This window comes from Lactuca serriola, chromosome 5 (genome assembly GCF_051521515.1).
Source record: "Lactuca serriola cultivar US96UC23 chromosome 5, Lser_US96UC23_V15, whole genome shotgun sequence".
Taxonomy (NCBI): Eukaryota; Viridiplantae; Streptophyta; class Magnoliopsida; order Asterales; family Asteraceae; genus Lactuca; species Lactuca serriola.
In genome coordinates this window covers 219,907,532-219,979,620 of record NC_136412.1, presented here as the reverse complement: position 1 = coordinate 219,979,620, position 72,089 = coordinate 219,907,532, and the positions used below count along the sequence as shown (strand labels likewise).

The 72,089-nt window shown below is 36.0% G+C and overlaps 1 protein-coding gene and 2 long non-coding RNA genes across 6 annotated transcripts; 1 reads left to right on the top strand and 2 right to left on the bottom strand.

Moving 5' to 3' along the window:
- Positions 1-18,172: 18,172 nt before the first annotated feature.
- Positions 18,173-19,974, top strand: LOC145053623 (uncharacterized). Of its 2 annotated transcripts, XR_013684552.1 has the most exons (4): positions 18,173-18,426; positions 18,634-18,758; positions 19,519-19,750; positions 19,825-19,974. It is a non-coding gene; the product is annotated as an uncharacterized LOC145053623 (long non-coding RNA). The 2 variants fall into 2 exon arrangements; XR_013684551.1 differs by having other exon boundaries at positions 19,519-19,974.
- LOC145053624 (uncharacterized) lies at positions 19,256-21,303 on the bottom strand. The gene is made up of 2 exons (XR_013684553.1): positions 21,184-21,303; positions 19,256-19,455 (listed from the first exon to the last, which is right to left on the bottom strand). It is a non-coding gene; the product is annotated as an uncharacterized LOC145053624 (long non-coding RNA).
- Positions 21,304-35,740: 14,437 nt separating this feature from the next.
- On the bottom strand, positions 35,741-41,879 carry LOC145053622 (110 kDa U5 small nuclear ribonucleoprotein component CLO). 3 transcript variants are annotated; one of them, XM_079001700.1, is made up of 11 exons: positions 41,740-41,879; positions 40,488-41,235; positions 40,302-40,370; positions 38,990-40,186; positions 38,007-38,105; positions 37,753-37,911; positions 37,589-37,674; positions 37,201-37,399; positions 36,510-36,620; positions 36,214-36,420; positions 35,741-36,143 (listed from the first exon to the last, which is right to left on the bottom strand). In XM_079001700.1, the coding sequence occupies exons 2-11, from the start codon at positions 41,229-41,231 to the stop codon at positions 36,045-36,047; spliced, it is 2,970 nt and encodes a 989-aa protein (XP_078857826.1). In that variant the 5' UTR covers positions 41,232-41,235; positions 41,740-41,879; the 3' UTR covers positions 35,741-36,044. The 3 variants fall into 3 exon arrangements, with proteins under 3 accessions (XP_078857826.1, XP_078857824.1, XP_078857825.1); XM_079001698.1 differs by having other exon boundaries at positions 40,488-41,232; positions 41,740-41,872; XM_079001699.1 differs by having other exon boundaries at positions 40,488-41,249; positions 41,740-41,871.
- Positions 41,880-72,089: the final 30,210 nt, after the last annotated feature.

Below are 72,089 nucleotides of genomic sequence, written 5' to 3'. Positions count from 1 at the left end.
CATTAGATAATCACCAAATAACTTTTAAATAATCCATATTTATCACATAAATAACTAATATTTAAAAAGATTTGAAATTATCTATTCTTTTGGCAAGGATAAACACTTAATTTAGATAAAATTCGGATTTTAACTTCATAAAACAAATTAAGCATCAAGTCCAAGTCAAAACAGCAGCCAAAACCCGAAAAACCCTAATTCTGACGAACTGACTCGCCGAGTCAGACCTGGACTCGCCGAGTAGGGGCCAACTCGCCGAGTTCAGATACTGACTCGCCGAGTTGAGTCGGGTAGGGACCAAAAAAATCGATTTTCAGCAAATAAAGCAGTTAAGCATCACATACAACTGAAACCAATCACAGCTCTGATACCACTGATGGGTTTTAAGCATAAGAAACATTCCTATGTGCTCATACAAACCCTAATGCTTGGTCATCCTAAACTAATTGTAGCAGGAGGGCAAGGAGTGGAGGATTATGTCGATAGCCAAATCCTCATCAAACTTAACATTAAGTTTGAGAAGACGATCAACATACCTCTGCATTTTCTGCAAATGAGAGGTTAGGGATTCTCCACTCCCCATCTTGGCGGTGATCATGTTAGTAATGATCTCATAGCGCTCTTGCCTCGCGCTCTGGTGATACCAGTCCAGCAAATCCTGATGCATTTCATATGGATACATGTCCTCATAGGACTTTTGGAGTTCGAGGTTCATGGTGGCCAGCATGATGCAGTGAACTTTCGTGGCATCATGCTCGTGGGCCTCAAAGGCGGCCAATTCCTCAGGAGTAGCAACATCTGGGATGATCTTCTCAAGCTTTTTATCGAGGACATATTCTTTGTCCTCGTAGCGTGTGATCATTCGAATATACCTCATCCACTCGTTGAATTTTGAACCATCAAATGTCACTTTCTGACACAAGTTCATCAACGAGAATGACCCAGAAGCGTTGTTGTTGTTGTTGTTTGCAGACATCTGAAAAAGAAAGGAACAAAGTTGATTAGAAATGAATCCCTAATTAAACACCCAAATAAGAAATTAGGGCTAGGATCCAACAACATTATTTACAACTGAGAAAGGGATGTCGTACTCTAAAAGTAAATAATTTGAAGGAAAGTGAATGACGATTCACTAATTCTCACCATGAAAAACGATAAAGCAATCCAGGTTTTAAATGTATTGAAAACTCCTAGATCTTTGAGATTCATTGAACTTTTCAATGGCATGTTTAAATCTCGATATGCATTTCAAATTTGCGACTGGGATGCCGAGGATCGCAAACAAATTTGTGAATAACCATGCGAATCAACGTGGTGCACTAAATGTCTTTATCACCTAATCAATGTGCCGGTAAACCACACACGCTCCATTGATCTATGACAAACATCGAGTCACCCTTCGCTACTAATGTCATCCCCAAATTGATGTGCCGGTTAACCACACGCGCTCCATCAACGTTTGACAAGGGTACGAAGCGTAATTCCATGGATTAGCATTATTTTCACATTTTACCCTAAAGTAACTAGGAATGGGAATTTGTAAAAAAAACATGTAGTTACTTTATATTCAACATTATACTTTTAATGAGGAGAGGGTTGCCCTATCCTACCCGTTCGGCTAACGACCCTCCACCAGTCAAGCAAGCGGTAGGTGTGAGTGTACACCCATTAAGCTCCATTTTATAGGCAGCAACCTTATACCCACCTTATAGACCGGCTTCGTGAATGAGGCCTACTAACGGTAAGACTAGCATTTTAAGTTATACATATATATATTAATTAAGCTTGTAATAATATATAATAGTATAGGGTTGAATTTTAAACTTGTAAAATTCTAAGGGTTTGAAATTTAAATTATTCAAAATTAAACTTTTAATTACAAAATTCAAATTTCAAAACTTGAGGGCAAGTTTTGAACTTTTCAAAACATAAGGGATCAAATAACAAATAATTCAAATTAACCAATTAATTTCATAATTATCTATATTTGACATAATCTTAATTTTAGTCATTAGATAATCACCAAATAACTTTTAAATAATCCATATTTATCACATAAATAACTAATATTTAAAAAGATTTGAAATTATCTATTCTTTTGGCAAGGATAAACACTTAATTTAGATAAAATTCGGATTTTAACTTCATAAAACAAATTAAGCATCAAGTCCAAGTCAAAACAGCAGCCAAAACCCGAAAAACCCTAATTCTGACGAACTGACTCGCCGAGTCAGACCTGGACTCGCCGAGTAGGGGCCAACTCGCCGAGTTCAGATACTGACTCGCCGAGTTGAGTCGGGTAGGGACCAAAAAAATCGATTTTCAGCAAATAAAGCAGTTAAGCATCACATACAACTGAAACCAATCACAGCTCTGATACCACTGATGGGTTTTAAGCATAAGAAACATTCCTATGTGCTCATACAAACCCTAATGCTTGGTCATCCTAAACTAATTGTAGCAGGAGGGCAAGGAGTGGAGGATTATGTCGATAGCCAAATCCTCATCAAACTTAACATTAAGTTTGAGAAGACGATCAACATACCTCTGCATTTTCTGCAAATGAGAGGTTAGGGATTCTCCACTCCCCATCTTGGCGGTGATCATGTTAGTAATGATCTCATAGCGCTCTTGCCTCGCGCTCTGGTGATACCAGTCCAGCAAATCCTGATGCATTTCATATGGATACATGTCCTCATAGGACTTTTGGAGTTCGAGGTTCATGGTGGCCAGCATGATGCAGTGAACTTTCGTGGCATCATGCTCGTGGGCCTCAAAGGCGGCCAATTCCTCAGGAGTAGCAACATCTGGGATGATCTTCTCAAGCTTTTTATCGAGGACATATTCTTTGTCCTCGTAGCGTGTGATCATTCGAATATACCTCATCCACTCGTTGAATTTTGAACCATCAAATGTCACTTTCTGACACAAGTTCATCAACGAGAATGACCCAGAAGCGTTGTTGTTGTTGTTGTTTGCAGACATCTGAAAAAGAAAGGAACAAAGTTGATTAGAAATGAATCCCTAATTAAACACCCAAATAAGAAATTAGGGCTAGGATCCAACAACATTATTTACAACTGAGAAAGGGATGTCGTACTCTAAAAGTAAATAATTTGAAGGAAAGTGAATGACGATTCACTAATTCTCACCATGAAAAACGATAAAGCAATCCAGGTTTTAAATGTATTGAAAACTCCTAGATCTTTGAGATTCATTGAACTTTTCAATGGCATGTTTAAATCTCGATATGCATTTCAAATTTGCGACTGGGATGCCGAGGATCGCAAACAAATTTGTGAATAACCATGCGAATCAACGTGGTGCACTAAATGTCTTTATCACCTAATCAATGTGCCGGTAAACCACACACGCTCCATTGATCTATGACAAACATCGAGTCACCCTTCGCTACTAATGTCATCCCCAAATTGATGTGCCGGTTAACCACACGCGCTCCATCAACGTTTGACAAGGGTACGAAGCGTAATTCCATGGATTAGCATTATTTTCACATTTTACCCTAAAGTAACTAGGAATGGGAATTTGTAAAAAAAACATGTAGTTACTTTATATTCAACATTATACTTTTAATGAGGAGAGGGTTGCCCTATCCTACCCGTTCGGCTAACGACCCTCCACCAGTCAAGCAAGCGGTAGGTGTGAGTGTACACCCATTAAGCTCCATTTTATAGGCAGCAACCTTATACCCACCTTATAGACCGGCTTCGTGAATGAGGCCTACTAACGGTAAGACTAGCATTTTAAGTTATACATATATATATTAATTAAGCTTGTAATAATATATAATAGTATAGGGTTGAATTTTAAACTTGTAAAATTCTAAGGGTTTGAAATTTAAATTATTCAAAATTAAACTTTTAATTACAAAATTCAAATTTCAAAACTTGAGGGCAAGTTTTGAACTTTTCAAAACATAAGGGATCAAATAACAAATAATTCAAATTAACCAATTAATTTCATAATTATCTATATTTGACATAATCTTAATTTTAGTCATTAGATAATCACCAAATAACTTTTAAATAATCCATATTTATCACATAAATAACTAATATTTAAAAAGATTTGAAATTATCTATTCTTTTGGCAAGGATAAACACTTAATTTAGATAAAATTCGGATTTTAACTTCATAAAACAAATTAAGCATCAAGTCCAAGTCAAAACAGCAGCCAAAACCCGAAAAACCCTAATTCTGACGAACTGACTCGCCGAGTCAGACCTGGACTCGCCGAGTAGGGGCCAACTCGCCGAGTTCAGATACTGACTCGCCGAGTTGAGTCGGGTAGGGACCAAAAAAATCGATTTTCAGCAAATAAAGCAGTTAAGCATCACATACAACTGAAACCAATCACAGCTCTGATACCACTGATGGGTTTTAAGCATAAGAAACATTCCTATGTGCTCATACAAACCCTAATGCTTGGTCATCCTAAACTAATTGTAGCAGGAGGGCAAGGAGTGGAGGATTATGTCGATAGCCAAATCCTCATCAAACTTAACATTAAGTTTGAGAAGACGATCAACATACCTCTGCATTTTCTGCAAATGAGAGGTTAGGGATTCTCCACTCCCCATCTTGGCGGTGATCATGTTAGTAATGATCTCATAGCGCTCTTGCCTCGCGCTCTGGTGATACCAGTCCAGCAAATCCTGATGCATTTCATATGGATACATGTCCTCATAGGACTTTTGGAGTTCGAGGTTCATGGTGGCCAGCATGATGCAGTGAACTTTCGTGGCATCATGCTCGTGGGCCTCAAAGGCGGCCAATTCCTCAGGAGTAGCAACATCTGGGATGATCTTCTCAAGCTTTTTATCGAGGACATATTCTTTGTCCTCGTAGCGTGTGATCATTCGAATATACCTCATCCACTCGTTGAATTTTGAACCATCAAATGTCACTTTCTGACACAAGTTCATCAACGAGAATGACCCAGAAGCGTTGTTGTTGTTGTTGTTTGCAGACATCTGAAAAAGAAAGGAACAAAGTTGATTAGAAATGAATCCCTAATTAAACACCCAAATAAGAAATTAGGGCTAGGATCCAACAACATTATTTACAACTGAGAAAGGGATGTCGTACTCTAAAAGTAAATAATTTGAAGGAAAGTGAATGACGATTCACTAATTCTCACCATGAAAAACGATAAAGCAATCCAGGTTTTAAATGTATTGAAAACTCCTAGATCTTTGAGATTCATTGAACTTTTCAATGGCATGTTTAAATCTCGATATGCATTTCAAATTTGCGACTGGGATGCCGAGGATCGCAAACAAATTTGTGAATAACCATGCGAATCAACGTGGTGCACTAAATGTCTTTATCACCTAATCAATGTGCCGGTAAACCACACACGCTCCATTGATCTATGACAAACATCGAGTCACCCTTCGCTACTAATGTCATCCCCAAATTGATGTGCCGGTTAACCACACGCGCTCCATCAACGTTTGACAAGGGTACGAAGCGTAATTCCATGGATTAGCATTATTTTCACATTTTACCCTAAAGTAACTAGGAATGGGAATTTGTAAAAAAAACATGTAGTTACTTTATATTCAACATTATACTTTTAATGAGGAGAGGGTTGCCCTATCCTACCCGTTCGGCTAACGACCCTCCACCAGTCAAGCAAGCGGTAGGTGTGAGTGTACACCCATTAAGCTCCATTTTATAGGCAGCAACCTTATACCCACCTTATAGACCGGCTTCGTGAATGAGGCCTACTAACGGTAAGACTAGCATTTTAAGTTATACATATATATATTAATTAAGCTTGTAATAATATATAATAGTATAGGGTTGAATTTTAAACTTGTAAAATTCTAAGGGTTTGAAATTTAAATTATTCAAAATTAAACTTTTAATTACAAAATTCAAATTTCAAAACTTGAGGGCAAGTTTTGAACTTTTCAAAACATAAGGGATCAAATAACAAATAATTCAAATTAACCAATTAATTTCATAATTATCTATATTTGACATAATCTTAATTTTAGTCATTAGATAATCACCAAATAACTTTTAAATAATCCATATTTATCACATAAATAACTAATATTTAAAAAGATTTGAAATTATCTATTCTTTTGGCAAGGATAAACACTTAATTTAGATAAAATTCGGATTTTAACTTCATAAAACAAATTAAGCATCAAGTCCAAGTCAAAACAGCAGCCAAAACCCGAAAAACCCTAATTCTGACGAACTGACTCGCCGAGTCAGACCTGGACTCGCCGAGTAGGGGCCAACTCGCCGAGTTCAGATACTGACTCGCCGAGTTGAGTCGGGTAGGGACCAAAAAAATCGATTTTCAGCAAATAAAGCAGTTAAGCATCACATACAACTGAAACCAATCACAGCTCTGATACCACTGATGGGTTTTAAGCATAAGAAACATTCCTATGTGCTCATACAAACCCTAATGCTTGGTCATCCTAAACTAATTGTAGCAGGAGGGCAAGGAGTGGAGGATTATGTCGATAGCCAAATCCTCATCAAACTTAACATTAAGTTTGAGAAGACGATCAACATACCTCTGCATTTTCTGCAAATGAGAGGTTAGGGATTCTCCACTCCCCATCTTGGCGGTGATCATGTTAGTAATGATCTCATAGCGCTCTTGCCTCGCGCTCTGGTGATACCAGTCCAGCAAATCCTGATGCATTTCATATGGATACATGTCCTCATAGGACTTTTGGAGTTCGAGGTTCATGGTGGCCAGCATGATGCAGTGAACTTTCGTGGCATCATGCTCGTGGGCCTCAAAGGCGGCCAATTCCTCAGGAGTAGCAACATCTGGGATGATCTTCTCAAGCTTTTTATCGAGGACATATTCTTTGTCCTCGTAGCGTGTGATCATTCGAATATACCTCATCCACTCGTTGAATTTTGAACCATCAAATGTCACTTTCTGACACAAGTTCATCAACGAGAATGACCCAGAAGCGTTGTTGTTGTTGTTGTTTGCAGACATCTGAAAAAGAAAGGAACAAAGTTGATTAGAAATGAATCCCTAATTAAACACCCAAATAAGAAATTAGGGCTAGGATCCAACAACATTATTTACAACTGAGAAAGGGATGTCGTACTCTAAAAGTAAATAATTTGAAGGAAAGTGAATGACGATTCACTAATTCTCACCATGAAAAACGATAAAGCAATCCAGGTTTTAAATGTATTGAAAACTCCTAGATCTTTGAGATTCATTGAACTTTTCAATGGCATGTTTAAATCTCGATATGCATTTCAAATTTGCGACTGGGATGCCGAGGATCGCAAACAAATTTGTGAATAACCATGCGAATCAACGTGGTGCACTAAATGTCTTTATCACCTAATCAATGTGCCGGTAAACCACACACGCTCCATTGATCTATGACAAACATCGAGTCACCCTTCGCTACTAATGTCATCCCCAAATTGATGTGCCGGTTAACCACACGCGCTCCATCAACGTTTGACAAGGGTACGAAGCGTAATTCCATGGATTAGCATTATTTTCACATTTTACCCTAAAGTAACTAGGAATGGGAATTTGTAAAAAAAACATGTAGTTACTTTATATTCAACATTATACTTTTAATGAGGAGAGGGTTGCCCTATCCTACCCGTTCGGCTAACGACCCTCCACCAGTCAAGCAAGCGGTAGGTGTGAGTGTACACCCATTAAGCTCCATTTTATAGGCAGCAACCTTATACCCACCTTATAGACCGGCTTCGTGAATGAGGCCTACTAACGGTAAGACTAGCATTTTAAGTTATACATATATATATTAATTAAGCTTGTAATAATATATAATAGTATAGGGTTGAATTTTAAACTTGTAAAATTCTAAGGGTTTGAAATTTAAATTATTCAAAATTAAACTTTTAATTACAAAATTCAAATTTCAAAACTTGAGGGCAAGTTTTGAACTTTTCAAAACATAAGGGATCAAATAACAAATAATTCAAATTAACCAATTAATTTCATAATTATCTATATTTGACATAATCTTAATTTTAGTCATTAGATAATCACCAAATAACTTTTAAATAATCCATATTTATCACATAAATAACTAATATTTAAAAAGATTTGAAATTATCTATTCTTTTGGCAAGGATAAACACTTAATTTAGATAAAATTCGGATTTTAACTTCATAAAACAAATTAAGCATCAAGTCCAAGTCAAAACAGCAGCCAAAACCCGAAAAACCCTAATTCTGACGAACTGACTCGCCGAGTCAGACCTGGACTCGCCGAGTAGGGGCCAACTCGCCGAGTTCAGATACTGACTCGCCGAGTTGAGTCGGGTAGGGACCAAAAAAATCGATTTTCAGCAAATAAAGCAGTTAAGCATCACATACAACTGAAACCAATCACAGCTCTGATACCACTGATGGGTTTTAAGCATAAGAAACATTCCTATGTGCTCATACAAACCCTAATGCTTGGTCATCCTAAACTAATTGTAGCAGGAGGGCAAGGAGTGGAGGATTATGTCGATAGCCAAATCCTCATCAAACTTAACATTAAGTTTGAGAAGACGATCAACATACCTCTGCATTTTCTGCAAATGAGAGGTTAGGGATTCTCCACTCCCCATCTTGGCGGTGATCATGTTAGTAATGATCTCATAGCGCTCTTGCCTCGCGCTCTGGTGATACCAGTCCAGCAAATCCTGATGCATTTCATATGGATACATGTCCTCATAGGACTTTTGGAGTTCGAGGTTCATGGTGGCCAGCATGATGCAGTGAACTTTCGTGGCATCATGCTCGTGGGCCTCAAAGGCGGCCAATTCCTCAGGAGTAGCAACATCTGGGATGATCTTCTCAAGCTTTTTATCGAGGACATATTCTTTGTCCTCGTAGCGTGTGATCATTCGAATATACCTCATCCACTCGTTGAATTTTGAACCATCAAATGTCACTTTCTGACACAAGTTCATCAACGAGAATGACCCAGAAGCGTTGTTGTTGTTGTTGTTTGCAGACATCTGAAAAAGAAAGGAACAAAGTTGATTAGAAATGAATCCCTAATTAAACACCCAAATAAGAAATTAGGGCTAGGATCCAACAACATTATTTACAACTGAGAAAGGGATGTCGTACTCTAAAAGTAAATAATTTGAAGGAAAGTGAATGACGATTCACTAATTCTCACCATGAAAAACGATAAAGCAATCCAGGTTTTAAATGTATTGAAAACTCCTAGATCTTTGAGATTCATTGAACTTTTCAATGGCATGTTTAAATCTCGATATGCATTTCAAATTTGCGACTGGGATGCCGAGGATCGCAAACAAATTTGTGAATAACCATGCGAATCAACGTGGTGCACTAAATGTCTTTATCACCTAATCAATGTGCCGGTAAACCACACACGCTCCATTGATCTATGACAAACATCGAGTCACCCTTCGCTACTAATGTCATCCCCAAATTGATGTGCCGGTTAACCACACGCGCTCCATCAACGTTTGACAAGGGTACGAAGCGTAATTCCATGGATTAGCATTATTTTCACATTTTACCCTAAAGTAACTAGGAATGGGAATTTGTAAAAAAAACATGTAGTTACTTTATATTCAACATTATACTTTTAATGAGGAGAGGGTTGCCCTATCCTACCCGTTCGGCTAACGACCCTCCACCAGTCAAGCAAGCGGTAGGTGTGAGTGTACACCCATTAAGCTCCATTTTATAGGCAGCAACCTTATACCCACCTTATAGACCGGCTTCGTGAATGAGGCCTACTAACGGTAAGACTAGCATTTTAAGTTATACATATATATATTAATTAAGCTTGTAATAATATATAATAGTATAGGGTTGAATTTTAAACTTGTAAAATTCTAAGGGTTTGAAATTTAAATTATTCAAAATTAAACTTTTAATTACAAAATTCAAATTTCAAAACTTGAGGGCAAGTTTTGAACTTTTCAAAACATAAGGGATCAAATAACAAATAATTCAAATTAACCAATTAATTTCATAATTATCTATATTTGACATAATCTTAATTTTAGTCATTAGATAATCACCAAATAACTTTTAAATAATCCATATTTATCACATAAATAACTAATATTTAAAAAGATTTGAAATTATCTATTCTTTTGGCAAGGATAAACACTTAATTTAGATAAAATTCGGATTTTAACTTCATAAAACAAATTAAGCATCAAGTCCAAGTCAAAACAGCAGCCAAAACCCGAAAAACCCTAATTCTGACGAACTGACTCGCCGAGTCAGACCTGGACTCGCCGAGTAGGGGCCAACTCGCCGAGTTCAGATACTGACTCGCCGAGTTGAGTCGGGTAGGGACCAAAAAAATCGATTTTCAGCAAATAAAGCAGTTAAGCATCACATACAACTGAAACCAATCACAGCTCTGATACCACTGATGGGTTTTAAGCATAAGAAACATTCCTATGTGCTCATACAAACCCTAATGCTTGGTCATCCTAAACTAATTGTAGCAGGAGGGCAAGGAGTGGAGGATTATGTCGATAGCCAAATCCTCATCAAACTTAACATTAAGTTTGAGAAGACGATCAACATACCTCTGCATTTTCTGCAAATGAGAGGTTAGGGATTCTCCACTCCCCATCTTGGCGGTGATCATGTTAGTAATGATCTCATAGCGCTCTTGCCTCGCGCTCTGGTGATACCAGTCCAGCAAATCCTGATGCATTTCATATGGATACATGTCCTCATAGGACTTTTGGAGTTCGAGGTTCATGGTGGCCAGCATGATGCAGTGAACTTTCGTGGCATCATGCTCGTGGGCCTCAAAGGCGGCCAATTCCTCAGGAGTAGCAACATCTGGGATGATCTTCTCAAGCTTTTTATCGAGGACATATTCTTTGTCCTCGTAGCGTGTGATCATTCGAATATACCTCATCCACTCGTTGAATTTTGAACCATCAAATGTCACTTTCTGACACAAGTTCATCAACGAGAATGACCCAGAAGCGTTGTTGTTGTTGTTGTTTGCAGACATCTGAAAAAGAAAGGAACAAAGTTGATTAGAAATGAATCCCTAATTAAACACCCAAATAAGAAATTAGGGCTAGGATCCAACAACATTATTTACAACTGAGAAAGGGATGTCGTACTCTAAAAGTAAATAATTTGAAGGAAAGTGAATGACGATTCACTAATTCTCACCATGAAAAACGATAAAGCAATCCAGGTTTTAAATGTATTGAAAACTCCTAGATCTTTGAGATTCATTGAACTTTTCAATGGCATGTTTAAATCTCGATATGCATTTCAAATTTGCGACTGGGATGCCGAGGATCGCAAACAAATTTGTGAATAACCATGCGAATCAACGTGGTGCACTAAATGTCTTTATCACCTAATCAATGTGCCGGTAAACCACACACGCTCCATTGATCTATGACAAACATCGAGTCACCCTTCGCTACTAATGTCATCCCCAAATTGATGTGCCGGTTAACCACACGCGCTCCATCAACGTTTGACAAGGGTACGAAGCGTAATTCCATGGATTAGCATTATTTTCACATTTTACCCTAAAGTAACTAGGAATGGGAATTTGTAAAAAAAACATGTAGTTACTTTATATTCAACATTATACTTTTAATGAGGAGAGGGTTGCCCTATCCTACCCGTTCGGCTAACGACCCTCCACCAGTCAAGCAAGCGGTAGGTGTGAGTGTACACCCATTAAGCTCCATTTTATAGGCAGCAACCTTATACCCACCTTATAGACCGGCTTCGTGAATGAGGCCTACTAACGGTAAGACTAGCATTTTAAGTTATACATATATATATTAATTAAGCTTGTAATAATATATAATAGTATAGGGTTGAATTTTAAACTTGTAAAATTCTAAGGGTTTGAAATTTAAATTATTCAAAATTAAACTTTTAATTACAAAATTCAAATTTCAAAACTTGAGGGCAAGTTTTGAACTTTTCAAAACATAAGGGATCAAATAACAAATAATTCAAATTAACCAATTAATTTCATAATTATCTATATTTGACATAATCTTAATTTTAGTCATTAGATAATCACCAAATAACTTTTAAATAATCCATATTTATCACATAAATAACTAATATTTAAAAAGATTTGAAATTATCTATTCTTTTGGCAAGGATAAACACTTAATTTAGATAAAATTCGGATTTTAACTTCATAAAACAAATTAAGCATCAAGTCCAAGTCAAAACAGCAGCCAAAACCCGAAAAACCCTAATTCTGACGAACTGACTCGCCGAGTCAGACCTGGACTCGCCGAGTAGGGGCCAACTCGCCGAGTTCAGATACTGACTCGCCGAGTTGAGTCGGGTAGGGACCAAAAAAATCGATTTTCAGCAAATAAAGCAGTTAAGCATCACATACAACTGAAACCAATCACAGCTCTGATACCACTGATGGGTTTTAAGCATAAGAAACATTCCTATGTGCTCATACAAACCCTAATGCTTGGTCATCCTAAACTAATTGTAGCAGGAGGGCAAGGAGTGGAGGATTATGTCGATAGCCAAATCCTCATCAAACTTAACATTAAGTTTGAGAAGACGATCAACATACCTCTGCATTTTCTGCAAATGAGAGGTTAGGGATTCTCCACTCCCCATCTTGGCGGTGATCATGTTAGTAATGATCTCATAGCGCTCTTGCCTCGCGCTCTGGTGATACCAGTCCAGCAAATCCTGATGCATTTCATATGGATACATGTCCTCATAGGACTTTTGGAGTTCGAGGTTCATGGTGGCCAGCATGATGCAGTGAACTTTCGTGGCATCATGCTCGTGGGCCTCAAAGGCGGCCAATTCCTCAGGAGTAGCAACATCTGGGATGATCTTCTCAAGCTTTTTATCGAGGACATATTCTTTGTCCTCGTAGCGTGTGATCATTCGAATATACCTCATCCACTCGTTGAATTTTGAACCATCAAATGTCACTTTCTGACACAAGTTCATCAACGAGAATGACCCAGAAGCGTTGTTGTTGTTGTTGTTTGCAGACATCTGAAAAAGAAAGGAACAAAGTTGATTAGAAATGAATCCCTAATTAAACACCCAAATAAGAAATTAGGGCTAGGATCCAACAACATTATTTACAACTGAGAAAGGGATGTCGTACTCTAAAAGTAAATAATTTGAAGGAAAGTGAATGACGATTCACTAATTCTCACCATGAAAAACGATAAAGCAATCCAGGTTTTAAATGTATTGAAAACTCCTAGATCTTTGAGATTCATTGAACTTTTCAATGGCATGTTTAAATCTCGATATGCATTTCAAATTTGCGACTGGGATGCCGAGGATCGCAAACAAATTTGTGAATAACCATGCGAATCAACGTGGTGCACTCAATGTCTTTATCACCTAATCAATGTGCTGGTAAACCACACACGCTCCATTGATCTATGACAAACATCGAGTCACCCTTCGCTACTAATGTCATCCCCAAATTGATGTGCCGGTTAACCACACGCGCTCCATCAACGTTTGACAAGGGTACGAAGCGTAATTCCATGGATTAGCATTATTTTCACATTTTACCCTAAAGTAACTAGGAATGGGAATTTGTAAAAAAAACATGTAGTTACTTTATATTCAACATTATACTTTTAATGAGGAGAGGGTTGCCCTATCCTACCCGTTCGGCTAACGACCCTCCACCAGTCAAGCAAGCGGTAGGTGTGAGTGTACACCCATTAAGCTCCATTTTATAGGCAGCAACCTTATACCCACCTTATAGACCGGCTTCGTGAATGAGGCCTACTAACGGTAAGACTAGCATTTTAAGTTATACATATATATATTAATTAAGCTTGTAATAATATATAATAGTATAGGGTTGAATTTTAAACTTGTAAAATTCTAAGGGTTTGAAATTTAAATTATTCAAAATTAAACTTTTAATTACAAAATTCAAATTTCAAAACTTGAGGGCAAGTTTTGAACTTTTCAAAACATAAGGGATCAAATAACAAATAATTCAAATTAACCAATTAATTTCATAATTATCTATATTTGACATAATCTTAATTTTAGTCATTAGATAATCACCAAATAACTTTTAAATAATCCATATTTATCACATAAATAACTAATATTTAAAAAGATTTGAAATTATCTATTCTTTTGGCAAGGATAAACACTTAATTTAGATAAAATTCGGATTTTAACTTCATAAAACAAATTAAGCATCAAGTCCAAGTCAAAACAGCAGCCAAAACCCGAAAAACCCTAATTCTGACGAACTGACTCGCCGAGTCAGACCTGGACTCGCCGAGTAGGGGCCAACTCGCCGAGTTCAGATACTGACTCGCCGAGTTGAGTCGGGTAGGGACCAAAAAAATCGATTTTCAGCAAATAAAGCAGTTAAGCATCACATACAACTGAAACCAATCACAGCTCTGATACCACTGATGGGTTTTAAGCATAAGAAACATTCCTATGTGCTCATACAAACCCTAATGCTTGGTCATCCTAAACTAATTGTAGCAGGAGGGCAAGGAGTGGAGGATTATGTCGATAGCCAAATCCTCATCAAACTTAACATTAAGTTTGAGAAGACGATCAACATACCTCTGCATTTTCTGCAAATGAGAGGTTAGGGATTCTCCACTCCCCATCTTGGCGGTGATCATGTTAGTAATGATCTCATAGCGCTCTTGCCTCGCGCTCTGGTGATACCAGTCCAGCAAATCCTGATGCATTTCATATGGATACATGTCCTCATAGGACTTTTGGAGTTCGAGGTTCATGGTGGCCAGCATGATGCAGTGAACTTTCGTGGCATCATGCTCGTGGGCCTCAAAGGCGGCCAATTCCTCAGGAGTAGCAACATCTGGGATGATCTTCTCAAGCTTTTTATCGAGGACATATTCTTTGTCCTCGTAGCGTGTGATCATTCGAATATACCTCATCCACTCGTTGAATTTTGAACCATCAAATGTCACTTTCTGACACAAGTTCATCAACGAGAATGACCCAGAAGCGTTGTTGTTGTTGTTGTTTGCAGACATCTGAAAAAGAAAGGAACAAAGTTGATTAGAAATGAATCCCTAATTAAACACCCAAATAAGAAATTAGGGCTAGGATCCAACAACATTATTTACAACTGAGAAAGGGATGTCGTACTCTAAAAGTAAATAATTTGAAGGAAAGTGAATGACGATTCACTAATTCTCACCATGAAAAACGATAAAGCAATCCAGGTTTTAAATGTATTGAAAACTCCTAGATCTTTGAGATTCATTGAACTTTTCAATGGCATGTTTAAATCTCGATATGCATTTCAAATTTGCGACTGGGATGCCGAGGATCGCAAACAAATTTGTGAATAACCATGCGAATCAACGTGGTGCACTCAATGTCTTTATCACCTAATCAATGTGCTGGTAAACCACACACGCTCCATTGATCTATGACAAACATCGAGTCACCCTTCGCTACTAATGTCATCCCCAAATTGATGTGCCGGTTAACCACACGCGCTCCATCAACGTTTGACAAGGGTACGAAGCGTAATTCCATGGATTAACATTATTTTCACATTTTACCCTAAAGTAACTAGGAATGGGAATTTGTAAAAAAAAACATGTAGTTACTTTATATTCAACATTATACTTTTAATGAGGAGAGGGTTGCCCTATCCTACCCGTTCGGCTAACGACCCTCCACCAGTCAAGCAAGCGGTAGGTGTGAGTGTACACCCATTAAGCTCCATTTTATAGGCAGCAACCTTATACCCACCTTATAGACCGGCTTCGTGAATGAGGCCTACTAACGGTAAGACTAGCATTTTAAGTTATACATACATATATATATATATATATATATATATATATATATATATATATATATATTAATTAAGCTTGTAATAATATATAATAGTATAGGGTTGAATTTTAAACTTGTAAAATTCTAAGGGTTTGAAATTTAAATTATTCAAAATTAAACTTTTAATTACAAAATTCAAATTTCAAAACTTGAGGGCAAGTTTTGAACTTTTCAAAACATAAGGGATCAAATAACAAATAATTCAAATTAACCAATTAATTTCATAATTATCTATATTTGACCTAATCTTAATTTTAGTCATTAGATAATTACCAAATAACTTTTAAATAATCCATATTTATCACATAAATAACTAATATTTAAAAAGATTTGAAATTATCTATTCTTTTGGCAAGGATAAACACTTAATTTAGATAAAATTCGGATTTTAACTTCATAAAACAAATTAAGCATCAAGTCCAAGTCAAAACAGCAGCCAAAACCCGAAAAACCCTAATTCTGACGAACTGACTCGCCGAGTCAGACCTGGACTCGCCGAGTAGGGGCCAACTCGCCGAGTCCAGATACTGACTCGCCGAGTTGAGTCGGGTAGGGACCAAAAAAAATTGATTTTCAGCAAATAAAGCAGTTAAGCATCACATACAACTGAAACCAATCACAGCTCTGGTACCACTGATGGGTTTTAAGCATAAGAAACATTCCTATGTGCTCATACAAACCCTAATGCTTGGATCTAGGTTTCACTATTGAACATGCTTTGATTCCAAGACTTACAAACCCTAATCTAGCATATAAACAACAAAAATAACATATAGAATCAGATCTAGATGTTTACCTCTTCAATTGTTGGCTTAGATCTTCTCTTTCTTCTTCTTTTGAGCCTAGAGTCACAAATGCAACTCCTCTAATGGTTCACAAACCCCACAAGCAAGAAGGCAATATGAGAGAGGGAGAGAGAGGCTAGAAATCGGCCTAGGATACTCTTAGAATCAAGGTGGTAGCCGAATTCATGCCCTAGGGGTCATATTTATACTTACAGGTTACTAGGGTTTAAGTCTAAACCCTAATGGACAGCTTAGCCACCAAGCAGCCCATGGAACCTTCTGGAATAAGGCCCTTGGACGAAAATATGATGGTTACCCATCATAATTTCGTTCCCCCTTAAGCCCATTAGGTTTCCTTAACCCAAAACTCAACTATCATACATTTGACAGTTTATACCCCTTTATTCAATTAATCTGTTTTGACCACCAAATTAATTCCTAATTAATTTATGACCAATACTAATTAAATAAATATGATTTCTCCTTTAATATATTATTCTTATAATATATTAATAAATCATAATACTCTCTCTTTCTCCTTAAATTACCTTGTCAAGTTGTTTTGGAGAAGGCAACCCAAAAGGACCATGCACAACCGGATCAAGTACATACCAAATATAGTTACGGGCTTAGACACTATTCCAACAATAATATACCTGAGAATCCGGATATTACACATATTTATACAGATATACATCAATGGGCCAAGGGCCACGAATGGGCTAACTATCTAAATACAAATACAATACATAATAAATGTGTATGCTAACAGACATGGTCTAATCGCTTTGACTCAAGCTTGAAGGTTTTTTACAATGTGTAGAAAGAAATGGCTTGTGATAGTGGCTTTATGGAGTTTCCTTCGGATTGAAACCAACCGATTTTTATCTTCTTTGGCTGAAATCGGATTTTGAACAAAAAAAAAATCAAAAGAGTATGAAAAACTATGGCTGGGTTTAAATTTTCAATTTGATTATAGGGAGAATGAAAAAAATATGGTCTTAAATTTGGGGATGATTAGAATAAGAATCAACATTAACGGGAAAAGGGATTCGACAATAATACATTTGTACATGAAATAAACCTGAATCGTAATGAGGAGGGTATTTTTAAAATTTAACATTGAACCAATGAAGCTCTAAAAATGTCAGGTAGTAGAAATGAGTCTGACCAAAGAGCATTTCGATTTCTTCACAAACAACTTGTGTTGTTTTAAAGTTGAAAACACTATCCTCAAGTGTTGCAAGTGGCTATCGAGGCTGTCACTGAAAATCAAAATGTCTTCAGAAAAAAAACAGTAAAATTTCTTAATATAATCCATAAAAACCTCATTCATTAAAGCCATTTATTATAATAGAGATATTACGTTAGAATCAGGACCAAGGGTGATGATAATTAGATTCCTAGATGTCATCGTAGACCGTGTAAATTCACTTTTTTTATTGCAAGAGAATTATCCCAAAAATGACACGAGATGTAGGCACATGATAAAAATGCAAACTATTAAATTAAGGGGTAGGGAGAACAAAAAAACGTGTAACAACAACATCAATTAATTAAATTAAGAGACTCACGGTGCTTATACGAAAAAGAAGGCTGCCCCTTTCAGGCTTCCACCAGCGTGCTCCTCCAAAACTAGCGATACCCACCTCTGAGCGATACCTCTGGCCACTCCATCAGCGTGCTTTTACCCTAACGCCTCCACTCCAGCGACTTCCTCCGCCACTCCATCAGCGACTACCTCCGGCCACCAGACATAAGCGCCGCCACCCCAGCGCCTAGCCGGTAAGATTCTCTTCTCCACCTATGAACCGAGGGTTTTTTTGGGTGATTATTATCGAAATCATCAAATCATCGACTGTTTACTCTATCAATGTCAATTAGATTTGAAATTGATCAGTTTTTTTATGAATAAAGTGTAATGTAATTTTGATGTTTAAGTTAATGTTGTTATTGATTTCCATACGAATGCTGCTCTTTTGTTGTGTTTAGGGATTCAGAGTTTCAGCTATGGTTGCTGATGAAACCAACCTCCAACGCCACCTCTCAACTTTCAAACGAGCGATACCCACCTCCTCCAGCATTGCCCCTTCGCAGACGACACCAACCTCCTCTTGGTGAGTTATTATCTGAAATCGAGATAAAATCGTTTTTGTTTTCTGAGTCTTAGAAACTGTGCTATAAAATCGAATTCATATGACAGTATGAGCTTCGATGTATGTTTATAATTCCAACTGAGCTCTCAATCAAAGTACTAATAAGTCTATTTTTTTTAACACAAATGATCATGTCAAACTTCTTTCTGTTTTCTGTTTGTGTATACCATTCTCATGTCTTGGATTCATGTGTATATTAATCATGCAACTTGCAATATAGAACATGTTTTCTTTGTTTCATCATAATGAGAAAACATGTTCTATATTTACAATTTTCTAATTCATTGTGTAATAGTCAAACCACATAAGTATGTCAAAACTAAAGGACAAAATAGATGAGAAGGAAGAGTCAGTTGCCTTCTATATTTTACAAGTAGAAAAATCCACATGTCAAATTGTGTCATTGGATTTCTAGATATTTTTTATGATTATAAAAAGTCTGAAGTCCTTTCACCTCATTATCTCACCATATATAGTATTATATTAAGTCAAGCTCATATTGTAGAATGTGAAAAGGTTCTACAACAGCCATAATGTGTATAATAGCAAATACATATCTTTTGCTTATTAGATGTGACATTGATCAAATGATAAATTCTTGGGATGTATAACTCTGATCACAAGATTATTCTCTATCATTTATGAACTAGTATATGTTCTATTTTTTATTTTATTTTTATTTATTATTATTATTTTTTTTTTTTATGTCATTACATACAAGATTCTACAAGAATGGGGGGCTTTTGCTGCTCAAAAACTTTAAGAAGAAAACAGGAGGTTCTTGACTTCTTTCTCTCTTGGCATTTAATTTATATTTTTCTTGTAAATGTTAACACCATTATTTCTGATTTGAAAATTGAAAATGTGTTATTGTATGTAATGAAGACCTCATATATAAAGATTATGAGACCGAGTCCAAGCTGAAGCTATCAACCCATTCTGCCAACGGGGTGGTATAATTCTAAGATTATTCATATTTTAAGAATATATTTTTCCGACTACCGTATTAAAGTTTTATTTTTCACAGGGTCTTACAGCTTCAGCCTCAAAGCTAGGGAAGATGCATTTTGCTGATGTTAATTTGGAGATGAAGCGCCAAGCAATCACTTTCGGAATGAAAGTAAAATCTGACTCGAATGTAAGAAATTTTCCTATATGTATATGTATACGTATACGTTAACGTATACATATACATATAGGAAAATTTCTTACATTCGAGTCAGATTTTACTTTCATTCCGAAAGTGATTGCTTGGCGCTTCATCTCCAAATTAACATCAGCAAAATGCATCTTCCCTAGCTTTGAGGCTGAAGCTGTAAGACCCTGTGAAAAATAAAACTTTAATACGGTAGTCGGAAAAATATATTCTTAAAATATGAATAATCTTAGAATTATACCACCCCGTTGGCAGAATGGGTTGATAGCTTCAGCTTGGACTCGGTCTCATAATCTTTATATATGAGGTCTTCATTACATACAATAACACATTTTCAATTTTCAAATCAGAAATAATGGTGTTAACATTTAAAAGAAAAATATAAATTAAATGCCAAGAGAGAAAGAAGTCAAGAACCTCCTGTTTTCTTCTTAAAGTTTTTGAGCAGCAAAAGCCCCCCATTCTTGTAGAATCTTGTATGTAATGACATAAAAAAAAATAATAATAATAAATAAAAATAAAATAAAAAATAGAACATATACTAGTTCATAAATGATAGAGAATAATCTTGTGATCAGAGTTATACATCCCAAGAATTTATCATTTGATCAATGTCACATCTAATAAGCAAAAGATATGTATTTGCTATTATACACATTATGGCTGTTGTAGAACCTTTTCACATTCTACAATATGAGCTTGACTTAATATAATACTATATATGGTGAGATAATGAGGTGAAAGGACTTCAGACTTTTTATAATCATAAAAAATATCTAGAAATCCAATGACACAATTTGACATGTGGATTTTTCTACTTGTAAAATATAGAAGGCAACTGACTCTTCCTTCTCATCTATTTTGTCCTTTAGTTTTGACATACTTATGTGGTTTGACTATTACACAATGAATTAGAAAATTGTAAATATAGAACATGTTTTCTCATTATGATGAAACAAAGAAAACATGTTCTATATTGCAAGTTGCATGATTAATATACACATGAATCCAAGACATGAGAATGGTATACACAAACAGAAAACAGAAAGAAGTTTGACATGATCATTTGTGTTAAAAAAAATAGACTTATTAGTACTTTGATTGAGAGCTCAGTTGGAATTATAAACATACATCGAAGCTCATGCTGTCATATGAATTCGATTTTATAGCACAGTTTCTAAGACTCAGAAAACAAAAACGATTTTATCTCGATTTCAGATAATAACTCACCAAGAGGAGGTTGGTGTCGTCTGCGAAGGGGCAATGCTGGAGGAGGTGGGTATCGCTCGTTTGAAAGTTGAGAGGTGGCGTTGGAGGTTGGTTTCATCAGCAACCATAGCTGAAACTCTGAATCCCTAAACCCAGAGACGATCATTAAGGCCCGTGCAAGTAGTATGGGTAAACTAAGTGCCCTAGTTCAGCACCAGTTTTCCCGCAGGGCGCTTATCACAGCTACTTGTGAAGTCGATTGCATGGATCTAAACAAACGATCGAGGTTTGGATTAACATTGGCATTGGATCCGTGATTATTCAGAAGTGTTGGGGATGGGGGATTGTGGCGGAGTGATTGTTAACTTGTCCACATCGACACTAATTAATGGCATATTGGGAAGTTGGACTCACATTGACACTAATTAGTTTATGAGTTGATATTGGGTTATTGAAATACAATATGGTCACATGAATATGATAGTTTAAAGTAAATGCGTTTAATGATAATTTCATATGATTTTCTAACAAGTATATTTCCATAAGACTTTGCACTGACTGTATAATGCCTTTATTGTTATCGGTTTATATTATCATATCGGAAAATGATTGGCTCGACAATCTTTTACATTTAAAGTGTTAACCATGTAATATGAGTTTCGTCTAATAGGTTATAAAACTACCATAGTTATAAATTTGTTTCATTTAAAAAATTATAATCTTGATCTACGAAAAAATCATATTAGATTCATATGTCCACCTACATATCTTTCGTTCCAATTATTATGTGAATATTAGTTTTATTAGTAGGCATATATTGAAAATTATTCATACTTCTTAAATGAATATTAGTTTGATTATGTTTCTTGTCATTTTGTATTTTATCATGGAAGAAAATATATTGTTATATGCATTTTAATTTGATTATGTTTATGATAATTTTAATATTTCATCATAAATATTATTTGTGACTATTTGTTATATATTCTCAATGGAAGACGATATTATTCATATTAATATGTTCCCTTTTAAACCACCCGTCGTGTATAGTTTAGTCGTCTCTCGAGGGTTGATTCTTCGTTTTCGGATGCGGGGAAGAAGCCCTAATAATATTTGAGGCAGGAGATACCTTGAAAACAATGATTGTTAGTATATCTGAGTTCTACTTAAATAGTCTAGGTTTTTATATTATTTATCTTTAATACGTGTAGTCCTCAATCATCTCTTGGCTGGCTTCCATCCCCTTGCTATATTCATATTTGAATTTGAATAACCACCACAATAAATATTCTCTGATGAAAAATTATGTCACTGTTACTGTGATAGTACAATATATATCTGAATATATTATTTTTCATATATAGGTTCATAATTATTTCCTAACTTTATTCGTGTGTTTATCTTTATCTTTAACGTTTGATGTCAACATTTTATAGATAAAAGATTGAAAATCTTTGAAGGCGAAGACAATTACTAGATCATTGAACGAAAATGACAGTGTAAAATTATGTCAAATTTGCAACCATGTTTCAAGAAAACATATTCAATGTATTTGTTAGTTCGAATTGCATTTAACAAAATTGTCGTGTTAATGGAAATTTTAATTGTATATTCACATGGAGTTTTATAAAAACTAGAAGGGAAGCCCATGCTTTCCATGGGTTAGAAAAAGGAATCGTGATGGCATATTAATATTCTTCATCCAAATCTAAAGAATATGGTAGATAATATCTAATATGAGGGATTTTCTTTTCTTTCCATCATCAACTCATTAATGAGTAAAGAAACATTTACATATACAAATTGAAATGGCTCCTTTCGAGACAACATATGTGTGTCCTGTTAAAAATCAGAAAAAATTTACTGTTCCAATTGTAAATGTAATTACCACTTCTTGCCACTACACAAATATTGTCAATTTTTTCCAACATATCAACTTCAGGAACCGCAATTGCATGGACAAAAGCAAGGTTGACGCACTGGCCTATTACTGCTGCTCTATGGATCGGATTTACCTAAAGGAATAAGAAAATATATATATTTAAAACTAAGCAAGTCATAAACATCTTTTGGACATATAAATTTGGCATAATCATACCCAAGTTCATAACTTTCAATGGGCTTCCTTTGGAGAAGTCTCACATTATAAGCTTTGAATCAAGCCCTCCAGTGATAACTGCAAAAGAAACATACATCATCTTAATTTATTAAAGGGTAATATACATTTTTGGTCCTTGACTTTGTAAAAAATTACAGTTCTAATCCCAAATAGTTTCCTTTTGAAATTTTAGTGTCTATTTTTAATCGTGTAACAATTTTGATCGCTAAGAATGTTCAAAAACAATATTTTCAATAGTTTCCTTTTTGCAATTTTGGTGCCTATAGGGACGAAAATGGTTACAACAATTGATAATTGGTACCAAAATACAATAGGAAACTATTTGGGACCAAAACTGAAACTTTTGAACAAACTCAAGTACCAAAAAGGTAATTTACTCTTCATTAAATTATAGCATTCAATTTCTTCCTATGCAACATTCTACTTTGAAAAATCTGTACCCAATTATAGCAATGTCATCCAGAAACAAGTATCATTGATAATTTGATATGCCCTAAAATTATTCATAGATTCAAAGGCAATATAAGAAAGTACATCTTCTCAAGGTCTCCAAGGAAGAAACTACACACTGCTACATATTTGAAAACAAATTAAGATGAGAAGCAAGAAAATTGTGTGTGTGTGTGTGTTAGGTGTTCGATGATATGTTTGCTACTGTTATGTGTGTGTATGTGTGTGGGGATGGAGGATTGTAACAGTAGCAGTAATTACAACCTAACATATTACATATATATATATATATATATATATATATATATATATATATATATATATATATATATATATATATATATATACATCTTCTTTACCTTATTTTCAAAGTCATTTGCATAACCTAGTGTTCTTGTCATTGAAACCAAAAGCATGTGATATGATTAAAAAAATGTATTTGACCTGGAAAAAAAAAATAAAAGAATGTCATTTGATAATAAAATTAACACTTTATTTTTCTAAATATATTAGAGAAAGAGAGAGAGCGGGTGTGACTGAAAGCTTATGTAAAAGCTTACCTAGAGGGAAGCGGTATTGTTCATACAAAAAGATGTATATATTAATCATATGATCTTTTTGGGAGTTATATAAATCGAGTAAAATAAAAAAAATACATCTTTCTGAGTGGAATGTTAACTTGCATATTCAAAATGAAGAAAATGATCTTTTTTACATTCAAATATGCTTTGCTTTATATCAAATTTGTTTTCAAAGTAAAAGTTGATTTATAATATGCTTTGCTTTTTATAAAATTTGATTTAAAATATGGTCATTCATTCATCACACCTTAATACATGAAAATACAACAATACTATGAACTTCACCAAAATAAGGCTGTACAAATACTTTAATGTTGGTAGATGTGCAAGGTCATTAGGAGGAAATCCATAAAATGCAACACCAGCATCAACCTAAGGGACTAAAATGGAACTTGCAATAGAAAGAGAACCACGCATGAAATACCCATTGACACCAACCTATATCAAATTATCAAATAGCAACATCAACATCAACCAAACTACATTTCTATTTGCATAACATAGCAAGGTCAAAATCATCATAATTTATATTATATTAAACTAAAAGCAGATAAATACAAATGAAAATTTCAAGCGTAAAGAATTACCTAAAGCCCCATTTTTCTTTTTCCTCATATACTTTTAAAGTCATTTACTATGGCAATACTAAACTTGAAGTTGAAGAGCAAATAAAACAACAAAAATAGATAATTATGGACTATACAATAGCATGAGAACTATTATGTCAAATATAAGTGTTCTAAACAATAAAGAAAAAACAATTTAAATTTAGTACCGTTTCTTAACATTTTTGTCCCATAAGTAGGCTACGTTAAGAAACCAATTGTTATCGATTAATAAAAATTATCATCATACCCTTACATCTTTGAATATACAAGTTGGGATGACAAAATACTCCTATTTGCTAAATTGGCAGAGTCTCAAGATCAAGAAGGAGCAAAACCTAAATTTATCTTTCAAAAAGTAATGAAATTAATGCAAGAAGACAAATACTTTCTACATAATTAATAGATCAAAGGAGAAAATATGTGTACACATTAACATGACTTGCCTTGAATTGCTTCTACTTCTCCACTTTGAGTAAATATCATAACATTTTCCTACAATGATGGTTTATTGGAACTGTCGAGTACAAAGCTAAGTGTAAACAGAAGTACAGAACACTAAATTGGTTATATGCAGGAACAATGTTGGAACTTTCCATAACAAAAAATTGTAAAGATATGCTAAGCAGCTCTTTGCTCTTAATTACATCGCAAAATATTCAACATTGTTGCTATTAAAATACACCAAAAACAGGGGGAAAGAAAAGAACTGTTATTTGCTCTAACTTGATTAAGCTTTAATAGAAGGACCAAAATCACATTTGGAAAATATCTTTCAAAAACCAATTAAGCAATATTACCATTATTTTAGGTGTGAATTGTTGATTAACACTCAGTAAGTGCTAAATATTAAAAAAAAATAAATAAATAAATAAATAAATAATCAAATACCAGGTATGTAGCCGATAGATTCTCTCTTGTACAAAGTAGGAAACCAAGTAAAGAAAAGTTTCATTCAGCAACTATAAATTAGAAACTACCTTCAAGATCACAATTGAAGAAGGATTTTGTATAAATTGAATAGTAAAACATTATAATGTCCCAAACAAATTAAACTCGCAGTGGTGTTTGTATCAGGCATTTTATCGAGTACTTGATGTGCGTCTCAAAACATGAAATATTGTAACATACACGTTTTGAAATTGTGTTTTAAGTAAATAATATTATGTGAATTTGAATGTTGAGTTCTAAAAAATTGTTTTTACTAGAATTGAAGTAAAACTATGTTTAGAATCATTCAGAAAGTATTGGAAGTCTTATGAGATTCCAATCAAATGTCAAATAGTGAAATTTAATGAAAATATAAAATTTGGAATAAGTAAAATTTTATTATTGAAAGTTGTAGATAATCTTGTTAGAAACATTTAGGCGAAAACCTCATCGAAATCCGAGTTATAACGAAGAAGTTATGACCAATCGAAGATCCGCGACAAAACGGGCACGGCGCCGAATGACGTAAAAGTGATTTTTTGATAAACTACTTTTTAGCCTTAGTAATCTAAATTAAAGTCGTAGTATTCGTTAAACCGAGAATTTCGATAAAAAGAACGCCAAAATCTGACTTCGTATGAGGAAGTTATGATTTTTCAAAGTTTCAGCTTAGCAGTAGACAGCTAAAAACTCGAACTTTAGATCGAGTGATTTTTAGCCGACACAACCTAAACGAGAATTGAATTTCTCTTCATTAGTAGTACAACGGTAAAAAGTCTGACGAAAACGGATGTCAGATGAAGAAGTTATGAATTTTTAACGGATTTTCCTGTCCCGGTCTGTTAAAAATAATAATATTAAAAATAAAGTCAAAATTAGCCAAAGAAGTCTAAACGAAAGTTGTAGATCATAATTTTACCTACGCGTGCATATAAAGAACGTCAAAAACAGAGCCCGTATGAGAAAGTTATGGATTTTACAAGATTTGGCACATTTTTCAAGAAATTTCGCATGAATAATGTTACCACGTCATCCCTCGCATGCAGCCTCCACGTGTCGCCTTCTGATAGGACCGAGGTTTGCTGTGTCGCCTTCTGATTGGACCAAGTCCGCGGTCCACTAAGCTTCGGACACCTTCACATGAGACACCCCTCGAATGACCCTCGCACCTACGTGGAGCCTGCCCATTGGACCGAAGTTAGGTCCAATCCGAAGTTGCTGTCTGCGAGCCAGCTGTTCCGACCCTCGCACCCGAGCCTCGCTGAAGTAGCCAGCTGGTCCGAGCCTCGCAACCACCTGCCCTCTTCCCCTCGCTTTGGATCCGAACCTCGGCCCTATATAAGGGGTGCGAGACCTCCCGAGTAAATGTTAGAAATTTGCCACTTTTTACCCCTAAACTTATATTTCTTCTACTTCCACTCCCCCCAAAGCCCCGGTACTAATTCCAAAGCCCGAAACACGTCCCGAGACTCCCGAGAAGCCCGAAAAATTTATCTTTTCGGTTTTGAAAGTCTACCTTCACAGAGCCCGGTTTTCAATAAATCTTCCAGTTTTCAACGAATAAAGTTATATTTAGAGCCAAAGTGTTGTCTAAATTAATATTTTAGCCCCCGGTTATTTCACGGTGAGTTTAATATATAGGAACAATTGTATGCTATGTGTTATATGTGCTACGTGCTTTTCAGTGTTATTATTCCGGGTTATTTTCCCGTGTTATTTTTATTCACTATTTTTAATAGCAAAGAAATACCTTTGACCATGTGATCAGTGAAAGGACTTAGATTCACATTGGTACTAGTATGTAGCCTCTGTCCATGTAGAACATTTCTCCGTAAGAGAATGATTTCTATTCTATGGTATTGGCAGAAGGTTAGACAGGGCTATAAGCCTGAAATCTACCAAAATGTTAAATCCGAAGTTGTATGTCTTCTGTGCCATTTGGGCCAAAGCTTTATTGATGTATATCAAGTATGGAAATTGTTATATCTCATTGATTGTATATCTTTGAATCAAATCAATGATTGATATGGAAAGTTTGTCACATGATTCACATATCCCCTTGTTGTTCCTTGTTCCTCTTTGCTTCTGCCATATTGAAGTATATATATGATATAACATTATATCGTATCTATTATTAAACTCACTAAGCGTCACCGCTTACCCTCTCAACGTTTAACAAATTGCAGGAGATAAGTATCCAATATAGTTATATACTGGTAGAAGATTTTTGAATAGTTTGAAACTATTGTATCGATAGAAGCTTATGAATAGTTTGAAACTATTGTATTTTGCATTCCCATATGTATAAAACTATAGAATCATGGGAAGTAATATATAACACTTTAAAATAATCTGTTTGTATCCAGTAGTTTGTAACCTCTTTATCAATGTAAAATATTGTTTTTATGAATATGCAAGTAGCATGTTTTGGAGTAACTATATTATCAAGTATGAAAGTTTGGGTCTTTCATACATACAAAAGTTAGGGTCTTTCAAATATATTTCATTAAAAATGTAAAAAAAATTCAAAAAACTTCAAAACAACAACAAATTACAAATAGCATGTTTTAAAATCCTTCCCCTATTAAGCTTGAATAAGTAAACTTAACCCTCTCCATGGTGGAGTCGTCTTCTCCTACCACCAACTTTGGTTGCCGGAAAACTCATCACCGCCACTAAGGCTATCTCCAACCCACCCCCAAACTCTATTTTTTTTTCCCATTTCTTCCCCCATTCTCCTCCAACCTTACCTCATTTTCATCTCCATTTTTGGATATATGAATAGTATTCCCCAAATATTATTTATATCTCAGAAAATAAAATATGAGGGAATATTATTCATATCTCCAAAAATGGAGTTGAAGTTTCGGTTGCCAATTTTAGTCTCTCTCATTTTTATTTTATAAATTTTTAGTTTGTTTTTGTCTACTAATTATAATTTAAATGCAATATTTAATATTTGTAATATCATGTTATATACTAATTTATATTAATTAATCATAAATATAGAGTTTAATATTTATTTATCGAATTCATATAAAAAAATTAAATATATACTAAAGACTTGAAACATAATAACATAATTTATAAAATATAGTAATCAAATATGATCGTTATTTTGATATAATTATTATAAATATAAGATTATTTATTTAATAATTATTTATAATAAAGTATTAATTAATATGAATTTATTGTATTTAAACGTTTTATTTATAATAATATAATTTGTAATATTCTTGTAATAAAAAAATATAATATATATATTTGTTAAAATCTAATTAGTAGAGGAGTGTATTTGACAATGTATATCAGTTATAAAAATAAAATATTATAAGAATATATTTTTTGGAGTAAAAAATAGGATTAAAAATGAAATAAGATTAGAGATGAAACACTATTTACTATGTTTTTTACTTCGGGGAAAATTTGAGATGGGTCGGAGATAGTCCAAGCACACTGCTTTTGTTCTTACAACATGTAATCAATGTACAACCAGCTGAAGCATATGTACAACCACATTACTACACCACCTGATTTTCTCCATTCCCTTTTTTTCTGTGTTCTCCGACCACACACCACCATCCCTTCCCCACCTACATCGTCTTCTCCAGTGAGCTCAAAGAAATCAAACCAGAAAAAATCCAAAAACAAACCTGATGCAACCACTAAACCACTTTAGTAACCATATGAGAAATTTGATAATCTAAATCAAAATCGCCGCCGTTGATTTTTCTGATCAGAAAACCCCCACACACAAAGAAATCAATCGGAGACAATTACGTTGAAAAAAGAAGACCATTCCTCCATCTCCTTCCTCTCTTTGATGGAACCACCACCAAATACCGTCGCCGCCTCTCATCAATCTATAACCCCCACCAGTAACCCCTGTGATTACAATATGGGTTTCTTTACCCAGGCATTGGTCATATTCTTTAACAAGCACTACCACTTGTACTAGTCGTCTTCTCCGTCCAACAACACCACCACCGATGATATCAACCATTTACCAAAAACTCGAATTCATTGAATCTGATTGATCCACCATTGATTCATGACAATGGGTACGGCTCATGAACTTTGAGTCGATGATGACGAATCCCAACTCACCAACATTTAACCTTTAACCTGGCGAATACAATGGCTCGAGTCACTGTTACCATCAGAGACGGGGAGGGAGGGGATGAGGAAACATGTTCTTTAACCATACCGATCTGAGTAGGTGTTTGGTATAGTTTTGAAAATAGCTTATTAGCTTTTTTGTTTTTTAAAAATTTAATAAGCTAAAAAAGTGTTTGTGTATTTAAAAAGCGTTTTTTAAAACAGCTTTTTGGATTGAAAAAAATAAAGCTTTCAAAAAGATGGAAAATCCTAGTTTTTAGTCATTTTACTCCTAAAAAACAGTTTTTCTTATCCAAACATTTTTTAAAATCCGTTTTTTCTAAAAATCATAAGCTAATAAACATTTTTCTTAAAAATCACTTTTGCGATAAAAAAGCTAACTCAAACACACCCTGAGAGAGTTTGGAGAGATAGATAGAGATAAGAACCCGTGAGAAAAAGGAGAGAAAACCTAGACACAATTTTCTTCATCAAAACTCTTTGGTTGTTAGCTCAATTTAATCGGTTTGCTTTAATTTCATTTTCTTGGTATTACAAGGGTTTCAAAAATGGCAAACATGACACATGATAGGAGGGGAAGGGAAAGAAACCAGGGTTGGGGTTGGGTCAAGTGGGCCTATCTAGAAATACATAAATAATAGAATTAATTAAAAAAAAGATATTTATAAGGATACAATAATCTTTTTAGTTGAGACATGGACCAATCGTCCAATAAAAACAAATTATAGGGATGATCCGAGTTAAAAAAAATAAATTAAAGACTAAACACGTATATTACCTCAAACCATAGCGACCATTTGGTGTAATTTACTCAATTATTTATAGTCAATATATATACTCATCACAATTCTCAATATGTTCCATACCATTACCTTTGGTGATCAAGGTTATTTACATTTTATTTAAGGTATCTTGATCTTTTTTGGAAATAGGATTATAGTTTGCACTTTGATATTAGTGAAATAGAATATTAGTCTGATTTTGGTGAAATAGAATATTAACTATACAATGACACCAAGTTTATGAGTTGATATTTTAAAGTAGAATATTAGTCTGATTTTATGGTCACATGAATTTGATATTTTAAAGTAAATGTGTTTAATGATATTTTTATATGATTTTCTAACAAATATATTTCCACAAGACTTTGTACTGTATAATGACTTTATTGTTATCGATTTATATTATCATATCTGAAAATGATTGGCTCGACAAGCTTTTTACATTTACGTTTTTCCATGTATAATCACTCAAATATTGTGTTAGAATGTTAAATATTGCTTTTTAAAGTGTTAACCATGTAATGAGTTTCGACTAATACGTATATAATCACCATAGTTATAAATTTGTTTCATTTAAAAAATTCTAATTTTGATTTACTAAAAATTCATATTAGACACATATGTCCACCCACATACCTTTCTTTCTAATTAATATGCGAGTATTATTTTTATTAGCCGGCATATACTGAAAATTATATATAATTCTTATATGAGTATTAATTTGATTATATTTCTTGTCATTTTGTATTTTATCATGGAAGAAAATATATTACTATATGCATATTACTTTGATTATGTTTATAATAATATTAACATTTCATCATAAATATTATTTATGACTAATTTTTATATGTTCTCAATAGAAGAGAATTTATTCATATTGATATGTTTATATTCATATTTAATAACCCCCATAATAAATATTCTCTGAAGAAAATTTATGTCATTGTTATTGTGATAGCACAATTTTATTTGAATATATTATTTTTCATATAAAGGTTCATAACTATTTCCTACTTTATTCGTGTGTTTATCTTTAACGTTTGATGTCAACCTTTTGTAGATGAAAGATTGAAAAGTTTGAAGACGAAGACAATTCCTAGATCATTGAATCAAAAAGAAAGTGTTAAATTGTGTCAAATTTGTAACCATGATTCAAGTTATGTCAAATTTGCAACGATGATTCAAGAAACCATATGCAATGTATTTGTTAGTTGGAATTGTATTTAACAAAGTTGTCTTGTTAATGGAAATTTTAATTGGAATTTGTTAGTTTGTATATTCACTTCAAGTTTTATAAAATTGTTATGTTTTGGATATTCTAATATGAATATGTACTTTTCATATGTTTTTAGTATATAATATACTTTTTATAGAATAATAAGTAAAACACCAATTAAGAGTTCTAAAAAATGTTAAGCATTTGGATCGTGGTGACATGGTAAGATAAATGGAAGATATGGTGAATAACCTATTGGCTCATGTTCAAATCTTGGCACTACTCGGCCTCTGTTGCCCTGGAGGTTCGTCTGCAACAACTCCAGGTCATGAATCATAGTCTCATGTTTGCAACGGGGTTGACAGTACGAGAAAGCTAGTCTGAAACCCTTGTTAGAGAAGTTCTTTTTTCCGAAAGAAAGAATTCTAAAAAATGTTGTGAATAAATATTTATATTTTGGATATTCTAATATGTAGTTTTAATACGTTTTTTTAATATATAATAATATCTTATTTATCTCGTTATACTAATAAAAGATTATTTCTTTTGTCATATGTCATCATATTAAGTCTCCTAATTAATGTCATGTTACTTGTCGATCTATTGATTCTCTATTTTAAATTTTAAATTTCTCACTCTAATTACATTAAATTAATTTACAATAAAAAAATTAAATTAAATTAATAAAGATTATAAGATGATATAATTTTATGAATTTTTATTTTAATCAACGATTATAATTTATATAATTAAAAATATATCTCTTAATTAATAATTTATTTAAAATAATTAATTAATAGTTTTGAGTTTTTACTATGAAAGTTTAATTAATTTTATAATTGTGGTTTCACGGATTATAAACTAGTAGAATAATAAACAAAACATCAATTAAAGATCCTAATTAATCCTACAAATCTGCCATCAATGTTGATACGAATTTTAAAATTTTGAAATTCTATAATATCATGTTTAATGATTTTTAAATAAAACAATTAAATACTTAAGTTCAAATCCTGACATCATTCGGCCCCTGTGGTCATATATGTTCATCTGGTGACTGCTGACACTATTCAACCCTGTTTATATAATTATTCAGGTCTAACATTATACACTTCCATTATATACATAATGGAAGAGTGTAAAAGTGATAATTCCATTATATATCTAATAATGGAAGAGTGTAAAAGTGATTTTGGCCGAGGTTTATATCTTCTTGTATGTCTAAAGAAAATATCAAAATACACATTATGTCGATAAAAACCACAAATCATTTCTAATTTCCTGTTCATCATTAAAGATGATAAAGTTGAAATTCGTCCATAACAAAGAAAAATGGGCAATTACTAATCTAGCCAAATTAAGGAAGTGATTAACAATTTTTAACCAAAAATTTGGATTTGTCCTAAACTAGCCCACGAAACCGTAGGTGGTTAAAATGGCCTACTGTTTCGCCCATTTACCTACTGTTTTGATTTTAGTATATAAAGATTTTTTTTTTCATTTTTCACTACGAAACCGTAGACGAAAAAATGGTCTATTGTTTCCTCTGAAAAGTCTACTGTTTCCCAAAGAGTAGATTAAAAATGATCTACTGTTTCGTCTAAAAACCTACGGTTTTGGGTTTTTTTTGGGTATGTGACTACTAATTCATGTATTTTGACTATTATATCGTACCTACTATATATTAAAAGAAAAATCTCTTTTAGAGTAAAAGTGAGTGCTTTTTTTAATCTTAAAAAAAAAAAAAAAAAAAACAAACAAACAAACAAAAACAAAACAAAACCGCTTTTGGACGAAACAGTATATCATTTTTAATCTACTCTTTGGGAAACAGTAGACTTCTCAGAGAAAACAATAGACCATTTTTTCGTCGACAGTTTCGTAGTGAAAAATGAAAAAATAAAATTATATACTAAAATCAAAACAGTAGGTAAATTGACGAAACAGTAGGCCATTTTAATCACCTACGGTTTCGTAGGCTAGTTTGAAACAAATCCTAATTTTTCGCTAAAAAATGAGAAATCATTAATGAATTTGGTTAGATTAGTAATTTTCCAAAGTAAAAAACAACAAGACAAAAAGAAAAGGCGGTCACCTCAAAAGATAAACCAAACAATATTAGAAAGACAAAATTGCAAAAATGGTCCCTGTGGTATGCATTTTTTTGGGGTTTTAGTCCAAACCTCGACTTTTTTGGATTGGTGGTCCTTATAAGCTGGTTTGCTTGTAGTTTTGGTCCCTCGAAAAACTGAAAAGACTAAAATACCCTTGAAGTATTTCTTTTTCATTTTTCTTTCATTTTTTTTATCTATTTTTACAATTAAAAAAATTAAGAAAACTCTCTCTCTCTCTCTCTCTCTCTCTCTCTCTCTCTCTCTCTCTCTCTCTCTCTCTCTCTCTCTCGTTGAACCACCACCAGAGGTGGAAACCGGCCGCCGGAAAAGTGCAGCAGCCCTCCACAACCCTCATCTACCTTTTTCTCTTGTCAACTAATAACCCCAACACCATCTTCTACATGGGTACTTTCTCCGTCGCTCTGAAAGCTGCCAAAGATGAAGAACAAGCCACGAAGGGCTCGTCGGACTCCTTTGGCCGTTCCGTGAAGTTCAATTGTATCTTATGTTAGTTAGAGAGCTACTACGATCTATAGATTCCCCATCCATATCCAATCCCAACGAGAATAGAAGCGAGTAGCTTCCGGCTTGGCTTGTAGTCGTAGTCTTTTAGCTTATATAGTCGTCGACCTTCCTACACGCACGCGCCCGCCAGAATGCCTCCTTGGTTCGGTATGAAGCCAAGCCGATAACTGCCACCTCTACCCCGTCTCTTCCATTCGTCAAGTAAGCACCTCCGACACCCCACTAGAATTGTTTTCCATTACAGCCTTCACCCCCCTATTTGTTTCCGGCAACGAGAACTCGACTCCTCCTTCTTGTCGAACGGAACAACCCAAACACCACCTGAGAATTGCCACTCCTTCTGCCATTTCCGTTTGTGATTTTCGTCAGATCAGAAAAACAGCCAAGGGAAGCCGCCGCCTCTTTTCCTTCGCTAATCGTTACCGGAGGTCGATGTCCGCCCCTCCTCACGATTTCATCAGCCACTCCGATGTCAATGTTGCTGCCGATTTGTTTCCTCTTCCCCCGATCAGATGAAGACGCACTCCCTTTCGATTGTTCGTATGTGTTAAAGTGTAAATCTATAAATTGATTTCCAAATACGAAACGAGTTCCTGCCCAAAAATATAAACCCATGTGAATCATTTTCCAAATTTTATGTGTGTATGTGTTGAAGAACTTGTGTATCTTGAAGAACAAGATAAACGATTGTGTGTTCAGGAGAGAGAGAGAGAGAGAGAGAGAGAGAGAGAGAGAGAGAGAGAGAGAGAGAGAGAGAGAGAGAGAGAGAGAGAGAGAGAGAGAATGGGGTGTGGGCCCCACTTTATTATCAATAAAACATCAAATTAAATAGAAAAAAATATAAAAAATATATTAAGAGGGCAATTTAGTTATTTCAATTTTCAGAGGGACCATTTTTACATACAAACTAGTCCAAAATAACCACAAATCCAAAAAAGTCGTGGTTTGGACTAAAACCCCAAAAAAATGCATACCACAAGACCATTTTTGCAATTTTGTCTATTAGAAATTTAATTAACGTCACCAAAGAATCAAAGAAAATAAGAATTTTAATTCAAAATTCAGAAAACATGACAAACAAACAATTTAGGTATTATCAAATGTTAAGTGATGTGATTTAACCATCATCGATTTGGTAAAAAAATATAAGTGTAACTTCTTTTGATTAAAGATTAATAACTAGAACTAGTCAGTAGCCACACATCATACAAAAACTCAAATTTGCCGATAAATGAATTACAATTTACTCGGTACAAAAAATTCAATTCATCAATAACTATGACCAAAACCGCTAAAAAAATAGCATATCATACCCATAGTATCAAATCCCATCAGTCAATAATTCCATCACTACTATTGAAATGCCTCCTTTTATCACTAGGCAGATATACGCATGTTATTTCATTGATAAAAGTTCAACATCTTTCTTTTGCCACTAGATCATCTGAAGGTGCAGATCAGCCGCCTGTTGGGCAAGCTCCACCACCATAGCCTCATCAAAGAACTTATTGATGCTCACATCCTCGCTCATTCCCTATCAAAAAAAAAAAAATTATTTTAATATATATAGGGGTATTTTGGTCTTTTAAACAAAAATAAAATACCTTCCTACGCCTTGTTTTGACCATAAATTCACGTGCAAGGTACTGAATGGGTGCAGGCTCCAGTGGTCTTAACACAATGCTTTTGTCGAGTGGATCACCAGGAACAATTGCCCAGTGATCGAAAGCTGAAAGGGCAAATGCTTGACCTTGGGTATGATACCTTAAGTCTGTCTCAAAACCAAATGACTCGATTACAGGTAAAAACGCCTGAAAATTCAAAAATAATATATATTAAGTTGAAGTTAGAAGAAACAAGATAGAACCAATTGTTATCATTGTAGATTTAAAATACTGACCTTCACTATATAGGCTGGAGTTCCTGGTTGGGGTACATCAGCAGTTATATGTCCACGTCTACGAGATAACACCGTGTATATAGCAGGAACACAATCTATAGGTGTTTGAATCTGAAATTTAAATTTAAATTTAAATATATAGGGAAAAGCAAATATATCCTATGTGGGCCCATCTGTTATGTAGGAAGGACATGACAAGATAAAACAGGTTGTACTACTGCATTGGACTATGACTGATGTCAAAAGGACAAAAATTCTCAAAGGTGGGACAGAGACTCGCTCTCGATCTCTCATCTGTGCAAAAAGACGTAAATCGTCATCGTCTAAAATATCCCTAAAAAGCTCCCGTCCAGGTAAATAAAAGCAGCCTAAGGCAGGCTGCGTTTGTTACACGGGATAGGACAAGCTTTCTAGGGATATTTATTTAGACGATGATGAGGGACGAGAAGGGCATTTACGTCTTTTTGCACAGATGAGAAATCGAGAACGAGTCTCTGTCCCACCTTTGAGAATTTTTGTCCTTTTGACATCAGTCCTAGTGCAATACATGCCAAATGCAGTAGTACAACTTGTTTTGTCTTGTCATGTCATAAGTAATTAATAAAATAGGCCTAAATGCTGAAGTTTATTTAAAATTTCTAGAATATTTAGCTAGATAAAATGCAAATATAATATTTATAGGTATTATTACCTCAACATAATAGACAGGCTCCATAAGGCGTGGTGTTGCCATAAGAAAAGCTGAATAGGCGACACGTCGAGCTGTTGGAATGATTTGACCGGTTCCACGGTGTAATGGCTCTGGTGCAATTCTCGCATCTACTATTTTGAATTTAACATTACGGATTGGCTCATCACAAAGTGGGCCCTCACGTGCACCCCACTGGAACCTGTTATGTTTATATTATTATATATTAGTACTAAAGTCTCAAAACAAATTAAGGTTCAATATTCCATTCATTCCAAAAACCATATTCTCTTCTGTTACAAAATGATATTATTTCTACTTTCCTTATCAATCATTCACATTATCACAAGATTGTATTGCTAACAGATAAAAGATAAAAAGACCAACTTACCCTTGAACAATGGAATCCTTTACAGCATTCAACAAGCTTTTGTCAACTTCACTCGAGAGGGTATCGTCCAATAATATATTAGGACCCTGTAACATGATTAAAACGTAATTTAAAATAAAAAATATGAAATAATATATTTGGCTATTTGGTTTATATTTTTGTACCTGTTTATCGGGTCCAAAGGCCCATATAGATCTTGCAGCAAGAAGATCCCAATCATATTTGGTTTGAAAAAAGTCTCCTAATTTCTTTCTAGGCCAGTCCACACTTACAATACCATTCTCAATATCTTCTGCAAGTCCTCTCTCCAATGGCTCAGCAATCTAAACAATAAAAATAATATTAGATACAATTTTTTTATTAAAAAAAAGAGAGAGAAAAAAGATAATTCCAAAGAAAGGGTGTATAGCTTACGTACCATGGTAATTTTGTTTTTCTTGTTAGGAGTTTCAGCAAAGCATTTCATTGATGAAGACTCCACCACTGTCTCACAGAATGAAACAACTGGATCTGCCACCTGTTTGATACATAGAAGTAAGTAAGGATCTGTTTCGATTGGATGTAATGGAATGACAAAAGAATGGAATGGAATTAGAAAAAGGTAATGGAATGAGTCATTATATTCTGTGATCATGTTTGGTAGAGCTGTGCAAATGGAATGGATTTTCAAATGAATTTTAATGTTATATGTAAATACCATGTATATGTTTTAAAACCACATGTAAATACAATTTATAGCTTTAACTCCACTCTAAGTATTACTTAATTAATATGAATGAATTTTTTATTTACAAAAAAAAAAAAAAAAAAAAAAAGATAAATGCTCATTAGAGTGCAACTAAAATCATGATAGAAAGTATTAGAAAATAAAATAGTAATATAAGTAAAATTGTAAAAGTTTTTTCCGTAAGAGATTTGTGCCCTTAACATTAATTAAAGAAAAATGGATTATATTACATTTTTTTCATTCCATCCCACAATGGAATGAAAAAAGAAACATAATAAATGTATACTTTATTTGATTATAATTAACACATTTCTTATTTACAAAATTAAAAAAGAAACATAATAAATACTCGTTAAAACCCAAATAAAACTATAATAAAAAGTATATTCCAAGTTATTCTTAGAAAACAAAACTGTAAATTTAATCAAAATCGTAAATTATTAAAAAGGTTTTATATCATCAAAGATTACATTAACAAAAATCGATCACATTCAATTATGAAAATGGAAAGAAGCACATTCCTTCAAGAATGATCCACTTCCATTCCATTCCATAAAACAAAACAGACACTTTTTTTCATTCCAATGAAATAAACCATTCCATTCCTTTCCCAAAATATAACACTAAAAAAAAGTATAAACCAAATATTAGAAAATTAAAAATAATCAAATTACCTTAACTTCAACTTCTGAATACAATTCCCTGAGATCTTTCATAATCGAATCAAGATACAACTCTCCAGTCCCCAAAATCGTATGTTCACCAGACTCCTCAACTTTAGTAATTGCAAGTGGATAACTCTTACTAATCTTCCTCAACCCCTCCACCATTTTAGGCAACTCACTTGGATTCAAAGGCTCAGTAGCTGTTTTCACCACAGGAAGTGTATTAAACTGAAGAGCTCTAAAAATACACACATCCTCATCATATTCCACATTACAAAGTGTAGCAGTTTTCATAATCGAAGCATCAACACCTTCAATCAAAACCCACGAGCCAGGTGGCGCTTTATTAATGGGTATCCTATATCGCGCTTGATACACCCATAATTTTGTCACTTCTTTCACAGTCATATCTTCTTCATCATCTGGTGAATACCCTTCTCCAAGAACACGAACAGTTTGCCCTGTGTGAAGTTCCCCACTATAAACCCTACCAAATGCATCAAAAACACTACAATCTGATTTGGGATAGAGTTTAGTAATGTTGACCATGAGTGGACCAGATGGGTCACAACTTTCCATGGCTTTATAAATTCTTGAATCTTTGACTCCAGTGTAAATATGGTCAACCTTTCGAGGGGCAGCTTGTTTAGCAGAAGGGATGTGGTTGACCAACATGTCTGTAAATCCAGTAGCTGACCCAAAAACTGAACTACAAGCTAATCTAAGTAAGGGTCTTACATTTGATTTATATGCAGCATTGCTTAAAGTGACACCAAGTTCAGCTAACGTTGTCTCAACACTCTTTTTATGTTCACCGATTACTTGACTGTAGATCTTGTAAAGTGGTTCTAAAATGAACTGGACAAATGACCGTTCTGCCCCTGCACTTGCGGCTTGTTTCTTTTTGAAAGCCCGAGTGGCGGGGTCGTAATAGTAATCTCCCCAAAGTCTTGAGGCGAATTTGTTGGCATCGAATGGGATTCCGTGAAGTTTGACATATAATTTGGCAAATGATTGGAGAGTGAAACACCAGCCTGCACTTCCACTAGCGAAACAGAGGTTGCCAGCTGTCGGATCGATGACCTGGACGTTGCCAGCTGTCGACGAGACTGCGGTGATGTGGTTGTTGATGACTTCGATTGTGTGTCTTAGTTTATGGTAGGCATCTCTAGGTGGTAGTTTGAGCTCTGTTATTAATCTGTCGACCTATATCAAGGGGTAGAATTGGAATTTCAGAAATGTATGTTACTATTATGAGTAAATAAATGCAAGTATATTGCTATTATACGTTAAGTATAAAGTAAAAAATTAAAAAGAATACCTTGTTTATCACAACTACAATAGGTAAGCGCTCTTGAATTGCATGTCGGATTGCCCTCTCTGTATTCACCTGTTGATAATCATCAATGTTAAAGAATACCAAAAATTTCATGTTTATGAGTTTATGGATATAAAAAGTTTATATTTTTATGTAAAGATCAAAGAAATGTTGTAACAGATGACTTACCATGACGCCTTCAGCAGCATCTACAATCAAAACTGCCCCATCAGCAAGCCTAAGAGCAGCAGTCATTTCATCAGAAAAGTTAACATGTCCAGGGGTATCCATGATATTACACATGTAGGATTTTGAATTGCTGTCTTCAAGAACAAGTGACATGGGAACTGCTTTGATTGATATCCTTCTCTCTTGTTCATCTACCCTTGTATCAGTGTATCTCATGTGTTTTTCACTGTTTTGATCAAAAGTTGAAATATGGTGTGTTTGCTCAACTAACATATCCATGAAAACAGTCTTCCCATGTTGCAAGTGTCCTACCAAAGCAACATTCCTAACCAAAGTGGGATTTGATGAAAGGCCTAAGAGAAATTGGGTTGACACATAGGTGGATGAATCTTTAACACCAACTTCAAACTTAATGTCTCTTACTGGTTTGATTATAGGTAGCTCAAGGGGTTGTTCATCTTCATCCATTACTAGTGTTTCCACATCTTCACCATAGACTTCTTCTGCAGTAGGGTAATACTTTTTGTCCTCTGCAAGAACAATCTGATTCTCCATATCAACATCATCGCCAGTTGTCATCCATCCATTGGGTCCAGCAGTTCCATTCTCTTCATCAGAATCGGCCCTCTCGTCTTCAGGCTTTTCTTGGAGATCTTCATCTTCATCTTCTCTATCACTCTCTTGATCAGACTCGATTTCAGGTCCAATGTAGTTTCCAAACTCATCATACAAGCTGTCATCCATCCTGCTATCACCAAAAAACTAAACAATTTCAGGATACATCAGTACCTAGCTACTGACACATGTTATGTGCTTTTTTTTGCTAACATTGCTAACACCAAGTCGCTACAGTAAACTTTAACATGTACATTCTTTTAACCACCATTATACAGATTAACACAGTTCACAATTATTTGTCAAAATTGAAGACTCCAATCCGTTTTAAAAGTAAGGTTAACAACTAACTTGCTACACCTCCACGACCTTTCTCTTTGGGACCAAGGGATCATATATTTTCGATTATAGACATATACAAGTACTGAAAAAACCAAAATATACACCAGATTTCACAACGTAAATCGAGCAGTTGCATAAAGAATGAAAAGAAACACTACCTAACAGTAACTAAACTGTCAATTAAGTTTACCTATTTAGGTTTTGCTCGATGCATATACTTTAAGAAAACAAATACAAAACCGTAACAATGAGCAGAGAATGTATGTTTAAGCTTCAAGGAAGAAAGAAAGCTAACCTGAAGCGTTGCCGGAGAAACTGCGAGTGGAGGGCCGGAGGAAGGGTTTCAGACGTTAACGACAGAAGGGTTTAAACTCTGCGTGACAGTGTGGGAGAAGGGTTCAGATTTCGCCCTTTGCTGCGAATGCAAAAGGCGGTGTAGTATAATTTAATAGGTTTCAATTTCGCCGCCTAATCTTTCGAATAATTCCACTTTAAACCCTATACTTTATTTAAATATGTTTGGATTGGTCTAAAAGAAGACCAAAAACAAACCTGTCTAGACGAGACCAGATCAAGACCGTCTTAACTGGTCCAAAAAAAAAAAGGACCGTTCCAAGACCGGACCGACCCAAGATCGATTAAAGACTAATCTGAAACCGGTTTCAGAAAGAAATAGAACTTGTTTGTGTTAATTAGTACATGTTTTTTTACACACATTATCCAATTTTTTCCTTATTTCTTTAACTAAAATTTAATGTATCATTTTTGTGTTATTCACGTTAAAAAACTCTAAACCGAAACCCAAAAACTGAAAAACATCTAAAGCGAACCGAAAAAGACAGAGACAAAGGGGGTGTTTGGCTTAGCTTTATACAGCCCAGAAGTCCTTTTTGAAAAAAAAAATGTTTGGCAAACTAATTTTAAAAGCTATTTTTGGAGTTTTTATACAAGAAAATGAACTTTTTGGAAAAGTCAAGAAATCCTGATTTTTTGTAACTTTTCCAAAAATAATTTTTGGGTTGTGAAAAGTTAAGTCAAACACCCCCAAAAAACTGCTAGACCTAGAAAAAACAAAGAACATGCCGAAAAATACCTGGTCCAAGATCGTTTGTAACCTGTCTGAAAAAACGAAGACTTTTCCAAGTCCAATTTTATATAATCAAATTGTCACATTCCGATAGGCAATGTACATCTTTTAACTAAAATTGCATAAAGGTCCAATGGGCCTCCTTTAAACAAACATCCACGAGATTTTGAAGTGATAAAATAGGTAGGCCTGGACTCATTGAACAATCGAGGAAAGGAGGGTTGAAGATACCTTTTTTTTTCTTACTCATAGATTTTAGGATAAATGTAATTATAATAAAAATTAAGTTTTATTTAGAAATTATATTTAAAAGGTTTTCTGAATTTAAATATAGTTCGATATCGTTGAATTTATTTGACCTATTATTAGTTTAGCTAAAATAATTTACTGTTTTCTAATTGGTTGGTTATAGATAAAGTATATTTGATTATTAATTATTTTTGAAATTCAATAAAAATAAACAAAAATAATAGATTGGTCTACTTGACTCTAACTCTAACTAACCCATAATAGTAATCTACATGGATATTAACAAATAACCACTATAAATGAAAAAATTAATAAAAATATTTAGCGGATTAAGAAAGTAGTTTTTTTTTGTCTATAATCGGTAATTTCAGACTTATCAACATATATAGTGTATATTTTTGGGTTTTTGTCATAAAAGGCTCTAATTTTACACAAAAAAAAAAAAAAAAAAAAAAAAAAAAAAAAAAAAAAAACCAGTTATGTCCAAAGTCTTTTTTTTGCCACAGATGCCTGTACTACCGGAAAATTGGTTCACTTTTGCCCTTTAGCCAGATTTTACCTTCTAGGGTCAGTCACCTTTGTCATAAAAACTTTTATATTTACTTATCACCTCCACCACCGCCTTTTGCTACCAGCACCACCATCAGCCACACACAAACCACCACCACCACTACCGTCCATCATCCATCATCACCACCACTACCATCCATCATCCACCACCACCCAACGCCGCCCTTATACCTCCACCACAGAAACCCATCATCACACCACCACCATCTTCTCCACTCAAACACATATGGTTTCTTAACTGAAACACAAACATATACACACATTCAAGCAAGAATTCAGAAGTCAAAGAAGATTTTCAAAACAACTCAAAGAAGGAAATGATTTCAGATTCAGAACTTAAACAAGAAGAATTCAAACACAATTCAAAAATCAAACAAGATTTTTTTTGTTCTTGAAACGAGATTTTGGAAACAATATTTTTTTTTGTTCTTGAAACGAGATTTTGGAAACACAGAACCCAAACCTTCTTTAATTGAATTCAGAACTCAAAGAATTCAATTCCTTTTCCCAATCCATCTAAGGGGAACCAATCAGTCCCCAAGCAGGTCCAAGTATTGGTGATTAGACTTAGGTTTTGCTCCTTTCCTCTGGCCTCACCTCCCCTATCGCTTACCGTTAATTGCTACTACAGCTCCTAAAGAGATTTTCTTTCTAAAGAAAAGCTGGAAATCGCATCGAGACTGTCTTTGATTCTATCCTCTTGGGCATTCCCCTTTCTGCTCTTTATAATTGACCAACTCAAACCATGAATGTGAACTCCTGCGCTCCTAAACTCGCCCCTTCGATACCAAATTCAGAACTCAAACATACATATACATACAATCGAGAACCAAGCCCCACCTATTATTGGTGATCGAAATCAGAAGAGGAAGAAGAACCTTCAATCGATTTTGGAGAGTGAGAATTTTTTTCTTATTTCTTTGGATCCCGTCAATTGAAGAAGCAGACGGTGGTGAAGGTTAAAATCGAAGATGGTGGTGAAGGCATGGAGGGTTTGAGAAGAAAACCAGGTGGGCTACCGGTCATAGAAGGTAAAATCAGGGTAAAGGGTAAAATCGAACCAATTTTCCGATATTTGAGGCATTTGTGGCAAAAAAAACGACTATGGGCATAACTGGTTTTTTGTGTAAAATTGGGGGCTTTTATGACAAAAACCTTATATTTTTTTTTCTTTTCACCAAAATAATTTCAAAAAAAAAAATGGTTTACTTGTGTGCTTATGTCCGAAAATGGTTATTTAAAATTATATAATCTCATAGTTTTTCAATAAAACGTCAACATTCTAAGCCATTGTATTGTACCTCCTCCCATTTATTATTTCTTTAGCTTTTGTTAGATTTTAATAAAACAAACATTTCCTCGAAATTTCGAAATGCTCATTGATATTTGGAATGGTTCTTGAAATTTCAGAATAGGATTTTTTGTCCCAAATTCAAAATGATCTGAAATCCGGAATGATCCAATTGAAATAAAGACACTAGTTTCTCAAAACCAAAAAAAACAAAATCAAACAAACTTGGTAACTTTATTAAGTTATTCATCCATAATGACTAGTTTTGTTAATATCCCTAATTTATATGTTATGATTTGTTATGTAACATATCTTATTGTCTTATCTTGGCACATTTACGGTAAACCAAGCATCAACTTGAATAATGAGATGGTCGAGCTGAACAATTCCAAAGTTTAAATGTATTCCAACATTTTGTGATGGGTGATGCATAAGAGGGTTGTGACATTTATAATGATGTCATCACAAAATCAGCAAATGGATCATAGTTTGATTGTATTGTTCTTTATGTCAAAATTGAATGAAGTTCGCATGGTCGATCCAAAACAAGTCAACAAACAAAACTCATCGCTTCTCATGTCATATTGATGCTTTTCGTCCATTCAAGATCGTTAGTTAACGAAAATTGATGTTATTTATATTCTTTAGTATTATTCAATGTTGGTTTGAAATTTTTGGTTAATTGGCTATTGCTTTTGATAGGAAAATATTTTACTAAGCAAATTTAAAATCTAGGTTACGTCAATCTATTTTATAAGCTCTATGTTTATTTTTATTTTTCTCTAAGACTGATGTGGTATTTGTTTTTTCTTAAACTCTTATGTCGGTGGACGATCAAACCTTTTTTTTACTGAATATTGTTTATTTTTTGAGGGAAAAACACTATTTTTCAAAAAAAAAAACATTTGTAATACATGTCAGTTCTATTGAATTTAAGAAAATCAATGTTGATAAAAAATAAGTATAAACATATTTTCCAAACCACATAGAAGTAGAAACAAATTCTTAGAACAAAAAAAAAATCCTTGTAATAGAAGTAGAAGAAAATGCAACATCAACTCTTTTGTATGTCATATCATGCTTCTTGCTCTCTCCTTTTCTCTCTTGATCTTTCACATCTTTCTTCATACTTCACCATATCAGTCTTTCACATAACTTCGTTCAAGCTTCAGACTGCCATTTGAAAGAAAATGGAAAAAAAAAGTTATAGTAAGTAGTAGAGAAGCACATAAGATTGTTAACAGATACCATGTCACGACCAACCTTTTTGCAATAGAAAGCAATAAAGTTTGTGAATGTCCAAGAGAATCATACATGCATAAGTGTATTTCTAATTTTTAAGGACCAAATAAATAATCATCAAATACGTTTCGTTAATTTTGATAATGAGGTTCCAGTATTACTAAATTAATAATTAGGATTATATTTATCGTTTTGTTGAAATAGCCCTACATTATATTAATTTTAATGATATGTAACATCCATAAAACCACAAGAAATTTAAACTTTTAAAATCAACACAAATTCATAAACTGTTTACAAATCATAGTTTTCAAAACATTTCCAAACATCAGAGTCTTCCAAAATCATAAGTCATAAACAAGATGATGTGTATGGTCACGCTTTCGTCTTCCCACGGTCATCTGAAGTACCTGAAACATAACCCAAAATTGTAAGCCAACGCTTAGTGAGTTCCCTCAAAGTACCACACCATAAACATAATAACAAACAACATGCATACAGAGCCTTCAGCCTGACTGCAACGTCGTTCGTACCGGCCTATAGATTATCTGGAACGCTCACAGAACCTTCAGCATGACTGGAATGCCTTACCGAGCCTTCAGCTTATCTGGACCGTTCTTTGGGCCTTCGGCCTGACTAGTACGCCTCTCAGGCATGTGGTCTATCCGGGACGCCCTGGGTCTTGTGGCCTTCAGTCTACACTGGTCCGCCTCAACCCAGCCACACATACCATGTCGACATATACATAACAAATAAACATACATATAACCAGTCAACAGACAATCAGGAAGATCTTACAGATCACTAAGCATAACATCATATATATATATATATATATATATATATATATATATATATATATATATATATATATATATATATCAGGATACCAATCTAACAGATCACTACAGTACGATAACATACTATCACATAACATGATATCTAATCCAATGGGTCGGCTTTGGTGCCTTCGACCCGCAAGTACAATAAGGAAAACTCACCTCACAAATTGGACAAAAGTTGATGAGGTCTCGACTCCGAATCTCAGCTCTAACCATCACCTATCCAACCAATTGACCAATCACAATCAAAATCCCAAAATTCCCTAACGTCAAACTTGGTCAAAGTCAAAGTTAAACTGGCCAAATCAACTGAATCAACTGAGCCAACCCAGCCGAGTTACCACAGAGTGAGTACGCAGGGCGTACTCCAAATGTACCCTGGTCATACTCGCATGTTGACCACCATCAGGGTGGTTGACCTCGTATGTAGGGCGTACTCCCAGAATCCCCAAAAACTCAATAAGTGCTTAATAGCTTAAGCACTGACGTCTATTTTTCATATCCATGGCTAAAATACTCTCAAGAGTCATAAAGCTTCCAACTTTATCACTTTGCATGTCCATTAAGTGCTTAACTCAACTTCTTAATCCATTAAGACCTTCTAAATGATGCATGGAGCAAAACTAACCATTTAGAACCCATTTTTATGACTCAAGACCCTTCCAAGGGTCTGAAAGGATAGCTTAATGGGTCAAGAACATCTTATGTTCATGAATCATCATTTTGGGACCAAAAAGTGACTTAAAAGAGCAAAAACCTAGATCTACAAGATGGAGTGGTAAAGATGCAAGCTTTATACCTTCAAGATGTTGCAAACCAAGTAGAAATCCCAGATCCAAAGTGTACCCAACACCAAGATCTTCTCACCACCTTCTTCTTTCTTCAAAACCACTCCAAAACTCACTTATGGGCTCAAAATTTGCTCTCTCTTACTCTAAGGTTGTTTGAGGGTCGATATCACAGAAGGAGGCTAAATAAGAATGAAATGTGAGGTCTTAAGGATGCTTAAATATGAGCCACAACACAAAAATTCGGGTTTGCATGTTTTTCCACGTACGCCCTGCGTATGAGGTGTACACCCAATATACTCCTCAAGTTCAAATTTTACCAAAATGCTACTATGGGCCCTTTTGTACTCTTTCTTACACTCAGGGACCAAAATGAGATATATTTCAATTATAAGGTCAAATTTAGAAGTACCTCATCATCAGTATGTTACGATTCTCCCGCACTTGAACTAGACTTCTCCCTCGAATTCGGCTGCTGCAAATAAATCAGGATAATGCTCCTATATCTCAGCCTCCGGCTTCTAGGTCTACTCGAAGCCTCTCTAATGTTTCCAATGTACCTTTACCAAAGGTATCTCCTTGTTGCGCAGGACCTTCATCTTCCTTTCCAGGATAGTCACCGATCTCTCAACATAGTTCAGGCGCTCATCAAATTGAATATCATCCAACGGAAACACTACCTCATTGTCCAACACACATTTTCGCAACTGGGAGACATGGAAAGTGTTGTGGATCTGACTGAGCTCGATCGACAAATCCAACCTGTAAGCTACCTTGTCAACCCTGGAAATCACCCAAAAAAACCTAATAAACTAGGGACGCAATTTCCCCCTCTTCTTGAAGCGTATCACACCCTTCCAGGGCAAAACATTCAGGAGCACCATATCGCCGACCTGAAACTCCAACTCTGATCGGCGTCGGTCGGCATAACTCTTCTGCCAACTCTAAGCGGTCTGCAATCTCTACATGATCTACTGGATAAGTTCCATGATCTGAAGGACTACTTCAGTCCTTCGCATGACCCTATGCCCAACCTCTCCCTAACAAACCGGGGTACGACATATCTGACCGTACAAGAGCTTAAAAAGGGGAGCACCAATGTTAGAGTGATAACTATTGTTGTGGGAGAACTCTGTAAGAGGTAGGTAGGAATCCTAACTCCCACCAAAATCAATAACACAGACCCCCAACATATCCTCAAGGGTATGTATAGTCCGCTCACTCTGGCCGTCAGTTTGCGGATGATATGTAATGCTGAAATGTAACCTCATGCCCAGTTCCTCGTGGAACTTCTGCTAGAAACGAGAAGTGGACCAAACATCTCGATCGAAAACAATAAAGACTGGAAACCCATGACAAGCAACAATCTCACGGACATACACATCGGCCAACGTTTCGACCGAAGAGCTCTCCCGGATGGCCAAAATGTGGGTACTATCGGTCAATCAATCCACGATGGCCCATATAGCAGCAAAAACCTTGGCCGTCTTCGGCAACTTGGTGATAAAATCCATGGTGATCTGTTCCTACTTCCATGTGGGAACCTACAAAGGCTGCAGCTTGCCATGCGGCCTTTGATGCTCGACCGTGACCATCTTGTAGGTTAAGTACTTCTTGACATACCAGGCTATCTCCCTCTTCATACATGGCTACCAGTAACTCAATCTCAAATCCCGATACATCTTGGTGGCTCACGAGTGTATAGAAAAGTGAGACTTATGAGCCTCCTCCAACACTGTCTGCCTGATCCCACCAGAAACCGTAACCCAAACCCAACCACACCGGGTCAATAACCCTTAACTATCAACGACAAACTTGTCGATCTCACCCCTGATCCTATCATGTTTCCATTTCTCTTTCCGGATTCCCTCTGCCTGAGCCGCTCTGAATAATCCCAAAAGCATAGAATCAATGGATATCCTCATACACATCTCCCCAACCGAAGACCCATCTGATTTGCGGCTCAAAACATCCACTACCACATTTGCTTTAACCGTATGGTAAAGGATCTCGCAATCATAATCTGTGACCACGTCCAACCACCTGCTTTGTCTCATGTTCAGGTTCGGCTGATCCATAAGATATATCAAACTCTTGTGATCTGTGTAGATAGTACAACGGACCCCATAAAGATAATGTATCCAAATCTTGAGGGCAAACAATACTGCCCCCAAGTCCAGGTCATGCGTGGGATATTGCGTCTCATGCGGCTTCAGCTGTCGTGAAGCATAAGCAATCACTCGTCCTCTCTGCATAAGGATCAACCCTAAACCGGTGATGGATGCATCATAGAATACCACAAAATCCTCGACTCCCTCCGTAAGGATCAATACCGGGGCCTCACATAACCTTGCCAAAGAGTCTCAAACGCCGACTGCTACTCAGGGGCCCATCAGAAATCCACTCCCTTCCTCGTCAGACGAGTGAGGAAACTGCAATCTTCGAGAACTCCTGAATAAATCTCCAATAGTACCATGCCAAACCCAAGAAACTCCTTATCTTTGAGGGAGATTTCGGAACCTCCCACTGCATCACAACATCGATCTTGGCCGGATCTACCAAAATCTCATACTGGTTAACAAAGTGCCCAAGGAACTGGACCTATTGTAACCAAAACTCGCAGCCTTAGATCATTTAGTCACCTAAGTTTTATAATTGTGCTCATTTAGTCGCCTAACTTTTAAAATTGTTCTCATTTTTATAACTTTGTTTTAAAATTTTAGTGACTAAATGAGCACAAAACCAAAAAGTTAAATGACTAAATGAGCACAAAGCCAAAAGTTAAGTGACCAAATGAAAAGTTAGGTGACTAAATCAATACAAAGCCAAAAGTTCGATGACCTTTTAAAACTTAAAATGATTTAAGTGATCAAATGAGCACAAAGCCAAAAGTCAAATGACCAAAAATTGACCTAAACCCTTATATTAGTATTTCTAATGAAGCAATGTAAGTAAATACACTTCTTATAAACTTATAAGCTTATTCTAGTGTGAAGAAATGGTTGAAGTAAACAAGGCAAGACGATTGGATTATGAATCTCTTTTGAAGTGGTTGTTTGCTGGAGGTGAAGGCCCCAAAGAAGAAGGTGAGCAGAGGGCAAGCCAGACTTCAAGATCAATTTGAAGAATTTCAAGCTTAGTTCGTTTGTTCCTATATTCACCTGAGGATTCTTCCATACAAGAGAAGTACGTAGATAACAACAAACTGTGAGGCAGCAAACTGCAAGACCCACCATTCAATTATGAGACATGGCTATCCTAATGTGAGATCAACTACGAAGCATCAGATGTGAAACAATTATACCAAACTACGAGACCTTCAATTTAATCAAATTGTGACTTCTTAACAACAAACTGCGAAGCCATCGTTCTGTGAAGCACCTAATAACAATATAATCGATTTCAAATTCAAGACCTTCGCAAACACAAAAATGACATTCTCCCATTTATCATTGCAGTTTTAGCTTTCGTTTCAAACATTTGACATTTATTTTTGTAGTGTTTTGAATGACAACAGTGGCCATAAAACATCACTTAAACATGAACCAAAAAAAAGAAATAAGAATGAATGTTCTTTTTTTCTTGATGTTGTCGAAATCAGAGGAAGATACAAGAAGAAACTAATGAAACATCCCAAAAATACGATCCAAAAATTTCCTTTTAAAATCATTTAAGTAAACCATATTTCATCAATCATCACTATAAAAATCATAATTCGTGTATCTCAAACCATCATACTAAGGACTATAACAAAAACATATGTAAAAATATCAGAGTAAAAACATCCCAGGCTAAATCAATGGTGTGTGCACTGCAGTCATCCCGAGCTCTTCTCCTTGCTACTGGAAGTACCTGAACCTAAAACTGAAAACCATAAGCACGAAGCTTAGTGAGTATCCCCAAACTACCACATACCATACATATAATCACATAACCACATACATTGGGCCTAGCTCGCTACCTCGGGCCCCGTCCGACATCGGACAAATCGGACATCATGCCCCGCCTGGCATCCAGCCCCACTCGGTATACAGATCTGTTTCTACCAGGCCCCACCTGTCTCTGGGCCCTGCCGGCTATACACATACAAACATATAATCAATATCATGCTAGTACATAACAGACATACACAAAACTATAACTGCTAGTCTCAAGGCCCCACCCCTACTATGCTAATAATGAGATATGAAACCTCGTCCACACTCAGCTAGTGATGAGATACGGGCCCCTGCCCACACTTACCTCCCTACTAGGCACATACAAGTATCACAAAGACAACAAGTATAACTAAACATGCATTTCCTTCCTTGGGTACCACCCGACATTGAACCGTAGTTCAGAATCATACATATGAACCTTCCTCGGTCGTCGATCGGCATCGGACCGTAATCCAAAAGCATACAAACTACATCGGGCTAACCCCGACATCAAACCTAAATTCGGTATACACTAACATACATAAACAGGCCGGCATTGGTGCCTTTGACTCGTTCCTACAGGAGAAAACTCACCTCGTAAGCTGACAGCAAAATCCCGCAAATAAACCTCTCACTGCTAGCTGGCAGATCCCCAAACTGTTGAGCACTCGACCCCCTGAGCTATCATTACCAACATAATACTTAGTTAAGAACCGATAATTCTTCTTATGGTAAACTGACCATTTTACCCCTGGTCAAAGTCAAAGTCAACGCTTGGTCAAAGTCAAAGTCAACCCTCCGTGTTGACTCAACTTGCCAAGTTCAATAAATTAGAACCCTGAACTCGCGATCCGACTCGTCGAGTCACCCTCCTGACTCGCTGAGTTCCCTGGCTACTTATAGTCGCGATTTGTCGAATCAACTCGTCGAGTTCTACCCTAATTGAAATCGGGACAACACGATTCAGCTCGTCAAGTTCCTCTATGGACTCGATGATTCCTATACTCTATTTGGGCCATCTTAACAGTTTAAGCCCCTATTCTCCATACCAAGACTCCATACTTCTTCTACATACTGAAAATGCCTTCTCAAGGGTAAAATTTCCAACTTTACCCGATACCAGTCCTTCTTAATGGGTTTAGCTAAAACCTTAGTTCTTTAGGACATAAATCTTGTCCAAAAAGCCATAATACTCCGAGATAAAGCATAATAACATAGATCTAGGCCTTAAACCTCATTTGGACACTTAAAGTCTCGTCTTTCCTTCCATGCATGGTCTTTTGGGGCTAAAACGCCATAACAACACTTTAAAGCGTGCATGGGGCTTCCATGGCCATAAAGTTTGCACCTTTATGCCATGGAACCCCGTCTAGATCCCATATCTGAAATATAAGTCACTTGGGATGTCTATTCCCCAAGTACTATGCTTCTTGGACCAAAACCCTCATAAAGAGAACATAGGGAGATCTAAGAGACTACTAGGCAAGTTAGAAACTTTATTACCAGTAAAGGATGATGATAAGATGTTGCTTCTGGATCTACAATCTCCTCTTAGATTCCTCTAGCTTCTTCTTCTTCTACAAGCTTCAAATCACACAAGGTTCACTAAAAAATGGCTCACAAGCATTAAGGTTTCGAGATCTAGGGTTTGGACAATGGAGGTTAGATATGAGGCCCTGAAGTGGAGATTAAGATGCTTAAATAGGGTGCAAAACCCCGAATCTAGGGTTTCCCAAACCCAGACCAACTTGTCGAGTTGGTCCTCCCCAACTCGTCGAGTAGGTCTTTCTACTCGCGTCCAGAAACAAGTTCCTACTCATCGAGTTATTCCCTATGGACTCCATGTAGACATCCAATTTGCTTATTATCTTCCCTTAATTAACCTTCTGGTTTCCGAGTGTTATAATTCTCCCCCAATCAAACTAGACTTCGTCTCGAAGTCCGCTGCAATCACCTACCCTTCAAACATCCCACGCTCCACACCCGCAACTTTCCTCCTACCTTTCCTAGACCACTGGTGTTTCCCACCGCCACCGACACTTGCCAACCTGGAAGTACTAATATCATCATGCGCAATCAATAGCCTTCCCAAGTCAACTGAACCCAACCATCGAAACCTTCCAAACTTGATGAAAGTTCATCCTCACTGTCATACAGAAAACTACTTTTTTCTTTCCAAGATTTGAAATCTATAATGGTATGTCTCCCTGACAGACCGCCTATGCTCCAAAAACTATCATGCCAAAACCTCTTCGAATAACTGTTCAACCATAAAACTTCTCACACTGATTATCCGGTCGCTACCATCAGAAACACAATCCATGTCCATAACCAGCTATAGATTACTTATACTTGTTGGAAGTGTGTCCAAGATCATTAACTAGTTGGTGATATTTCTAATAATAGCAGGGTCCTATTGGTTTGCCCTCAAGACTCAAGATTGAGTAGAATATATATATATATATATATATATATATATATATATATATATATATATATATATATATATATAATAGGAGTAATTAGTTTATTAATTATTATGGTTTAATAATTAATTAGAAACTAATTGGAAAAAACAATTTGGGAATTAATTAACAGTTTAATTAATAGAAGGGTTGAATGTGAGTTAATCAATAGTTGATTGATTGGAGAACATTTCAGAACCCTAGAAGGAAGGGGGTTGGACGAAAATTCCCTTTGGATAAAGGGAATTTCGTTCCTAGCATATCCCATCCCACATGGGTGAAAGGATAAAACCCTAGGAGGTATCCAAGGCTATAAATAGGGCCTTAAGGATTCATTCCTCCTTGCTCATTTTTGGCTTGAGTATTCGCCACCTTCTTTCTCCCTTATTGTGGAAGAACTTTTTCGTGAGTTCATCCCTCCTAGTTTATATTTGTTTCTACTCTTTTGAGTTCATTGGGTGTGAACCAAGAGAGGGATTCTAGTTTGGATCCTCATCATCCAAACAAGGTGGCACGCACAAGGAGTCAAGCTCGAAGATCATTGAATGCTAAAGAGGTTAGTATTCTTCTTGTATTTTCGGTTTTCCTAGGGTAGAAGTAATAGCATGAAGCCATAGATCCATAGGGTGCATGTACACTTAGGTAAATTGTTTTGTTGTTTCGATTATTCTGCTACCTAGTTATAGAGTGTATTTGATGCATATGTTGCCCAACAGTGGTATCAGAGACATTGGTTCATGGTTACTATCACCCTACATCCATGTTTTCTGAAAATATTGCTTTGGAACTGAATGATGAAAGTTTAATTGAAAAATTCGTAATTTGATGAAAACCCTAAGTTCATGACGTGAAAAGAGTAGTTCACGACGTCAACATTGGCAGATCAGAACTATCGGTTTTGATCTTGCTTATCTTTCAAATTAAGACTTTATCTTGCATGGATAAGTACCTAATTGGATTAGATATGAAAAATTCAAAATGTATGAAACCCTAATCACAGCTTACGACGTGAGCTCAGCAGATTCGGGATTTTTATTTTTATTCCATTTTAAATTTGAAGTTTTGTTTAATATGGATAAATGTCAAATTTCAATTGTGTAAATCTAAAAATAGATAAATATTATTTAAATGGTGATTTTAAATATTTTAATATTGTTTATAATATATTTTTATGAATTTGAATATTAATCCCTCATGTTTTATTAATTGTTATATTGCATCCTTGTAATTATTTTGAATTAATAATAGACAACTAGATTTAAAGAGTTTTAAATTTGGCCCTTATATATGTAAGATACATATATTGTATGTATAAGAAAATTACAATATGCGTCCTCGCGTATTTTAAATATCGACATTGTCAGTCTTACCTCGACTAGGCTCACCCGTTCAAATGTAGGGGTTTAAGGAGGTCTCTATGATTCCTAATGAGGTCGTTTTTTAATATGTTTCGCGCTTACCACCCTCACCGCCTTATTGCATTTTGTGAATGGAGTTACCGAAAGGGTTTGATAGTGACAATGGTCAATCTAAAAGTATTTTAAATACAAGTATAAAACAAAATCCCTTTTTATTTAATAAAGTGAATCTTATGTTATCCATAAAAATTGCACATTCTCTTTATAACTTGTTAATGGAGCTTGTGTGGTTAACCGGCACGTCAATTTGAGAGTATAAGTAGAGAATGATGTGAGACTCGCGAATCTCAAGCGTAACTTGAGTCGGGGACCACGCAATTTTGTATGGGTGATTCGCCATCTATTCAATGATCTGCGGCATCCCCATCATTGAATTTGAGATGAACATAATCCGAGATGAACATGCCATTGACAGTCAATGAATCTCAAAGATCTAGGATTTTCATGGTGATTGAAATTTACAAAGAGCTTTGTCTACCTAAATAACTTTGTGGTGTGTTTACGGCATCCCTTTACGCATCATGAAGCCAAACGTGGATCCTAGCCTTAATCCAATAATTCATTTAGGGTAATTATTAATTAAGGATTTATATCAAACTAATTGGAGTCTTATCTTTTGTAGATGTTGAACCAAGCAAACAACAACAACAACGATTTGCCTCTTCCTCCTCCCCCTCCTCCAACTCAAAACTCAAGCTTCTCTCTCATGCCGTTTCTTAATAGGGAGAAACTCAAGGAAGATGGATCCAACTATCTTGATTGGATCAGAACCTTGAGGATCACGTTAAGATATGAGAACAAGGAGTATGTTCTCGACGAGGATGTCCCCATGCTTGGAGAAAACCCTACCCCAGAAGAAGTTATTGCCTACAACAAGCATTACGATGAATCGACCAAAGTGGCTTGCCTTATGTTAGCGACCATGGGTTCTGGTCTCCAAAAGAACTTTGAGACATGGGGTGCTTTTCACATCAACCAGCAGCTCGAGGAAATGTTTCAAGAGCAAGCAAGGCAAGAACGATTCGAGATCGTTAAATCCCTCATGGCATGTAAGCTACAAGAGGGAGCTTCTGTGTGTGCGCACATCCAAAAGATGAAGTCGTACATAGACAGACTTGGGAATCTAGGTGTCGAGCTGCCTAAGGAGTTGTCCATTGACATGGTCTTGAACTTGCTTACTAGTTCGTATTCTCAGTTCATCATGAAATTCAATATGAATGGACTCGACAAGACCTTAATGGAGTTACATGGCATGCTCAAAACTGCTGAAGCGAGCATGAAGAAGCCCAACAACTCTAACCCTACTGCTCCCGTGCTGGCTATTGACCATGGTTCTTCCAAAAGGAAAAGGGCGCCTCAACCCAAAGAAAAGGGTAAGGGTAAGGTCGGAAAGTCTGGTCCTCCTCCCAAGAAAAGGGACCAAGCTGAAATAGCTCCTTCTTCATATCCAAGTGAGGCCATTTGTTTTTACTGCCAGAAAAAGGGACACTGGAAGTGTAGTTGCCCTAAATACCTCAAGGACCTTAAGAAGGGAAAAGTCAAGGTGGCTAGCACCTCAGGGACTAAGACAAAGTAGGAAGTTGAAGCATGGTGAGATCAACCTAATCATGGGAAACATGCACAAGTCACCTGTTACAAGGATTGGGAACTATGAGCTAATGCTTAGTGGTGGTGTTTATCTTAGTTTATTAAATTGTTGCTACTCGCCTGATATAGCACGAAACATTATGTCTTTTCATGCACTTTATAAGGATGGTTGTCGATTTTCTTTTGATAATGATAATGGTGACATTTTGGTTTATAAGAATGGTTGTTTTATTTTCAAAGCTAGTCCTTGTAAAGGTGTGTATGAAAGTATTGTTTGCGATGGTGATGTTGATAAACTAATTATGAATGTTGGTTCATCTAATAGTGAATTAGATAAATCGCTCTAATCTATTGGAATCTTGGAATCATTTGACCTCAAGTCGGATGATGTATGCGATTCTTGCTTACTTGGCAAGATGACAAAGGCACCATTCACAGGCCACTGTGAAAGAGACAAGGATTTGTTAGACCTCATCCACACAGATGTTTGTGGACCCCTCAAATCTGCCACAAGACATGGAGAAAGATACTTCGTGACTTTTACCGACGATTTTAGTAGATATGGATATATCTATCTAATCAAGCATAAGTCGGAAACCTTTGAGGTGTTCAAGGAGTTTCAAAACGAAGTAGAAAACCAATTGGGCATAAACATCAAGATGCTCCGATCTGATAGGGGTGGAGAATATCTAAGTCTTGAATTCTACGATCATCTTAAGAATTGTGGTATAGTTTCACAATTGTCTCCTCATAGAGCACCACAGTTGAATGGTGTAGCTGAAATGAGAAATCAAACATTGTTAGACATGGTTCAATCTATGATGAGTCGAGCTACACTTCTGATATCTTTTTGGGGGTATGCCTTAGAGACAGCCACCCATATCCTAAACCTCGTACCTACTAAGAAGGTTGCTAAAACACCCTCTGAAATGTGGAGTAGGACACATCCTTCTCTAGCACATGTAAAGGTTTGGGGATGCGAAGCTTTTGTTCGTCGCGAGGCGAATGACAAGCTTGAACCCCGATCGGAGAAGTGTTACTTCATTGGTTATCCGCAAAAATCGTTTGGATACTTGTTCTACAAGCCTTCGGAAAACAAGGTGTTTGTTGCTCGAAGGGGATTCTTCCTTGAGAGGGATCTCATTTCCAAAGAGGATAGTGGGAGCCGCATAGATCTTGAAGAGCTTCGAGAATCAAATGAAGAAGAACCTTTAGTAGACACTAGCACTCAACTTGAGATGCAGCAGCCCGTTGAGGAAACTCAAACCGGGGCTGAGCAACCTGTTGAGCAAAATGGTATATCTCCACCTCCCTTTCGCAGATCCAATAGAGTTCGTCTTCCTCCTGAATTCTATGGTTTCCATGTGAGTACAGAAGGAGACGTATTGATCAGTGTGTTGGATTAATGTCTAAGTCCATAATTCTAATTGGTAAGACTTGACCCGACCCGGCATGGTCCATTTAGGTTGCATGGCATCATGCATTTGGATAGACTATAATGAGAGAAATAACACTTAAGGTTTGTTAATATATTATAAGTTATAATATATTAATAATATTATTTAATTAATATTAATCAAGAATTAATCTAGAATTAATTAAGTGATCAAAAGAAGACTAATTAAATATATGGGTTGATTGTGTAAATCATCCATACTTGTATAGTGGGCTAATGATCCATGGATTATCAAGTTGGGCTAAAACCCATAGGATGGTCCATGGATGCTCCATGGTGTATTTGAATCCATGGATCCAAGGAAATGGAAAGCCATGACAATTAGGGTTTACCCTAATTGTAACAACTATATAAAGATCATACTCTTGGAAAAATCGGCGACTAATAGAAGTAAGAAAGGGCTAGCCGATTTTCATGAAGTGTGGTGTTTCTCTCTAAGTCTTCCAAGTGCATATGATGTTGTGTGAACCATTTGAGGTGTCACACTTGGGGCACTAGGCACTCAAGCTTCTTGAGAACATTCTACATCAAAGAGGTATGTATTCTATCTTGTTATATTCATTGTTTTATATGCTAGATTAGGATAATACCTTGGATGTTCATATTTGCATGTATAATAGAGAAAACATAGATCCAATGTATTTACGGTTGCATGTACACTTAAGAGTGTTACAATGCTCAAAACCCAACAGTGGTATCAGAGCCTAGGGTTGTTTTCAATTATACTTGATGCAAATTGCTGAAAAAGTCGAATTTCGGGCATTCTGGGCACTGGACTCGCCGAGTCCACTGATGAACTCGCCGAGTCCATGAGTAAAATCATCCTACTCGCCGAGTAGGTTCATGCACTCGACGAGTAGGAGCCACAGACAACATATATTCGAGTTTTTTTTGGCTAGAAATGGACTAGGAACATTACCCTAAGCTGTTTTTGGACTTATAAACTTATTTTTGATGTGGTAATGTTCATACTAATCCAATTTCAAAGATAATTGTCAATAGATTAATGTTTTGTATTGGTTTAAGTGTTATGTTAATTACATGAAAAAGTTTGATTCCGATTATCATGTTCATATGAGTTGCTTAGATTAATAGAAAAGTTGTGTGATATAGTTGCTTTCAATCCATTTTAATATAAGAGTTGATTCCAAAGTGTGTTTTTGTAACTTGTCCTCAAGTTATATGAAAAGTCACATTTAAGAATCATAAAACTCATAAAAATTGGCAAAGGTTACAAAAAATGAAGAGTCTAGTTCTAATTAAATGGTTTTATGACTCCATAACTTGTCCTCAGAGGACCAAGAGTCTCTTCATTAAATAATAAATAAATAAAAAGTGTAACCTTAATTAGTTCCATAAGTTACAAAATAAAGGAAAGTTACATTCTTTAATAGTTTAAAGTCTTCCATAACTTGTCCTCAAGTTATGGAACTTGAAGAGTTTTTAATTAAAACTACTTTAAACACATAAGTTATGGAATTAATTAGTTTTGAATAGTTTCAAAACTTGCCCTCAAGTTTTGGAATTTGAAAAGTTTCACTTATGAATACTTCAATTCCAAGTTAAGCCCTTAGAATTTTTAAAGAGTAAAAATTTAACCCTTATACTTTATAATATTATAAGTTAATAATATATATATGTATAAGAGTAAAAGTCGGTCTTACCGTTAGTAGGCCTCATTCTCGAAGCCGGTCTATAAGGGGGGTATAAGGTTACTGCCTATAAAATGGCAGTTTAATGGGTGCCACTCTCACCCACCGCTTCCTTGACTGGTGGAGGGTCGTTAGCCGAATGGGTAGGACAAAGACTATAAGTTCGCCCTTCATTAAAAGTATTAATGATAAATACTAAGTAACTAAACACTTATAATTCTCAATCTTAGTTACTTAGGAAAATGTGAATAAGGTGCTAACCCATGAAATTACACTTGGCACTTTGCTTAAGTCGGTTGGTGGGGCGTGTGTAGTTTACCGGCACACTAGCTTGATTTAACAAGGTAGGCAAAGGGTTTCTTAAAGTTTAATCATAGGCCGGTGGAGCGTGTATGGTTTACCGGCACATCGGTTGGGTGATAAAAATTTAAGAGTACCAAGTAATTTGCATGGTTACTTCACACCTTGTTTTGTGATCCTCGGCATCCCAGTCACAAAACCTGAAGGGCACACTCGAGATTGAAACATGCCATTGAAAAGTCCAATGAATCTCAAAAGATCTAGGAGTTTCAAATCCAATTAAAACTTAATTATATTTTTTTTTTATCTTGGTGGAAATTGGTGAATCGTCATTCACCTACCTTCAACTATTTTACAACTTGGATTACAGAATCCCTCTTCCAGTTATAAATAGGTTGTCGGGTCCTAGCCTTAATATTTCATATTGGGTGTTATATTAAGGACTTTAGATCAACTACCTTGACTATCTCCCCAAAAGATGTCTAGTTCAGACATCTATGATCTTCCCAAATCTCTTGGAACCTTACTACTTCCACCTCCTCCAATTATTCTCCCAAGCCCACAAAGTCTAGGTCACTCAAGCCCTATTGGCAAGGCAAGGTCTATGTGTGATCACATCTTGGAGATGAAGTCACATATTGACAATCCGGGAGAGTTGGGTGTCAAAGTCTTGAGAAAGTTGGTGGTTAAATCACTTTCTAAGTCACATAGTGAGTTCCTTTGGGACCCCTATGAAACAGACTATGACAAGACCCTTAATGATCTTATCTATTTGCTTGGTACTGCTGAATCAGCAATAATTTGGAAGGCTAGTAAAGCAAATGTGATTAGGAGATCAACTTTCCAAAACTTCATGGACAGGGACAATAGTGACACAGGAAATCCAGAAAAGCATTCTCTTCCCAATGGAAAAGGATTGGCCATAGTCAACTTGGTTGACAAAATGGTAAAGAGAAAGGCTAAGTCTGAGATAGTCCCATGTACTATTACCTAAGGGTCCATATGTTTCTATTGCCAAAGGAAGGGGCTTTGGTTACGAAGCTGCCAAACTTACCTAAGGATGGTAAAGTCAATGAGTTTGACTTTATTTTAGGCAAAGTCCATTGTCTAACTCTATTAAGTTCCAATTTGGAGATTCTTATTACATGATTTGACTGGGTCACATCTTGGTGTTTTAAGAATAAAAGAAAAGTAAAGAAACTTAAAGAAATGATATGCTGAATCTGATCGCGTAGATGGATTTCTATCGCATAGTTTGAAGATTGGATTCTTGAGCTACTTCTTAGGAGTTATGAGATATTTCTTAGGAATAGATAACAAGTTTTTCATATGGATTGTAAGGATAAGTTCTTCCACAAAGTTTTAAAATAAAAGGAAAATTTCTGATTTTATTTATTTTAAAATATCCTTACAATGGCATCTGTGAAAATTTTTGTTGCTTATAAGATTCCATTAATAACAAGACTAGAAATACGAAATTGATTCTTTCATTTGTGGTAATGTCTAAATTTACCAAATAAGGAAAGATTCTCATCACCCAAGTTTCAATTGGACCGAAACTTGGAATCATGCAAGTTGTATAGTATGATGAGTGAGAACTTTCAAGCATTGGAAAATTAAGACTAATTACTTGTTCACATGGATGTGTGAGTCACATAAAGGACTAAGGGATCGAGTACACATTCTTGTGCACTGATCAAGCCCACCACAAATAATCGATAATACTATTCGTCATGATTTACTAAAGTTTAGTAAATATGGTTATACTTATAAGTCTAAGTATAATTCTGATGCATTGGAAAATTTTCGATGTATGGCAGAACGAATAAGAAGAATCAAATTAGGCAGAAGGATAAAAGTTTCTCAAATCGGAAAAGATAGGAGAGTACTTTAGTATCATGTTATATGATCATCTTAATGATTAAGAGAACTTATCACAATTCATCCTCTAAGTGCATTCTAATAGCTAAGAAGAGGAGTTATGAATTGTTGAAGTGGTTAAATCAAGAAGATGAGTCATACTTCGTTCCAAAACAATCCTTAGAGTTATACTCTAAGACTGTAACTTGAGTGACATATCTTAAAGAAGGTTTATTAACACTAGTCAAATGTAAGAGTAAAAGGTTATCTACTCTTGTACATTTGAAATTGGTAAGTTGTGATGTTTTGGATAAAACAGAGACTAACTTAGACCATTTGTGTGAAGTGTTTGTCTTGATAAAGAATCTGCACTATCCCTTGAATATTTGACAAGAGAGTCTTATATGTCAAGAGGACAGTGGGAGTCTTAAAGGTCTTGAAAGTCTCAAGAACTAATCAAGAATAAAACCTGAGGTTCTTCACTAGCACACGACTTGAGGTTTATAACCTATCGTGTTGACATATTCTGTGCCCATTCCAGTTAAAGTTGGCTTTGCATATGAATTCTTAGAGTTCTCAATTGGTTGCATAACAACTTGGAAGCAATGGCAGACCCTGTACTGCCAGGTGGCAAGAAGTTAAGATTGCACAAGTTCAATCCATATGAGTTTGGATTTGTCACTAACCTTGTCTTGTGATTATGCTTTTGACAAATTCATATGGGTAGGAACTCATACACCATAAAAATCTAAGTGTCATAAGGTTTCTCTCCGATTCATGAAAATGATGGTGAGGAAACACTTCCAATAAGTAGATTTGTAAGTAGATAGTAATCTTTGCATTCTCAAAGTTGTTAGTAGGCACACTAACATGGACTTATGAGAAATAGCAAAGGTCTAAAAAATTAAGCCTATGATTACGGAATCCCTTTTCATAGTTCTGAAATTGTTTAGATACACCTGTGAGCTATCTACGATAAGGTGTATGATTTTGATAAAGTCTTATCAACGCAATCTAGTATCAGAAATATGAACTTTGGTAAAAAAGTCAATAGCTGATTTCTGAGTACATGTCAAAGCTAGTGGGAGCATAAGTGTTATGCTAATAATCATCATGTTAGTGGGAGCATGATAATTATGATAAGTATTGCAAGTTAGCAATGTTAATTATAGAAAACAAAAGTTTCAATTCGTGAGGTTGCAGGGGTTGAAAAAGTTGTTTTGCTATAATTAAGGGAGAGGAAATTATACTTCATTTATGAAAAGCTTAGATTGAGTTTATAATCATTCTAAAGAGCTTATATTGAGATTGTAATCACCTTTTGTCAAGAATATATATATATATATATATATATATATATATATATATATGAATTTCATGTTGGATTGGTTCAACTTAAGAAAATTCTATATATTGCATTCTCAAAATTCGATTATGATTACGACATCCCTTTTCATAGTAAAATTTTGAGAATATGGCAAACAAAAAATTATTATGGCAAAAGACTGGTCTAGAACCATGTCTTTATGTGAAACATCATGAATCGTATTCCATTTACTTTGGGTACAAGATCGATTACTTGTGCTATAACATTTATTCTTTCTGAATTTTCCAAATGCCTTGGGGCATTAAGGAGGAAAATGTCTAGAATTGGATATGACTAAAGTGATTAAGCAATTGTCGAGGACAATCTAAGGTTTACCAAAGATTGGTTGCTCAAGGACAGTTGGAAGTATAGTGTGAATTTTGGAAGGGCCATATTGATATAGTCTGAAAAGAGGCAACTCTTGTTCAGAAGTAGTAGTCAAAATGGGAATATAGAGTTGTCTCTATAGATAGTAGCAATCTGTGTAAGATTAGAAAGAACTTAGTGCAAGAAGCATGTTCAAAGCAATGCATACTTTGAACATAAGGTTTTATGTCCATGGAGTAGGTCTTCATTGGAATACCCTGTAATGGTTGTTGACAAGTCTTTGTGACTTTGTACACATTCATTGCAAGAGGGTAGTGCAATTAAGTTTAAAGTCTAACAAAGATTTCGATTTGGGAGTGTGAAATTAGAATCATTGAAAGTTTGGTCAATTAGTTTATTTCACAAAGCAAGGATCATAGATAAACATAGAGTGCATACTTGGTGTATGGCAAAGCTTTGTTTAGGAAAACATAGTGTACATGCTTGGAGCATGGGATACCTAGTGTTTTAATTCAAGTATAAAGTTGATAAAACCAAAACAATGAATAATGAGTAATCAGTATGGTGATAAACAAAAGCGGTCTATTTATATTCATAGGGTTTGATACCATATTTGATTCATTTATTCTTGTGTTTTACTTTGCATGTTTTGACTTCCATAATAACTAGGTTATTCTTCCGGAATGACTAAGTTATTTAAACCATCCACAGTCGGTCATATGTTGGAAGTAGATATGAATCAAGAATGTCATGGGTTGGCTTGTAGAGGTCCAAGTTGGTGGACAAAGTTGTGCTACAACACTCATGAGTGCTCATAAGTTCTGAGTATTGGATTCAAACCGCGCTCATTTGAATCACTTCATGGATTTTATCACGAGTGATCATGAGACGATAATATCTTATATTCTTCAAACCTAGAGATATGAGTTGTTACTATGAGTTGGTTATACATTGATTGCACGAAACCACATTGGTAACTCGATGTTATAAAACGTGTCTTTGTGTATGATTCAACAAGTAGCAAAACAAGCCATATAAGTCGAAGTTTATCCATTCCTTTACCTTCGGGATAAAAGAGATATCTATGGGCCCCTCGATGATTTAGCGATGACACATGTGAGTGCTTGCCCAAGCCAGGACTGATTTGATTTGTTCAATCAGTCAGTCGTCATAAATCGGAAATCGGGAAACAACAGATGGATAGAGAGAATGATTTACAATCCATGTCTCAGTCCATATGATATCTATAATGGAGGAATATATGATCCCTTATCTAATGGACAAGTCATTGACAAAGGTCAGAGATCATCGGAAAGGTCAGAGTTCGACGGAAGCTTTTGAGAGCTACGATTGCCAGTTGGTTCTTGAAGTCATACGCAATAATAGTTTTAGACTTATCCATGTGGGAGACTGTTGGATTAATGTCAAGTCCATAACTATAATTGGTAAGACTTGACCCGACCCGGCATGGTCCATTTGGGTTGCATGGCATCATGCATTTGGATAGACTATAATGAGAGAAATAACACTTAAGGTTTGTTAATATATTATAAGTTATAATATATTAATAAGATTATTTAATTAGTATTGATCAAGAATTAATCTAGAATTAATTAAGTGATCAAAAGAAGACTAATTAAATATATGGGTTGATTGTGTAAATCATCCATACTTGTATAGTGGGCTAATGCTCCATGGATTATTAAGTTGGGCTAAAACCCATAGGATGGTCCATGGATGCTCCATGGTGTATTTGAATCCATGGATCCAAGGAAATGGAAAGCCATGACAATTAGGGTTTACCCTAATTGTAACAACTATATAAAGATCATACTCTTGGAAAAATCGGCGACTAATAGAAGTAAGAAAGGGCTAGCCGATTTTCATGAAGTGTGGTGTTTCTCTCTAAGCCTTCTAAGTGCATATGATGTTGTGTGAACCATTTGAGGTGTCACACTTGGGGCACTAGGCACTCAAGCTTCTTGAGAACATTCTACATCAAAGAGGTATGTATTCTATCTTGTTATATTCATTGTTTTATATGCTAGATTAGGATAATACCTTGGATGTTCATATTTGCATGTATAATAGAGAAAACATAGATCCAAGGTATTTAGGGTTGCATGTACACTTAAGAGTGTTAGAATGCTCAAAACCCAACACAGTGATCGTACACTGGTTGATATGGATGAGTCATCCAACTATAGGGAAGCGATGGCAGGCACTGAGGCTGCTAAGTGGAAGGAAAGCATGTAGAGCGAGATTAAGTCTATGCATGACAACCAAGTTTGGAATTTGGTTGATCCTACACCTGGCACTAAAATTGTTGGGTGCAAATGGATCTTCAAGAAGAAGACAGGCATGGATGGGAATGTGCACACGTTTAAGGCTAGGTTGGTTGCAAAGGGTTACACCCAGACTCAAGGAATTTATTATGAGGAAACCTTTTCACCAGTAGCCAAGATCAAGTCTATTAGGATATTACTTGCCATAGCAGCCTTTCATGATTATGAAGTATGGCAAATGGATGTGAAGACCGCTTTCCTTAATGGAAAACTCACAGAGGAAGTGTATATGGCACAACCTGAAGGTTGCATAGATCCAAAATATCCAAATAGAGTGTGTAAGCTTGAAAGGTCAATATATGGACTGAAACAAGCATCTCGCAGCTGGAACCTTTGCTTTCATGAAAAGATTAAGGAGTTTGGATTTTCAAGAAGTGAAGGGGAGTCCTGCGTATATATCAAAGCTAGTAGGAGTAATGTAGTCTTCCTAGTATTGTATGTGGATGATATACTCCTTATAGGAAACGATATCCCGATGTTGCAAGGTGTTAAGACATGGCTTGGGAGTTGTTTCGCTATGAAGGATCTAGGAGAGGCTGCATACGTACTTGGTATAAGGATCTATAGAGATAGATCAAAGCGTCTAATAGGGCTAAGCCAAAGTACATACTTGGATAAGATCTTGAAGAAATTCAAGATGCAGGACTCCAAGAAAGGGTATCTACCTATGCAACATGGCACAAAATTGAGTAAAACTCAATATCCTGGGTCTAGTGATGAACAGGAAAGAATGAGTCGAGTCCCGTATGCTTCTGCTACAGGATCGATCATGTATGCGATGACGTGTACTCGTCCTGACGTCTCATTTGCTCTGAGTATGGTGAGTCATTTTCAGGACAACCCAGGCGAAAGTCATTGGACGGTAGTAAAGAACATTCTGAAATACCTAAGAAGAACAAAGGATATGTTCTTGGTATATGGGGGTAAGGATGAGATGAGAGTTACAGGTTATACAGATGCAAGTTTCCAAACTGATAGGGACAACTCATGTTCGTAGTCGGGATGAGTATTCTTGCTTAATGGAGGAACGGTCACTTGGAAGAGTTCCAAGCAGTCGACAGTGGCAGACTCTACGTTCGAGTCAGAGTATATAGCAGCTAGTGAAGCTGCAAAAGAAGCTACATGGTTGAAGAATTTCATTGATGATCTTGGTGTCGTTCTGAGCATCAAGGATCCCTTGGAAATCTTCTGTGACAATGAGGGTGCAGTCGCGTTGACTAAAGAACCCAAAGACCATGGTAACTCAAGACATATACTTAGAAAGTTCCACTATGTAAGACATCGAGTCGAGGATGGAGATATTGTTGTGAGCAGAGTATCGTCAGAGGAGAATCCAACCGATCCGTTCACTAAACCACTATCAAGGATCAAGCATGATAGTCATACGAGATCTATAGGCATTAGATTTGCTGAAGATATGGAATAGTTGTTTAGTTGTTTAGTTTGATAATCCTTGAAACATTGAGCAGTATGAATTTGTAATAGAAGTGATGTTTGTTTTGTAGAGACTTAATAAAGTGCTGGATTGCTATCAATTCTGTTTATTTATTAATGTGTTTCACTTTTGCATGTTTAGAACCACTTCCCGAGTACTAAGTACTCAAACCTCCACAGTCGTTCATACTCTTGGAAGTAAGCAGTGATTCAAGACTGTCATGAGTGTTGGTGGATTGACCATTTTGATTGGCATAACATAGTGATTGTGTCAACACTCGTGAGTGCTTAATGGAGATTTAAGCATTGGAACAACCCACACTTAGAGATTACTTCATGGATTTAGTCACAAGTAATTCTAAGATGATAATATCTTCAGTTCTTCAAACCGAGATACATGTGGGGCTTAGCTCTAGGATCCTGTTATGCATTGGTGTACTTCAACGCTATTCGTAACTAGTGGCTATAATGGGTACATTCATGTGTGATATGATGAAATAGACAAGGACTATGTAGTCAAATTTTATTTGTTCCTTCTACCTTGATGGGAGAATCGATATCTATGGGCCCCTCGATGATTTGGTGCTGACATCTTAAAACCTGGCCGGGTACTGACTAGAATTGATCTGTTCGATTTAGTAGTCAGATGTAGTCGTCACAAATCTACATCGGGAAACATAATTTCGAATTATGGGATTAACCATTATCCATGTATCGAATTCATACAGATATCACTAGGATGAAGGAATAGTTGATCACTTTTCTGAGGGCTAAAACTGATTAGGTCAGAGTTCGGCAGATGCATTGGATGACATTCTCTCTGTTGATTATTTGAGAAATATAGAACCATGCATATCTAGTAGATGACTTGTCCAAGTGGGAGACTGTTGGAAGTGTGTCCAAGATCATTAACTAGTTGGTGATATTTCTAATAATAGCAGGGTCCTCTTGGGTTGCCCTCAAGACTCAAGATTGAGTAGAATATATAATAGGAGTAATTAGTTTATTAATTATTATGGTTTAATAATTAATTAGAAACTAATTGGAAAAAACAATTTGGGAATTAATTAACAGTTTAATTAATAGAAGGGTTGAATGTGAGTTAATCAATAGTTGATTGATTAGAGAACATTTTAGAACCCTAGAAGGAAGGGGGTTAGACGAAAATTCCCTTTGGATAAAGGGAATTTCGTTCCTAGCATATCCCATCCCACATGGGTGAAAGGATAAAACCATAGGAGGTATCCAAGGCTATAAATAGGGCCTTAAGGATTCATTCCTCCTTGCTCATTTTTGGCTTGAGTATTCGCCACCTTCTTTCTCCCTCATTGTGGAAGAACTTTTTCGTGAGTTCATCCCTCCTAGTTTATATTTGTTTCTACTCTTTTGAGTTCATTGGGTGTGAACCAAGAGAGGGATTCTAGTTTGGATCCTCATCATCCAAACAAGGTGGCATGTACAAGGAGTCAAGCTCGAAGATCATTGGCTGCTAAAGAGGTTAGTATTCTTCTTGTATTTTCGCTTTTTCCTAGGGTAGAAGTAATAGCATGAAGCCATAGATCCATAGGGTGTATGTACACTTAGGTAAATCGTTTTGTTGTTTCCATTATTCCGCTGCCTAGTTATAGAGTGTATTTGATGCATACGTTGCCCAACAATACTTTCCAGAAGGCTCAGATAATCCTTCGAGTAGAAGATTCGTCCCTGCAATGGTTAGATTCAGATGAGAGTTGTGTAACAGGGTCAAATCAATTACTTTGAGATTATCCAATTCAACTGTAAGTGTCTTCGCTCTTCTGATCCGTAAGCAACCTCACACACTATAATCCTCATAATCACTATTTTTGTCCAAACATCATGCTACCTCCTGCCTACCTTCCAAAAGAACCGGGACCTCCCAGGCCCAAACTTATCTATCCACTATCTGGGATACCGGATTCCACCCAGTTACTGAATCAATGATCGCCTTCTCATTCACTCCCAACAACTTCCGAAGAAAGCCTCGGCTATCGAAGTTTCTCTATCCATCTTGGCACTCATGGTTATATAAATCATAGAATCCCCGATCCTGTATCTTGACCCCACGGTCTCTGCCAGGTCCCACCTGCCTTGCTACTATCGTACGGGCCTCACCCACGGGTCTCACCCAAACCATATCACTTTGTGGTTTTCCCCCAGGTCTCACCTATATAGTGTTACGTAGGTCCAAATTCACCTTGAATCCTATCTACTTATCCGTTCCTGATTCTGATCATGCTAACTAGTAGATAGAGGCCTCACGCACACTATGTTGACTAGGAGATACGGGCCTCGCCCACACTCTGCTAACTAGGAGATACGGGCCTCGCCCACACTCCGCTATCTGGTTGCTAATGAATGTTGCGGCTAACCCACAGTCTTACAACATTTCCATGTTGTCTAGCTACTAGTAGATGCTACGGCTATCCCGTAGTCTTACAACACTTCCCATGCTGATCATGCACTTGACCCATTATCCTGGCTAAGCTCGCATCCTGACTGGAATCCCATCCTGATTCCTAAGCTAGTTATCGAACAACGATGCGAACCTTATGTTTGGAAGTTTCCCAAACTCCCAACTCACACACCCCTCAATCCAGCCAGCCACTTGGGTGGCATTCCCTCCTGATGAGAATGCAACTCATCCTAAATCCACACTTCCTTTTGCTCCTGAACTCTTGGAGAACTCTCCCCCACTTTGGTTCAACTAACATCTTACAACGCGCCCGGCTAGAAAGAATTCTAATCCTTTGTATCATCCAGTGATCAATCTTGTTGGCAACCAATGCTTACCATTGTTAGTGTTCCCATAACTAACCGACACTAAAGTAGTAAGACTCTTGAAGACGGTCGAAACACTTATCGGGTTCCAATCCCACTTGCTACAGCTACCGCATCCTGAGAATTCACTTTATACGGAGACGTCCCCACACTACTGCCCTAAGAACCATGGTATGCAGATGGCATATAATACAAACATAAGTAGGAAGTATAATCCCAAGATACCAATACTCATATGGATGCGAGAAAATAATAAAATCATAAATAAAAACTGATAGGAAAGCAAAAGATACGCACCTGCAACATCGAAAGCTACTCGTGTGTCCTATGTAACCATCTGAAAAGCCCTGCTCCTCGCCGCAGGTGCCTCTACCTGGCCCTGACGTCCGTCGGTGATCCTCAATGTCACAGGGGCAGGTGCTATCATGTAACGACCAAAAAATTTCAACCAATTTAAAACATTTTATTTCATTCAAAACCATTAATTCCATACATCTTGTTTTCAAAATATTTCAAACATCATAGTATTTCCCAGAACCATATCATAAAAACATAAAACATGAGGAGCGGTACGATCACGTCTTCGCCTTGCCATGATCTCTTGAAGCACGTGAAACAATAAACCACAACTGTAAGCCCGAAAGCTTGGTGAGTTTCCCCCAAAGCACCCATACACACATAAACATACGCATACAACAAAGAACAACATACTACGGGTCCAATCATCCTACCAGGATGGAATACTCCTGGCCCACAACCATCGGGTTGGAATGCCCCACTTCCAATACATACAGTAACTAATACTACTACTACTATGGGTCCAATCATCTCTCAGGATGGAATACCCCAAGCCCTTCAACCATCGGGTTGGAATGCCAAACTACTACGAGTCCAATCATCCTATCTGGATGGAATACTCCTGGCCCACAACCATTGTGTTGGGATGCCAATCTACACTAGCAAACATGCACACATAACAGGCAACCACATAACACTCTACGGAATCAACATACTAAGGCCCTATCATCATACCGGGATGGAATACCCTCTGCTACTGCTCAACATACATAACCCGCAGGTAACCTCCTACCAGCGTACATAAGGCAAGACCAACTACAGGTCTATAAATAACCACTACCCAGCTACTAGGGCGCTGATCCAACATAACTAGCCATCACTTAACTATCCATTCCTCTAGGATACTAAGCTAACAAGGCATATCCTCATATCATTATCCTATCTACCAGGATACTAGCAAGCATATCATCACATAACATAACAAGCTCTAAACAACAATTCAAAGGGTCGACCTTGGTGCCTTAGACCCTTGAGTACAGTGAGGATAACTCGCCTGAAATGAAAAACCGAACCACGGAAGCACACACCCGAAGCACTACTCCAAACTCCAACACCTATTGCCATCAATGGACCATTGACATAAATAACCAATCACCATAACACCCTTGAAGGTCAAAGTCAAAGTCCAGGCCAAAGTCAAACTTCCTGACTGACCCTACTCGTCGAGTCAACCCGTTGACTCGTCGAGTCCTTATACTCTGAAAACTCTTAGAACACGACTCAACTCGTCGAGTCACCCCAAGACTCGTCGAGTCCAACGATCCCCGAGTCCCATCCTGCTCAACTCACAGA

Excerpts from the sequence above, each read along its gene's own strand:
- LOC145053622 (XM_079001700.1), bottom strand. The coding sequence starts at position 41,231 with ATGGATGACAGCTTGTATGATGAGTTTGGAAACTACATTGGACCTGAA. Across the intron at positions 37,400-37,588 it reads AAGGATTCCATTGTTCAAGG|GTTCCAGTGGGGTGCACGTG; the intron begins GTAAGTTGGTCT and ends TAAACATAACAG. Across the intron at positions 36,421-36,509 it reads CTCCAGCCTATATAGTGAAG|GCGTTTTTACCTGTAATCGA; the intron begins GTCAGTATTTTA and ends TTGAATTTTCAG.